This window comes from Thalia democratica, chromosome 4 (assembly GCF_965202585.1).
Source record: "Thalia democratica chromosome 4, ktThaDemo2.hap1.1, whole genome shotgun sequence".
NCBI classification, from domain to species: Eukaryota; Metazoa; Chordata; class Thaliacea; order Salpida; family Salpidae; genus Thalia; species Thalia democratica.
This window is the reverse complement of record NC_139168.1, coordinates 43,988,188-44,044,865: the sequence shown is the minus strand read 5'-3', so window position 1 is coordinate 44,044,865 and position 56,678 is coordinate 43,988,188. Positions and strand designations below refer to the sequence as shown.

General features: G+C 25.4%; 1 protein-coding gene across 1 annotated transcript; it reads right to left on the bottom strand.

Moving 5' to 3' along the window:
- Positions 1–7,386: 7,386 nt before the first annotated feature.
- On the bottom strand, positions 7,387–44,890 carry LOC145833924 (mitogen-activated protein kinase kinase kinase 4-like). The gene is made up of 31 exons (XM_082941195.1): positions 44,742–44,890; positions 41,278–41,407; positions 40,541–40,574; positions 36,016–36,070; positions 30,741–30,848; positions 30,368–30,471; positions 28,712–28,790; positions 28,507–28,627; positions 28,000–28,247; positions 27,477–27,554; positions 26,680–26,835; positions 26,152–26,302; positions 23,199–23,305; positions 22,025–22,227; positions 21,644–21,805; positions 20,891–20,971; positions 19,066–19,160; positions 17,635–17,735; positions 16,978–17,142; positions 15,915–16,022; positions 15,452–15,593; positions 14,878–14,993; positions 14,601–14,729; positions 14,129–14,195; positions 13,632–13,769; positions 10,759–10,937; positions 10,555–10,679; positions 10,279–10,430; positions 9,498–9,640; positions 8,599–8,688; positions 7,387–7,996 (listed from the first exon to the last, which is right to left on the bottom strand). Exons 5-31 carry the CDS (start codon positions 30,786–30,788, stop codon positions 7,802–7,804), a joined length of 3,483 nt encoding a protein of 1,160 aa, XP_082797321.1. The 5' UTR covers positions 30,789–30,848; positions 36,016–36,070; positions 40,541–40,574; positions 41,278–41,407; positions 44,742–44,890; the 3' UTR covers positions 7,387–7,801.
- Between the last annotated feature and the right edge of the window lie 11,788 nt (positions 44,891–56,678).

Below are 56,678 nucleotides of genomic sequence, written 5' to 3'. Positions count from 1 at the left end.
TTGTTTATGTTACTACAACTTTTTTATTTGACCTTTTCCCACACAAGATTTGTGTTAAGTGTAAGCTCTATATTTATTAAGTATCACTGCTACTTTTCGCTAGAAAGTTTTATTAGATTTCGATTTTGATGTTTATTCATATATAGGGCAAGAGTGCTGCATTATTTATTTGTGTCTTAAACGCTCATTATTTCATTATACTTTCATTATTTAACACAGTCATATTTCTTTCAGAACTTAAATTTAATCTCTAATTGTTGACAAAATTTCTGATATACTGAGGTATAACTAAATGTATATTAATTAGTCAAGGAACATAAGTTTATAAAGTCTAAAGATATAGAGAGCTGAGTTAGCATTTAAAAAATATTTTAAATTAAAAATATACAATAAACCTTATTTGTAAAATATTAAAAAAAAAAAAGATTGGATTTTTTACAGTTTTAAAATGCGTAACTAAACGAGAATGCGTAACGTCACGAGTGCATAAATATGCAAGAGGTTACTCTATTTGAAAAAAATCTAAATTTAAATACCACAAATAAAATATTTGGTTATTGAGGACGAAAGGTCTGCACGCATTTTGATATTCATTATTTTATGTATTGATATTCATTATTTTGATATTGCTTAATACCAATTTAAAAAAAAAATATTATTCACTGTAAACCTTAGTGTCTTTTTTACATAAAAAAATGATGTCATTTCAATTTCTAATGACATTTTTACTGATAACTTGATTTTTCTTTAAACTGTTAATTATCTTCAAGTTTGCAGTTAAAATATTTTTAAAAGTTGAAATGACATCATCTTCTTTTGTAATAAAGACACTAATCTTGACAGTTAGTATCAAAGTTTATTAAGCAAACAATGAAATAAGGAATATCAAAATGTGTGCAGACCTTTTGTTCTAAATAACCAAATATTTTATCTAAAGTAAAAAAAAACAAAAAACAAAATTTTGAAGTGCTAAATTACTATAAAGCTGTTTTTTTTTCTGTAGTTATCTTTTATTTTTTAAGTTAATAAATTACATGAGAAAACTGTTTTTCAACGGCTAATCACCTACAGTTTGGTTTATTACATCTCAGAATCTATTTAGAAATTTACTAAGCTTTAAATATCATAACATAGCTAAAACCAAACTTTACCAACTATGAATATAACTTAAATAAACTAAGGTAGATTCCATAACTTTATATCAAATATTAGATAAAGTACTGTTTACAACTTAACGGGTAGTGTGGTAATGTGAGGGTCATGAAAACTTTACAATTGCAAGTTCAAAAAATTATTATATAAACATAAAATATATATCTTACTTTACGTTAAAAGGTTAAGTTTTTATCTGAAGTTTTTTATTTTAAAATTCATCCAGATTTTGCAAATAAATTAACTTGTTATATAATTTAAAAAAGAGAAAAAATAACAATAAAAATACATGAGTTTTTTTTAAGTGTATTTAAGAATTTCGACTCTACTACCAACTTATTCTAACTTATCAAAAAATAAGTAACAGTAAAATAAAGCTATAACATTGAAAAAAAAATAAAAATAAATAAAATGAAGCTGCAATATTCAAAAAAAAGTAAAATAAAGCTGAATCCATAAAAAAATTTGCTTAAACTAAATAAAAAGTATAAAATAAATATATCCTTTTAATTAAAACTATCTTTTTTTTTATAAACTTTAATAAATGTATAATATATGAGTTTAACTATACCAAAATAATGATGTAAACAACCACAAAAAAAACTGAAAATAGTAAATAAGTTTTTTCTTTTTGAAAAAATAAAAATAAATAAATAATAATTATAAATAAGATAAAAAACACTAATAATTATAAAATAAGTCAACCTATTACTAGATTAAAATTTTATCAGTAATTTTATAGCTCATGATTTAAACTTTTAACTTTTTTTGTTTTCTGGCAAAAATATATTTAGAGGCTAATAATTTTATTTACACTTATAATATGTAGACTATGAAATATAATTGTTTACTAATACACTAACAAACTGCAAACATAAAAATATATATATATTAAAACTTTCTACAAACTAGACTGGACCAATGCTATTGAAACCCGTTTTATAAGACCCTACTCAAAAAAAAAAATAAATAAATAAATACCTACTCAGACGAAAAATGGATACTAATCTACTGTTTATAAAAAAAAAAAAGTTCCTGTTCAACTTATTTAAACTCTATTGAATTAATTGATCATTTAATAAGTATTCTTTTAGTTCAACCTGGAACCTTCCAAAATGGCTTTAGTCTTTTAACTTAATAGGTAGGTCTGTCCAAAGTTTACTACCCTGATAAGCTAGTAATTTATGACCATTACTGCTTTTAAATCTTGGTAAGAAAAAAATTGTTTTTGAGCACCTAGTTGAATGGCTATGTACATTATTTATATTTAAAGTAACACTTAAAATTTACTGGTAAAAAAATTATGTAAAAATTTGAACATAAAAACTCCCAACTCATATTTAAATAAATTTTCTAAATTTATTATTTTTTTTGTCACTTTCAAATTTCTTACACTCTTGTTGTACTTTTTATAGTGAATGCACCTGAGTGCTTTATTTAAGAGTACATTCATTTCATTAATTTTTCTTTTATTAGTTCTGCCCCAGCATAACATACCATACCTTATATGGCTCATAAAAAGTAAATTAAAAATTAAGTATAGAGATTTTTCATTTAAAAAGTACCTTGTTTTATAAATAACACCAATTGCCCTTAATAATTTACCTTTTACCATTTCAATATGTTCCGCCTAACTTAAATTATTATCTATTATTACTCCCAAGTACTTATAACTTTTACCATTTTTACTATTGTTTTACCTGTTTTGACACAAAAGTTTATACTTTTCCAAAAAATTGTTTTAACTGGATGAAATAGAATGCTTCTAGTTTTACCTATATTTAATTTAAGTCTATTTTCTTCAAGCCAATTTGAGACTTTTTGAAGTTCAAAATTAATGGTTGTCATTGTCACTGTCTTGTAAATATGTGTTTTTATTAAATGTTTTATACAGTAAGTAATTGTCTGCAAAATTTATTACTTTTAAGCTAGTATTGTTTTGTAAGTCATTAATGTGTATGAGAAATAAAAGAGGTCCTAGGACTGATCCTTGTGGAACTCCTACATCAATTTTTTCACGTGTTGATTCATACCCACAGAAATTAACATACTGTTCCCTTTCAGTCAAGTAAGATTTAATTAACGATTGCATCATCCCTCTTACACCATAACATTCTAATTTGTTTAGCAAAATCCTTCTAACAACACTGTCAAATGCTTTACTTAAATCAAGTAACACAGCACATACTGCTTCTCCCTTATCAAACCTGTTCAGAAAACCTTCTACAAATTCAGACAAAGCCATAGTACACATCAATCCATTGACCATAGTTTTCAGTGTTCACATTTTTCTACCTTTCATTCTTAATTTTAAAGTTTTTTTCATTTAAAATTACACAAAAAAAGGACAGATTGGCTGTTAGCTTTAAGCAAAACTGTATCAGTGTCAACCATTTCTGTTAAGTAAATATATATTTTAACCAGTTTCTGATTTTACTTATTATGTGAAAACCATCATTTAATAAAAAAGCTACAACATTTTTGTAAAAGTAAATTCAAAAAAATTTCTAATTCTGTTGACCCTTGTATACAAAAAAAATGGAAAAGTATTAAAACTTAACTTTAAAAGAAAGAATAAAGAAATATGTTGTAAAAACACATATAAATCATTATGACTTAAATACTTTTGTATGTATTGGCCATAATTTTTTGCAACATATGTCTTAGAAATTAATTATTTCCCTCATTAGGATCATTATGCCATCATGCCACATATACTGTTTTTATTAATTTAACTTCAATAATGAAAACCTGTAAACTTTAAAGTGTGAAGTATGTATTCAAAATAGTTCCAAACAGTGTAGTTAGTCTAATTTTAGGAGTAACTTTCAGTTCACAAATCAAATTAATTTTGTTTTTGTGAACAATTAGTGTTCTAGATAACTTTTTGTGTTAATTCATTAACTTAAATAATTTGTACTTTTCAGCTAAGTTAGCAACTTTTTTTTTACACATCTGGGAAATAACCAGTAAAGAATAGATTATAAAATGCTATTTTGGTAGTTTGCGAAAGATCCAAGCATTTAGCTAAGTGTAATACTCGCAGAGAATCTAATCTAAACTTTAAATTGAAATTTCTATACACATAAGCATATATTGAAGTTGTCTTATACTACAAGTTCTTTAAAGTAAGATCTTTTTTAAATAATTTAAACCTAAAGCTACAAATAAAACCTTATAAATGATCATAATAAATAAAGCTATAAATAATCATAATAATTTTAAAACAAACTGACTTGGTTGTATTAAAAAAAGGAGCTTTAAATGTATAATGAAGCTTTATTTTACTTTTTTAGAAGCTTTTTCGTAAAGTTAGACAGAGTATAAACGAAGTTTTTAAGAATAAACTTCTATTGAAAGTTTTACTAAATAGTAGAAGCTTAAAAATAAAATTAAGCTGACAAAACTATTTATAGCTTTGTAAAGAACACTAAGTAAATACATTAAGTCGTTAACAATAAAAATATAAACTATAAATAGCTTTGCTAAACAATTTTTTTTTATATATACGTAATTTACTAAATAGCCAGCATGTACTTTTAAAAGTCAATAGTACTCTGCTAAACTCTGATATTTAGTAACTTGAAGTCCTAAAACGAAACTTAATCAGATTGTAAATTCAATGAAAACTATCTTTAAGTGCACCTAGATCTTAAGTTATCAAAAAACTTGATCCGACATTGCTTTTTTTAATTCATTGAATATGAAAGACCAATCACAGAGCTTCCATCGTTTTTCAACAATCCACAACAATCATAAATAGTTTTTAGTTTATTGAGAAATGTAAAGTTTTAAAAGATCGCATACTTCTGTACCTTGGAAACTTTCTATAGGTAAATCAAGATACTATCGACATCACTTTTCTTATATTCATTTTCGCCAGAAAAAGGAAAAATAATCTCACCAAAAAAACATTCTATCAGTATAGGACTGACTAAAGTTTTAAAATTAGTATCAAACTATTTACTATAATGTTTATAGAGTTTTTAACGCAAATACCACTGAAGAAGTGTGGTGAAAAGTGCTTGTGTTATTTATTCAGTTTTACTGGACCCTTTTTGGCTTTATAACTTATATATTTTACTAGTTTATTTAATGACAAAAAATATTTATTGGTCCTAGGACCTGGTGCACGAAAAACCTTTCGGTTATCGAGTCGCACACCACGGATACCTTTTTACGTCTTGTCCAGGACCGTTTTTTGCCTTAACTAAAAAAGAATGCTCAATTTACTGGAAATGTAAAGAGCTTATTTAAATATATTTATGCAAACCGGTTTCGGTGGCAAAAAATTGCGACCTTTTCAAGCAAAAACAAAATATCAAACTGCATATAACAATATTAGTTATTTATACTATTATTTAAAAACTTATTCATGCGTGAAAAATATAAACAAAAACTAAAATGTTGCATATTCGAAAACTCAAGCATGTCAGAGTATAATTAGGTAAAACTGGTACTAGTTTTTAAAACATATTGAATTAATATTAATATAATGAGTCAAAGAAAAAAATTAATTCAGAGCTTTTAAAAAAGAAAATATTTTTGCCTTGAAATTTATCTTAGTGGAACTAAGAATTATCTAAAATTGTGATTTTAAGCCAAGAGTCAACAAAACATTAATAAAACTCAAAGTCGCTGAAGATTTCAAAATCTAATTTATGTTAAGTTAACATAACAGTTATAATTTAAACAGATTTTAGAACTATCTAAAAAAATTCTAAAAACTTATCTAAGTTGAATTAAGAACTATCTAATTTTTTTTTACTTTAAACCAAATATCAACAAAAACTCAATGAAAAAGTCAAGAAAAATAACTATTTTGTACTATAATTACAATCTGGTTTAAGTTTTGTCTGCTTTCCAGATTATTAATAAAAATTTGTATCTGTGTCTGCATGAGTTTATTAATTTCGTTCTTTTGTTAATGCAATTTGTACCAGATTTAAGTATTAATAAAGCTTCTTTTAGGCACAATCTGCATGTCATTATTCCTTCCTTGTTTAGATTTTTTTCCCTTTGTAGTATTTTCCAACTTACATTGTATATCTTGTTTTCATTTTTTAGTTTATGGGTTAATTTTGAGAGTTCAGTTGCTTGTTTATATTGGAGGTAGTTTTTGTCATTTGGATTGCTTTTTATTGTTGTATTGTGTGTAGATATACGTTTTTTTAGCTTATTGGCACTTAGTCCAATGTTTATTTTTTATGAATTGTCTGTTTCTACTGTTGCCTGGTAAATTACATTTTCTACCCTACATTCTCCTCCTTCCAGGGGGCAAGTTTCTTTCTTTCTGCAGTTGCATGATTCATCTTAGTTTACTTTATTGTTGTTTATTACTTTTTTGTTGTGGTTTTTTATTATTGATTCAATGTTTGCCATGCAGCTGTAGCTTAACTTTATATTGTTAAAATATTTTTTCAACTTACTATTTTCTCCAAAAAGTTTGTTTATTATTTTTAGAAACTTTTTACCTATGTTTTTTTTTTCCAGATTTTATAACTTAAAAGAAGTTTTATAACTTAAAAGATGTCTACTTTCCTGTAACAGGTACATATTTTTACCAAACATTAAAGTAAGCTCTAGTTTAGATATTGTTTTAATAAAATTTTTAATCATGGCTTTATGCTACTATTCAACTTGAAAAACTAAACATTGGCAACTAACTCACCGTAAAACTTGAATATTAAGCAAAGACATCCCCTAAACCTATAGAACTTATTTTCAGTCAAACTTAATTGAAATTTAAAGATGTTTCGACTGAGAAGAAAAATAAAATTTAATTATTTAAAAACCTTTTTTTTTTAAACACTAATATAAACTACTTTAAATGAGTAATTTATAATACAAAGTTCACTTGCCTGTAAACCTGACAAAAAAACATAAATCAAAAACAACTGAATGTATTCTAAAGTTGCTTTATGTTACTTAACTAAATTTTTTCTTTCTTAAAACTTAGATTATGTTATAATACTATTTTTATTAGTTTTCAGTTTTATAAAATTACTTAATTTTTACTATATCTAGAAATAAGAATTTAAAATATATTTTTTATTGATTTACTAAACCATTTACGACGTCATTAAAAAAATTACACTAAGTAAACTACAAAATAACAACATTAATCGTTTTATCTTAACTTGATATGTTTTTAACAAATGGTTTTTCAAAATTAAAAAAAAATACAGTAAAAAGCTTTACTTGAATAACGTCAAAGCACTAATTTTAGCAGTAAATGATTAAAAGCACAGCACTAAAACATTTTAACTTCAAGGTCTTAAATCTAAATGAAAAACTATATAAAATGAGAAAAATAAAGTGATTAAAAATTTTTACACTTTTTATAATTATTTTAAACGCAGTAAAGCAAATGGGTACCACGAATTCAAAACCTCAATAACCTTTTAAGTTAAAAAATTAAAACTTACAAAGAAAAAAACAAATCTCATGAATTTTACAGATAAAATTGATCAAGTAAGATAATACAAAAAGTTCATCCAAGCATGATTTTTATTGAAAATTTAAAAAAATCATAAACAACAAGTGTGCAGACTTGTATACTAATGGACAAAAAATATCTACTTTAAACTTCAAAGTATTTTTTTAACTGTAGCTTATTTTATGGTGCTTGGTAAATGAAGAGCAGATTCTAAAACGAAGTACCTATTCTAACGAAGGAATGCATTATCAGTTGTTCGACTGTAGCTCGTTGCTCTGGGTTTGTTTCGAGACATTTGTTCACAAACTCGTTGCCCTCGCTGATCAAACTTCCAGGAATAGTTGGTTTTGCTCCCATACCAACTTTGTACATAATTTGGAAAGGTTCCAAATCGTTCCAAGGTCTCTGTTTTGAAACAATGAATGAAAATGATTCAAGGCAGTAGTCGAAAAACTTAAGACAGTAAAGAAAAATCTTCTAGCCGGCGACTTATCTTTTTATTATGACTGCTTCTACAGTATAACGTACAAAAATTGTTTATAATAAAACATTTTTATAATTTTTACGCTGATTTACGGTTTTACTAAAACTTAGTTAATGTATAATTAGCTTTTCTTTTTTCATTAAAATAAAACAATCAGAAAAGTATTCAATTAAAACTCTTATAAGACTCTACAAATCAAAAGCTATGTTATTTTCTCATAAAATTTGTTTTCACGAACAACTTTTCACAAAAAAAAAAATATCAAGCCTTGTATACTAAAAGTTAATATAAATGCTTAGTAGTATGCATACTTATTCAAACGTAAAGAGTATTTGACAGTAGAAAATTTTTAAACTAACACTTTTTTAATTAAATTCAAAGATGGTCGTCATATAAAAAGCAAAAAAAAAACAATAAATTTTCTATAATTAATTATCTAAAGTTACATAATAAATTTTCTTTAAATAATTAAAATCAATTTATAGGAATTATCTTAAGTGTTGAAGTAAATAAAACAACAAACTTTTCCAGAAACCATTTCAATAACCACACATCCTATACTCCACACATCAGCAGATCTTCCGTAGCCCTTCTTGTTCACATTGTTAATAACCTTTAAATACTTTGTGTTTAATATAAGAAAAAAAAAAATATTTTATACACAAAATCATATGGCTAAAACATCTACTTTTCAATTGAATCTTGGAAAAAAATAATTACTAATATAGGTAAACACTTTGTTTTAAGTTTTTTGCAACAAGTTATTCATTTGAAGCTGAGTAAATAGTTTAAAACTACGAAAAAACTTCAAAACTTTATAAATAAGTTAAATTTTTTCTAGATACAAAAATACGTTGACGCATATGACAAGTGAACTTTTTTTATTATTAAAGTTTTTTTTTAAACCTTTATAAATGTTACAACATTCAATTAAAATTTTACCGTACAAATATATAATAAGCAATAAAGGCAGTATATTACTTATTTTTGTTACAACTATAAAAACATAGACTAGAGATTAAAAAACTACTCTTATTTTACAAATGTTTTCGAAGTATTACTTGTTAAAAATGTTTTCTAATAAAAGATCCAAACGAAACAATTTTATTGAAATATAACAACAACAATTTAAAAAGTACAAAATTTGTTACAACTGACAGTGTCAATCTATGCATTAATTCTAAGTAGTTTTTTGTAAAGAAGATGGAAGTAGTAAACAAAAAAGATTTATTTAGTACTTTCATTTTCTTTATAACATCTCCTAGAACTGCCTATAATTTAAAAAAAAAAATTCACTGACAAATTGTTGACTTAAGCTTGTTTTGCAATTGTTCAGCCAATTTTTTATAAATACGGAAATGTATACTTGTAAAAATACCAACATTATCTTATAAAAACCATTTTACTTTGATTAAAACATACTTCAGGAGCAGTGTAAGCTGCAGTGATACCAGAATGCGAGAAAACTTCGCCTGGAAGTGTGTAGCTTCGATTGGTTAACTTGATTGCAGAACCAAAATCTCCTAATTTCAATAAACCACTAGAAGTGAGAAAAATATTGCTGCCTGTTGTTAAAACAAATAATTTTAGTTAATGTTTTAGATACTTTTATTAACTTTATAACGTGTAAAGATACTATTTTTATAATCAATTTTTTGAATAATTGAGAAAAAATTACACACTTCGTGTTTTTTAAACAGAATTTTTAAACAGAATTATTCTAAGATGAAAACATTGAGTTTATAAAGTAAAATTTCTAACTAAGCTAATGACGATTAAAGAAATTCATTACAAACAAGCAGCAGAAAACATATACAATAAATTAATTAAATAAAATATTTAAAGTTAATTGACTTTTTTAGTTTGAACTATTAAACATGTTTCTATTTTGTTTCTTAGAAAAAAATAAGCTCTTCCTGCTTATTGTTTGTAATTTGGTAAATGCGAGAGTTGCTACATTGGTTTAGCATATTAGAATTTATTTTCTTTCAAAACACGTTAAAAACGTATTATCAACTTTATGAGTCATCATTAGATGTTGACGTCTTTAAAGATTGTTGAGATTCTTTTTTTGCATACTAATGGACTCTTGCACTTTTACACTGAACTGTATTTTTTTAAACAAACAAAACTAGTTTTGTTAAATCAGTCTATTTCAATCAATGAGAAATAGCTAAACATGTATTCAGCAATTCTAAATAACCCTTGATATCGCGATGTATTATTCCATGTTGATGCAGCACTTGTACTGCAGTCAACAGTTGACGAGTGTAATCTTGTATGTGACGCATGGGAAGCCCCAAATTTCCAATATCTTCCAACGTGCCCGCATCACAATGCTCCATGAAGATGCATCTGTAAAGAGATGCTTAGAGAAAATTTTAATAAACTAGTTTACTTATTTAATTTATGTTGTTTTAAATACAAAGCGATAGAAAAGATTAATTTAAAACGATTTAAATTAAAAGTAAAAGCCTACATTTGATCCCTATGAATTTCAACTCCAAAAAATCTGACTAGGTTTTGGTGAGTTATACCCTCAAGTGTTGCAACCTCACTGATAATTTCTTTAATTCGCTGCTCATTGTTTGTTTGAAATTCCACCTTAAAAAAAGAATTCATTATGCTGACTTGTTGTTATAAATTTACATGAGGTTCACAAAAAACAAAACTATCTTTAAACCTCTTTCATCGCAAGCAGCTTGCCAGTGTCAATATTAACACATGTGTATACTTGACCGAATGAGCCTTCTCCCAGTTTGGTACCACGCTGCCATTTAAAACTGACAGACTTGTAGCCAATCTGTGTTTTGAAATACTTCCATGACCAGCTGTTTTCATTGTCACAATCAATCACATGACCTGAAAATTTACACACCTCCTTTTTATTGAGATAATAAGTTATTTTTTTAATACTTTTAAATACTAAATATTTTATATTTTAATAAAACAAATTATAGCATTTAAAAGCCTTGTACTTTCAAACAATAAGTTGAAAATTATAATCAAACTAATAATCTAAATTTTATGTTAAATTAAATAAAAGTGTCATTTCTTAAATTTTAACTCATTCAAAAACATTAAACAGTTTAAATGTATACTTAAAATTTATTTCTAGCATTTAAATGAATAATGTTCAAACTTAGATCAGGGATCGGCAAACTGTTGCTCTCAAAAGAAAAATTTACGGCCCACGAGCATTTTTTTATATTTTATTAGATGTTGCGCGCAAAAAGTAAAACTGCGGCCCGCGAAAACGCAAATCTGGCCCAATAAACAATAAATTTTTGAAACTTACACTAGATTAGTGGTCTTCAACCTAAAAGCTGTGTACACTAAATTACAGAAAACTAAATTCTATTAACACTAGACTACAAATAATACAAATTTGTAATCAAAAACATTATTAATTCTATGTTTTGAGTGTCTTAATTTAAGACTACCTTGTCAAGAGCAGTAAATTCATGGTACAACTAGCCTTGTATGATAAAAAATAAAATGAAAAATCATTAAAAAAATACTTCTTTATCTTACAAAATTTTCTGTTTCCAGTGAGAAACAATCTATGCACATTGCACACTTAAGTTTTCAGGTGCACTGTTTATCGTGAAAACAACTGCACTAAATACTCTAAGATTGTTTGTTCATAAGATTAAAAAAAAAGTCTTTGGTATAATAGATAAGAGATTTGAAACTCACACTAGATATTTTGAGGTATGTAATGATTAGTAAAAAAAGGTAACGTTGTAATGAAAACTTAAATTTTGGCCAGCAAAGATCTATATTTTTTAAATTTGGCCCGTGACAACCGAATTCCTGCCAACTCCTTATTAAGATATAGAATCTTAATGTTAGGACTCTATAAAGACAAGGTAAAACATCTTCAATTGACATGCTCCTTTTTTAAATTACAATAATATATACTTTTTTAAATATACTCAAACATATGATCCACTTAGTCAAATACATAGATAAAAGTCATAAAATCAACTGTAAAATCCAGTAGCATAACTTTAACTTTAAACTAAACAAATGCAAGAGTTTTTTATGTGTTTCATTTAAGACAAAAAAACTCATGCAATATAAATATACTTATGAACATCAAAAAAAGTTATAAATAAGGTAACACAAATTTTAAAAGTACTTAGTTTATAAAAACTAATAATTAAATTAGGCAGAACGTTTTTAAACCTTGTAAAAACGTTTTTTTATGACAACCACTCATATAATAAAAACTTCAACCGCAAAACAAAAAAATATATACAGCTGTACTAGCATTTTCAGAAACAAAATAATATCATATAAAAATAAAACTTTGTGTAAAAACAATAATATAAATATAAATAAAAAATTATGTTGAAAAAAGCACGTGTATTAATTAGCTTATACCTACTATCAAACCTTATATATAGAGCTAAACTAAAAACACAACTAACTTTACATTGATTAAACATAAAAGACATTCAAAGAACCATATTAAAATAATAAATCAATGTTCATTATTTAAAATTAAATACATAATTTACATCTTGAATTTAAAAGACAAAAACTTTAACTATAACATAAAATTTGAAAAGCATGATAATATCAAAAAATTAAATTAAAATCAAAAACGGCTGCAAACTATGAACTTAACACTAGAAAAATAAAAAAATAAAAATTAGTAAAGAAAAGTTTTAAAGAAAAGGTATTTTGGGTAAGTTTTAAAATTATCATACTCAACGCGCAAACAACAACGATTTTTATTGATTTTTGTTTTTTCAATTTAAATATTCAATTTTCAATTATTTTGCAACATGTCAACATTTCACAGTCATGTGAAATCATGAGTTACCTCTTCAAGCAAATTCTTGAGTTGAACACAGTTATTGCAAATCCATTTATTTATACGGCTAAAAAAAGCTGTATAAAGTTTACAGTGTACAGAATGTTCGGAAGCACTATCGCTATAGACTTATTACGTCATGTTTCTTGTAAATTTTGTTTAAATACTAATTCGCATAAACTTGTCACTATCTCTGAAGATAGTCTAAAGTTCAAACATTAAATTTGAATCACACGTCAGACTATATACACTTATATAAGAATTGGTATTCAAACTAACCGCAAACCTCGTAACTAATTACACACTAAATCTTTATGTACATCATACTCCTTTATGCACATACATTTTTAGACTCCGTGAAACTATCTTATTAATTTAGCAAAGAGAAAAGTGGTTATTTAAGTACTAATAAAATTGTTGTTATATTCCAACGAACTTCTTCCATTTCGATGTTTTATTAAAAAACATCAACAACAACAAATATCAGAAAAAAAAATTATAAATAAGATAGTTATTTCATAATTTTTTATAAAAATAAAATAAGATAACCTATTTTAAAACTGTAAAAATAGTAAAATCTGTTAAGGAAATGATCTATTTTTGTTGTTATTGTGAACAAGATTATTTTTAACTTGTCATCAGTTTTTATGGGTAACAGTTAAGTTTTTTAAAGAAATAGTTCCAAAAATAGTTTTAAATCGGTTGAAATAAAACTTAAATATATTAAAAACCTATTAATCTTTTTTCAAATCTATTGTTATCTCGTCTATTCTCAATTAAAAAAATTGATTTTCTTATTCTCTCCATAGGACTTGAAATGTCATCATTTTTCATTGTATCACAATATTCTTTACCACTTTTTTCTGTTTCTAAAGTATTTGCAATTACTTAACTACTTCTCAATTCAAAAACATTTGTTAAAGATCATAACAAAACTATTTTCAAACAAGTTAAAGACATACATATTGCATTTTTCTTCGATTGTATAAATTTTTACTGAGTGTTTTTAAATGGTTTACAAAAATTAAATACTTCTTAGTAAACTGTTTTTATCTTGTTTAATAAAAAACAACAGTGCAATGATATCAATACACAAACTGTATTAATCTAATAAATTAAATCTCATTGGTACTTACTAACTAACAACAAAACTTTTTAGCATATAATGATTTTAAAAATTTATGAAAGCTAAGGTTTTATAAGTTTAGATAATATACAACAAAACAACCTTTATTGGCATGATATTTTTTAACATAAACATTACTAGATGTTTTTCGATGCATCGCAACATTTATCTGTAATTACACTTTTTTATTACAAGTTGAGTACATATCTAAAAACTATAAGTTTAACTACAACTAACATTAAATATATTAAAGATGCACTAGAAAAATTAATTAATGTACAATTTTGTCTTCTTATTTTATACATTGTTGAACAAGAATAGAGCTGCATAAATTGTTGGCTTTAACTTTAAACTTTCGTCACTTACAGTTAAATTACTATACAAATTTAATGAAGAACAATATGTTTAAACAAATCAAATTTTTGTTTTAGATAAAAGCTTAATAACTTGTTATCTTATAAAATTATATAATTATACTTGTATAATCTTATACTATTAAATATTAATAGTTTTTTTGTACATTTTTACATAAAAGTTAACATATCAAGAAGCATTTATGCTACTGAAAACTTACTTTACTTTTAGCTCTAGTGCCGAATAAGTGGTCAATAAACTGATTAAACTTTTCTTTGAATTCTAAATATTCATCGTTTGTCATACTTGAAATCAAGTCGCTACTGAATCCCGTAATAAAGTTCAATCCCTAGTACATTCAACGAAGTGAATATTTACAAAAAACTGTAGAGCTTGTAAATCGGTGATAACTAAAAAAACTAAAATAAAAAGTACATTTAAGAAAAATTTATTACAGTACTTGGTAATTATACAACTGTAATCATCTTATTACTTACAACAGTAGACCAACGTGGTTTTGTTCCATTTCCACGTTCCACATACTCAAGCACGTAATCCATCCAAGTATGGGACAGCTGAATTTGAAGCTTTTCTAGCTTTTTTCGTAACGGTCCTGATTATAAGTTTTTTCAAGTTGTATTTAAGTTTAATTGTTTTTAGAAATTTACACAATAAAAATTTACTATTCAGACGATTTTTAAACAATTTTCTATTGTGGGAAGGAATTTTATTGTATGTAATTACCATTTGCAACTTTATATAAAACTATATTTTATTTGAAATACGTAAAAGCATAATTGAAAATTTTTTTTTTAATATGATTTTAAGAAGTTAATTGTAACCAAATAACTATGTTGAAGGTTTGCGAAAAGAAGCTGAATTAAAATTGTGTTTAATTATATACATAGTATAACATTTGTAATTTAAACAACCAACATAGAATCATAAAAAATTAAATACAAGGTTAATTTAACCGATACACGATCAACTTTTTTTTAAATGTAGAATGATAACATTATCATTTATATTTTTGCAACTAATATTTTTTTTACTTCAATAAAAAATAATCACCACTTAATAAGCGTGTTGAGTCTTTAACGAGATCAAAGGCAAAATTGAAGTTGTTTTGTATCACGCGGGCCACCTCGTTCTTAACTGCGTCAATTTCAACATCTAACTGACCTGATAACTGCTGTTGGAGATGGTCTGCTGCCTATCATTTTATTTTTTATTGAATCAAAAGTAAAACTATTAAAAGCGTTTAAATTAGTTCTAGTGAGCTTGAACGTTTTTTAAGTACAACTTTTTTATAAAATATAAAAATGTTAAGTTTATACAAAAAAAATTAACGTATTTATATAACTCAAGAACAACAAATATTTTAAGAATAAGTACCACAAAAATTGCAATCTTTAAAACAGTTGAAAACTTAGGACTTAATTACTTTAATTACAAATAATTCTTAATTTAGTTTGTTTTTTCAAATAACTTTATATAAATATCGTTCAGTTAGCAAAAAGAATATTTAACTTACTTCTTTCACAATACTGCAAACAGCAATGCAAAATGAGTAAACTGATAATTTCATTTCCTTTAAAAACAATTCAATATTTTCTATAACTGTTGTTTGTCCAATTTCTAACTGCAATATATACATATTTTTTCAACTTCACAGCAACTATAGACATGACTATATTTTATAAAATTCAACAGTAAAAAACTTTTTATTTTATCAATGTTTGAGATGTTTACAAATTTAAACGTGTTAATATATAAATAGTTTTTGAATCTGTTAAAGGTCAATGAAATTGCGCAAAAATATCAACACTGTCGTGAAAAAATGATGTCAATTGAAATACGAATGCGGGCAGATTATTTTTTGTTAAGACAGGTATTACTTTTTGAAATCATAAACAACTACAACTATTTTAAAAATAAAAAATAACATATTTTATTAAAAACAGCTAATAAGCACAATATTACTTACTTGTAAAAGTATAAACTTAACTTTTAAAAAACGTGCAATTTAATAAAATTTATTTTAGTCGAAGGTGTGTACTTCAAAGTTTTTAGAGAAAGTCTTATAAAAGTTCCTTAAATATGAAAACAATTGAGAGCGAAAAATATATGTAATACATTGTTTTACAATCATTTAAAAAACTATACTTAAGACAGGGCTGGGAAAACTGCGGCCAGACCCGACCAGTAACGCAATTTTTAGTTAAAGTAACTGGAAAACAAATAAAATAATATTTTTTGTAATAAAACATTACAAAAATTTTTCTAATTTGTTAATAATTGGTGTTTAGCAAATAATTATTATGTTAAATTTTTGCTTTTAATCAGGTTTTTAAAGTAACATGACAATTTACTATATAACTCTTATAAAAAATTTGAACTTTGCTGTATTTACTGTATTTTTTTTTTAGAAATTACGTAAATATTTTCTAGTAGCATTATAAAATTAAATTGTTCTTACTTTTATTATAAAAATGTATGTTATGTTTAGTTTATTAGTGCAAAATTATGTTTAACCTACGATTTATAAGTAATTCAAAAAATTTATGCCAGTTATATAAAATTTAAATAAAACTAACTTCTAAAAAATCATTAAAATTCTTAAGTATGTTGCTTCGTTTCAACCCAAGATCACGGCCATTTGCGTATAAAACTAAAACTTCGGCATCAAGAAGCAAAGAAGACTCATAATCTTGAATGACATCGCTACTTAGTTCAATAGTCAGCTCTTTTCCGTCCCAGGGCTGTTACATAATTTTATTACTTTAACTATGTAATAGCATCTTAACTAAGTTTATATAAGAACTGCTTTCTGTTTTTTTATTTTAACTAGTGGTCTACCGAACCCGGGCGGATCTAGTCATTGCTTGCCGAGATACGGGTACCAAATCTTGTTTGAAAAAATAGTATCCGGTTACTGATGGATCTTCATTTAAAAAAGGTCCGATCCGGTTTAAGTCGATAGGTCTCAACTCAAAATAAAATCCAGATACGGTCGACGCCAGTTTAGATATAAGTTTGACCGGGTCCGCATTTTAAACCTAAACTGAAATCGGACCCGAACCAGGTAGGACTTACTTTTAACATCGAATCCATCCAAAACCGATTCAAATGTTTTTTTTTCAAAAAAAAATGGTAGGATTAAGATTTTGACCAGCAATAACTTGAATTTTTAATTGTGTAAGTAGATTTTTTTTTTTACAACAATTAATTGAAAAAAATTTAATAATCCAAACCTTTGTTTCAATAGAAACTCTTTTCATAAATATCAAATGATTTTGCAAAGTTTCTTTTGATAATGTTTCTTCGTCATCTAAACAACAGTTGAAAACTTTGTCTGTGTTAAAAAATAAATAATTCAAAAACACTCATAAAGTGTTTTTTTTATTTTTCAATAGTAAACATTTCACTTATTTATTAAAATTAAATAAACAAAATGATCATTGGAATTTTATAGCTGTTTATAAATAAATCACAGTTATAACAAAATTTTCAATAAAATATGCTTATAAATCTTTAAACACTTAACTAAAAATATATAAACTTATTTAGTAATGCTTTTCAAACTTTTAATTTCAACTATTTAATTTTAAACGATTAAAACTACAACTAGACTACTAAATAAAAATTAGAAAAAATACAGATAAAGTACATTTTTTGTAAACTTTTACTATTTTTATAAAATTTATATAATTGTTTTAAATAAGTATAAAATCTATATGGAGTATAGGTCATATGTGCACGAAGGAACACTGTTGCAGGAGTTAAAAAATTTTTTATTTTTTTTAGTAGTCTTTTATAATTTTTATTAGTTTTTTTTTTATGTTACTTATTTTAATTTTACTATCACTGTTACCCCTAACCCTTACCCTTGGTCAGTAACTTTTTTTTCACTTCTTTTTTATTTTTTTTTGTCTTTTTCTTTTATTTATTTATTTATTTTAACATTAGTTTTTTTTTTTACTATCACTATTGGCCCTTATCCATACCCTTGGTCGGTAACTTTTAAAAAAAAGTTTAAGATTTATATTTTTTAATTATTTGATTTTTTTTTTTTTTCGTGCAAAAATGAATATTCGTGCAAAAGTGATCTTTTCTGCAAAATTTTCCCATCGTGCAAAAGTTTCTTCGTGCATATTTGGCCCGTCCCCATGGAGTAAATTGCTCAAACTATTTTTTAATTGTAAGTATTCTTAATGGATACAAATTTATCCAATAATATGTCACAAAGCTAACACTGTTTCACCTAAACAAGGCTTAGCAGAGCTTATAAGCGACACAAAGCAAAAACATAATCCCAAAAACTGAAGATCACCACTACTAAAAAACTAAAAAATAATATACATAAACTAACTATGTTTCAAAGTAAGTTGTAATCTAAAATACTTAAGGAAAGTTAAATATTAATTTAAGTTCCTTCAAACTGGCTTAAGTAAGCTCATTTTAGTCAAAGGGATTGGTAGCTCTGTAGAGAGTTGTAAAGAACAGTTTTTTTAATGTAGCAGAATATTTTAGATATAAGTAACATCGAAAATGTTTAGTAATGATAAAGTATACAAAAAAACGGTATAATCCTTCAACAAAAGTTACGAATACTAGTTAGTTTTCTATAATTAAACTAATAAGATTTAAATTCTGGTTAGTGTTTAAATTTAATTTTTGAATACCTATCCAAGTAGCCACTTTTAGTTGCAACTCATTCCCGTTTTCTTCCAAACTTTCAAACGATGAGGAAATGTAGAAATCAAATTCGTTCCACTTGCTATAAATTTTACACTTTTTTTTATAAACTTAATCGTAACAGCAGTTAGAACTAAACGCTTTTAACAAATATTAACCTTTTTTATTATATGAATTTAAATATACTAAGTCATACACAAAATGAACTAAAACCTAATCTCGAAGTACAATACTTAAGTCATTCAATAATCAAGTAACTATGAAATAGCTAAAGTGTTTCACGGAAATATCTAATAACTTTAAATAATCTTAAGTGTATAACTACCATTAAGAAACAATTAAAAAATTTAGATATTTTTTTCATTATGCATTAATTTAGCGTTAACTTAAAGTATAATTAAATAAAAATAATAAAACTCTAAAACAATCATTAATTTTTTTTTAGCAATATCAATCTAATTAATTTTAAATATAATAAAATATAAATATACATAAATTTACAAAAGTTTTTACGAACTTAATGATTTCAGTTTTAAATTTTCTACATCAAACATTTCTAACTTTGAACATTTTGAATATAATGTTTTTTTACTATTAACTTATATAACAATTTTTGGTACCTACTTAAACGTACACATAAATATTATACTTTATTTTTAAACTTAATGTATTTACAACTATATTACATACTCAGCATATGTTATTAAAAGTATTTACTGAAGTAAATTCTGACCATAGGAGATCCAAATATTTTTTTTCTACTAAAAATTAACATTAAACTTTATTTGAATAATAATAAGTAGTGGTCTACCAAATATGTAGCTTGCCGTGATCCGGAACCAACCAAAATTTGTTTTGAAATGAAATTATATCAAATCCTGATTCTAGGTGGATTTTGATTTAAAAAAAAAGAGATTTAATCTGGTTCCGGTCGCAACTCAATTTAGTTTAATTAACTGAATCCGGCCAAACTTATTTTTAAATTGAACTTAGCTAGATTTGGATCTTATTTTGAAATTTAAATCCAGCAAAAACTGGAATTAATTTTTTCCTAAATGATTATCTGGTCGAAGACGGATTTTGGCAAACAATGGTTATATCCGATCGGATGAGATATTTGTAATTGATAAACCTTTGCTATAAGATACTTTTCATAGAATACAAATCTTTTTATTACTTTAGGAGATATACTCAGCTTTGTGAAAAGTATCCGATACAAACTTTTAGAAAATAAATTTTTAACTGAGAATGTTTAAAAAAAATATTTTATTAAAAAACTACTTTTTCCTCTGTTTTTTAATTAATGTAACTTAGTATTTAAGGAAATGTTCCTTGCAGTATTAAGAACACTTTCAAAAAAGTTTAAAAACAAAATTTTACGGTCAAAAAAAAAGTTTTCTAACAAATATATAATATATTTTAGTATAAAATTTATATTCTTTTAAACAATTTGTTCATTATATTATAAAGACACGACTGAAAAAGTTTGAAAATATGCGACAAAAAGCTGTAAAGGAAATAGATGTTTTTTGATTTTTTTTTTTTGCTTTCTTAGTTTGTGCCTCACATAAGGAACCTATTTAAATCTCTAAATTCGATTGTATATAACATATTGTAATTTTGAGTTTTAATAAATAGCAAAAAACAATAGATCGCTTAAATTTTAATATTTCAAAAAATATTTGACCCCTCTCTATGATGTTTATACAGAAACTTAATAAAATCTAGTGTTATACAAGTGAGAGCTTTTTTTACATTTACAATCACAGTTGTCACTCAAAGTAATACTCAAAGTATTTAGAAAAACCTTACCTTATTTCAGCTTTGAAATTTAATTTAATGTAGTCTAATCTTTCTAATGCTTCAATGATATTGGCGTCTTCAGGCTTATTTCTGTAAAAACACATATACAAAGTAATATGATTATTTGAAAGATATTTTTTAACAAATTAAATAGTGACACGAGTTAGTAAATAGATTTTAATAAAAATTAACTTAAAATTCAACTCAGTTAAATGAAAATAATTTTCAGCCAGAGAACATGTTTTATAAAACTAATTATCACAAGTAAGTATTTACTTATACTAAACAAATATAATAATTTTTATGAAAGACTTTTTGAACTACGTTTTTTAAAGTAATTTTAACTAAGTAAAATTGTAAATCTCAGCATATAAGTTAAAAAGATATTATGTATTTATTACAATTTTTTTTTTCAAGTATAATAGTTAGTATTAATAGATTTGCATAAAATAAAATCATTTTGTAAAATAAGTTCATGTAAATAAATCTTAGAAGAATCTATATTCAGCTTATAGAAACAGAAGACTTAAAATCATTAAGTTTCAAAATTTAAACAACTGTAAAAAAATATCTAAAACGACTAAAAACTAACAAAACTAAAACAACTGTGCTTATCTTGAAAAAATAAATAGTGTTTTCATGTACTCAACTAAAAATATAGGGATAAAACATAATTACTTAGTCTTTGACGTATTAACTAGTAAAAATAGACTGAACTACAAATAAAAATCGAGATACGTTTAAAAACTAAGAAATTCTAACTTGTGCTTTTTTCTTCCCTTTCGTTTCACAGAACAACTTTGACGAAAAAAACTTTTGCAAGACAATTTTATGCAGCCTTCTACACTTTTACGCACACTATGAACGAAATTTATCATTTTAAGCGATCTTTCACGTGTTTCGCCAAAAAGATCCCTGATTGTCCTGAAGCAATAAAACGTTACATAGCAAAAGCTTAACTTTACTTTTAACTGTTTGAAAGTTGACATAAACAAAATTAGACGTTATTATTAAGAAAATCACATCTAGAATTTTCAATTTTGCAATAAAAGGCTATTGAAAAAAGTCACGTATTCATAATTTTATAGTACAATATAGTTATATTTCTTTAGTAGTTTTAGTTAAAAAAATACAAAGATCAACCTAGTAAGCTCAAACATATATCTGCGATTACTCTCATCTTTGAATGACATGTTTAAAACTACATCACTTTGAAATTTGTAGCATGGATAGTCGCCTTCGCTCAAAGTTTTTGAAGTAATGCTGCCATTATTGTCGAAGCTTGAATGACTTCTTGCAAAAAAAGGCCGTTCCATACGTTGCCGGTGAAACCATAACACGCCTGCCTTTATTTAATTTTGCTCAACAGTTTGCGAACAAAAAAGGTTCATATATCTTAATATTATTAAAAAAACTGTATAGAAGTAAATAATAATTCAATATTTGAATGTTAACAGGCCCTCTATCGGTTTCAACAAGCTAGGCGTAAGCTAACAATAAAACTAATGTACAAAATACATAACACTAAAAACAAAAACAAGTATGCAACATATTTAAAAGTAAAACAAGGAAATAAATATAACAAATTAATAATGACTTTTTTATCTGCTTGGGTTTCTTTAAGTGTTGTTTTTCTCTCTTTTTAATTATTTGAAAAAAAAAAGAAAATAGCCGTAGCTAGCACACCTAACTCTTAAGAGCTGATACTTAAGCTCTTAAGGTTGCGTTTGCAAACGTTCTTAAAACGTAGTGATGGAAACCGCGGTTGCGTTTACCAATGACCAACTCGATGTACATTAAAGACTTTGGGACTCGCTCGTCGCCCTTTCTCAGAACATGACCAAGCCCAAGCGAAGCCTGTGCTGTCTGAGGTAGTGAGACCAGTACGTGTTAACATTTCCTCGTTTTCCCTCGTTTTTTGATGCTCTCAAATTTTAAGTAAATACGTAGGTATTGTAGCTGGAAGGCGTTGGTTTTCATCTCTAGCACACTCGAGAAGATCCTCGTTTTGCTACTGTATAGCAGAGTGCTACTTACATTGGCAACTAAACTTTAGGCTTTGTGCGAATATTTAACTTTTGTTTAACCAAAACTTAAGCAATCAAACGTGCAAAAGTACTTGACGCCTTACTGATGGGACAATTGACTTTTGGGTCCAATGATGCGTCGCATCACTTGTGCCAACGAATACAATGGTTTTATACATATTCGATGACAATGCTATCGATCTTAATTGATGGTAGAATATCTGTTTCTTTGCTTAGGACACTTAATAGTTTAATACTTACATTGTATAAATACAATAAATAAAACTAACTTCTGTCGATGTAGGAGTACTTAAAGACCGTTGCGAGCTCCAATCATTTTGAAATTTCATTGACTGGCAATTACTGCTAGAACTTTTTTCTTCTTTTTTAAAATTTACTAGCAAAAAAATTTTTGCGTTAAATTTGGCTTATAAATTCGTTAAATTTTTAGAAGTTCGACTTCTTAGTTTTAATATTTTATTAAGATTATTTTAGTATGATGTGCATTCAATTGTGACAAAACTGTTAAATAATTACAAAATTAACGCTGCATTACAATACAATATTTTAATTAATGATTTTTTTTTATATCAAAATTAATAATTAGTTCTAGTCAACAACACAGCTCTATGTCAATCATTACTTTGGTTAAAAAATAAGGAAACTAGTTTTACCTAAAAACAAGTAAACAGGATTTTGTTAAAAAAATAAAACAAAACCAATTTCAGTAAATAAGTATAATGTTTGTTTATAGATAAAAAAGCTCTCTAAAGTAGCAATGGGCCGTATGGTAAACAAGACAGACTAAACAGAATAGGATACATTAGATTTAACATTAAACGATCTGAGTGCAAAAATTATGTTGTAAAAATCACTTGTAGTATGAGTAGGGAGTAGAGCACAATTTTTGGTCATATCGTAAAATTCACATTTTAACATTCGGATGTGTTTTGGCTTTATTAAAAAGAAGTAAAAAAAAGTTCAAAATATAACGGTTTGCACCCCAAAAAATGATTTGAACCTCAACCTATATTTTTGATTTTTCGACTTAAATAGTAATAAAGTAACTTATACATGTCCTAAACTTATAATTTATATCTTAAATGAAAGCTTATAGTTATAGGCATACATTTAAAGATATTTCAACTGCTTTTGTCATATTATGACTGTATGATCACACAAAGTATTCAAATTTTGTCTGTAAAATGGTGCTTTTTGAAAATTAATAAGCATAGCTGGTTGTTTAATCTAATTTTAAAAAATAATTGTAAAGCGAAACTTGGTAGGTATACTTACTTACCTTTAGAATTTAGGTGATGTGGTATATATATTAACGGGATATTTGGTGTCATAATTTATTTGGCTATAAATCTTTTTTTTTATTAAATACTTATTCAATTTTCATAGCAACAAATAACGGAATGTTAAAAAGTTATAATTCATTCTATGCAAGTTAGTGTTGTATTGCATTAAAAATTAAGTTAATGATTGCAAAATAAAGACTAAAAAAAAGAAATAAAAAACATTTTAAAATAAAACGAACATTGAACTGTATCATTAAGCATTAAAATTTAACATTACTTTAAAATGACTGATACTTATAAATAAAATAACTACCACATGATTGATAAAATCTAATGGACTACCCGTTTGAAAAAATTAGGTAAACATAATAACCATAAAGATAAAAAAACATAATGATAAGAATGAATTTTTTTTCTTAATCAAAAACACAACTATTAAAAAAAAAACATCCTTTCTACTACTACTCAATTTGGATATGATTTCTTAATGAAAATTAATAGATCTTTCATTAAAAACATTCCATTACCCATCAATTTTACAATCAACAATATAATCTAAATGTAAGCTCAAGAAATCTTGTTTAGGCGGGTGTTTCCACTTCGAATTTCTTCAATCTTGAACTTTCATGCGAAAGTCCATCTTGTAAGTCCCATCATCATTTTTACCTTCACTAGTAGCAATATACCATATGTATGATGACCCTTCACTTTTAATGTGGCATAACAACCCTACCACAATGTCTTCATTTTTTTCTTTCTGTATATTAGGGGAAGAAGCCCTTAAAATCAATGATGCATCAGCGTTTGTTGGTAAAGAACACATTAATTATCTTTCTAGTACTAACTCCACACATTTGACACACAAAATCAAAGAAACTAAAAGTAAAAAAAAAACAGATAATTTTGCTTTTTCTACTAGAAAAAAGTTTATACATATACATTTTTTATATTTTATTGACAAAATTTGCATATTTTGTGTGATTATTACTTCATAATATATCAAAGCAGTTGAAATGTCTTTAAATGTATGCCTATAATTATTAGCTTTCATTTAAGATATATATTATAAGTCTAGGACATGTATAAGTGATATTATTACCATTTAAGTTGAAAAACCAAAAATATGTGATTTTTGGAGTGCAAACCTTTTTTTTTTGTAATTTTTTTCCTTAATAAAAAACACACTGAATCATATGTTAGAATGTGTCTAGCGAACATCACTCAAGTACTCCCTACCCCTACTTGTAGTTTTCAAAAACTGAAAAATAAATTTGCCTAAATATTGATTTTTAGAAATATTCAATTTATAAAAAATAAAAATGAGTATTGAAAAACATTCAAGTGTGTTTGAAAATATTTTAAGAGTTTACTTACTATTAGTTATATACAAGGTCCGTACGCAAAACTTTTCACTTTTAGACTGACATTCTTAGACTTAAACTGACCTTTTCCCTATCTTTGATTGTCAGCGCTCAGATTAGCTTATTAGACAAAGCTAGATTAATTGTGATTGTGTAGCCTACTAATAACAGAACTTTTTAGTATTTTTTTTTTTTAATTATTACTTTAGATATAGTCTCTGTAATATTTTAAACTTCGGAATTTGAAATGTTATTTAGTAAAATTAAGGCTACAAAAACCAAATGTTTACTTGAAAAGAAATTCACTATTTATTGATATAAACATGAAAAAGAGATCTTCAGCAATTTTGTAAAACTTTAGAAATTTTCAATCAAATTAATTGACAAAAACTAACACTTCGCCTATTTTTCCAAAAAAAAAAAAGATATAGCCTGACTTGGCCTGAAGCAATCAAACCCTGCATATAATTTTTTTTAAAAAGTTAACAAATAAAGCATATGACTTATTTAGAATTTACAAACTATTAAAATCTAGTTTAATATAATTAAACATAAGTCAAATATCAAGTTCAACAAACTATTTTTCTTGTTGTAGGAGGGACATGTAAGAATAGCGTTTACAGCAGTTTGCAAAAAAACTTCATTAGAATGGAAAATTTGAGTGCATATTTCCACATATTTGCAAACACTAACAACAGGTGCTTCGTTTTTTTGTACGCTTACTGATATCTAGTTATTATAAAACGGAACACATAAATAAATTACATGGACTAAGTAAGTTAAAAACTTTCAATATTTTCACTATAATTTATAAATGTTTTATTATTTATGTAACATCAGTAAATTCCGTATTCTCATTATTTGTTAAACTCTGTTTTTTTGTTTTTTTTACTTTTACAAACAACTTAAATTAATATTATATTGAACAGTTGTACTATTTTTGTAGCAATCTTTTACAGTAAAGTGTTTTTAATTATTTTAATATTACACATTTTTTAATTAATAATTACTTCTACGTACAAACTTCTTTTACTCTCCGACTAATACACAATGAACACTATGTTTTATTTTTAATTCAAATATTTAAAAAACAACAAAATACAAACTTCTTTTACAAACTTCCAGTCTGATTTAAGTGATTCGATAAAGTATCGTGGCAAAGAAGGCAGCCCATTCAACTGCCTTTGCACCATCATTTGGGAAAAATTCAGGTAAACTTTAAAAATTCGCAATAAATCCCGTTTATATGAATTAAATTCGCACTAAAAACATAATATAAGTTTATTGATTCAAAACATAAAATAATTAAACTTAGTTTTATTCAATTAATTCTTAAAACTGAGATAAAAGATATGTAGATGGTTAAATATTTTAATATTTAATTAATATTTTTATAGTTATAATGGTTATTATAACAATTAAATACATTACTGTGAATCGAAAGCTTTAATTTATTTGACAAATAAACTAATGATATAAAGAGCTTATTTTTAACTTAGCAATACTATACTACATAAAAATAGCTAAATCCTTAGAGATTTTAAAAATCATTAAATACTAGAGTTACATAGCAAAAAAATTTTAGTCTCTAACCAATTAATTTTGTCGCAAGATAAAGACTTATGTGGTATCTTTAATTTATTTTTATAAGATTCTACGAAGTGAAAATAAACATAGCAACTTTAATAAAAACTCGTACATATGTTTAACTTGTTATAATGTAATAACCATAATAAATAATTTCAACCAATTTTTGAATGACTAAACGACAAGCATGTGTTTAACTTGTTGTACACAACTATTTTTTAACAGTTCAACCTTGCTTAAAACGTTTATAAACTATTTCAAAGAAGTTTTTGTTAGTTTGTTTCAAACTGATAAGGAATATTTTTAAACTACTCACAACTACAGTCTCTTCAGGGTCGATTTCCATTAGTAGAAAGCTAAACACTTTAATAGCTGTAAGAGAGCACTGTATGACCTAATAAAAGTTTTTAAATAGTCAGTAGTAGCTTAAATATTCAAAAAAATTAAACACTAAATATAACATTAAAGTACATTTTAAGTTGTCTAATGGGAGAAAAATAAAACTAACATTTGTAAGCAAAAAACTTAAACACTTAAAATTTGACAGATAGTTCAAAATGTATATAATAGTTTCTTTGACTATAGTTTATTTAAACATATTTGTCTTCTTTAACGTAATTAATTTTGTTGTAAACTCTGTGGCAGCTAAGTTATTAGATATTGAAGTATTTTTCTTTATATTTAGAATAAAGAAATGTTAAATTTAAATACTGATTATAAAATAAAGTTATTTTAGTAGAACCTTTTTAATTTAAAAACAATTTGTAAAAACACTTAAAAACACTATTTGTTTCTATAAAAAATTTAAAGTTGTGTAATGTTTACAACACAACAAAGACCTCTTTACATTCGTTGGCAATTTGCTTCACAGTCATCAAGCAAAATGTATTCATGCAGTTTGGCTGACACATAATGGCTTGTTGAAGTCGGATTTTTAAACAGTTGTGCAATATTCTTAATGTTATTCTACAGATATACTCATAAACAGCATACAATCGTGGCAAATTAAACCAGTCAAGTTCTTTCATAAGTTTTATGCTATGTATATCAGGCACATACTTGTTCAGTTCTTCCGGTAAGCTTACATCTGTACAAAACGTCAAAAAACAAAAATAAACTTTAAGATACTTCTCTGTCCGTTTAAAAATTTATAACTAATAATTTTCATAATTTTTCAATATTTTATAAGTTTAGTTTGAAATATACAACACGTTAATATCATTTTCTCAAAGTTATAGTAGTATAATTAACGTCTTGAAAATTAAGTAAAAATATACTTTGTTAAATTTCACATCAAGTTTTTATTTACACTTTAGATTTACAATATTGTAATCAACAAAACTTACCTTTAGCCATACTCTGGTTTGCAAAAAGTGGCTGAGCTTTTACAAGAGATCGAAAAAAAACATTTGTTAGAAAAGCCAGTATGTACTGTATGCTATGTTTCCTTAAATAACTTTCAGTGGCCTTAAAAAGTTTTATAAGAAGTTTTTTGCTTTATTATAGTTATTTTAATGGTCATAGCACCATAGATACGTTTTATAAACTCACTTTGTGAATACGTTCTAACAGACAATCAAAATCTGGCTTTTCATTTGAATTTTCCCAAGTAAAGTTTTCATTTTTTAGTCTAATAAATATAAATAACATATTTCACTTTGAAAATTATTTAAATACATTTTTTGTAAGTTACTTACATGTTTTAGATATAAAGTAAAACTATTAAAGTTTCACATAACAAGTTTTTTGTGTCTTTATTGAACAAAGGTATTTTCTAAAGCTTCAAAAAAAAGTTTTTTATAAATATATGGGACTATTAAGGTAAGTATACTTTCAAGTTTTGCAAAAAGCTATATATATATCTAAGTAAACATAGTTTTATTAAAGTATTGTTGCTTATTTCTTTTATACAGTATAAACTTACTTGTATTTGAAGTTTAGAAGATGTACAATAAAAAGTAGCATTCTACCGGATAGTAACACCAGGTAGTGCCACAACTAGCCAAGATTTGGAGCTAACCAAAAAGTTGTTTGAAAACAAACATTTGTATGCGGTCCAGGCGTGATCTAGATTTGATAAAATGGTCACATCTAGTTCTGATTGGACGTGAATTTAGATTAAAGTTCCGGATAATAAGCTGTGCTAGACCCGGAACTTTAATCTAAACTCACGTTCAATCCGAAGTAGATAGGACCATTTTATCAAATCTAGATAAAACTCCGACCAACAAAAGTTTTTTCTTTATTTTATTAATATTCAGATCTCCCAGACAATTAAACTTATTTTTATCCTAAAATAGTCATTTTTTGAATATTTTGTTAAAACCTACCCAGCGGGACGTATTGTACTCTGTACAATGTATTATACATGTTGCAGATTGTATAAAAAGTGCTTTATTTAAGTGAGTTGGCTAGCAGTCATTGGCGTTTTTGTGATTAAAAATCAATACATAGTTGTATACTACTGGATAGTTTTAATTTCTTTTTATCTCTTTTCTTCTCCAAGTATTTTAGAAGTTAAAAGTTTAGAAGTTTATAAACGATCAATTATTGTTTTACTTTGAGTTAAAAACTAACTTAAAATATTGCATGATATTATCTCAAAACTAAGACTTAAATAAACTACAAAAACGTACTTCAACTATCTACATTTATGGTTATTTTTAATGTTTTTCTGGGTATGGTATTGAGTTTCTAAAAAAAAAGATAAGTTGTTTGAAAACTCAAAGTTTTAGATAATGTTTTTATTTGAATTTGTTTTCTTTTATTTTAAAACTCAACGACACTTTTAGGGCAATTTCTAGGTAAATTGAGGGTCAATAAACTCAAAAAGCTGGTTAGGCTTAAACTGACATAGCTTCTGAAACACATGAAACAGAAAAGAAACAAAAGCAGTTCTGATAACAAAAGGTCCAGTTCTATCCAAATTTTTTTATCACTTGGTTTGAAGTTACAAAAAAAATTAATTGCTTGATTCCACTAATCAGCCGAAAGAATAAAATGTATTAGAAGTATAGAAAACAACACAAAGCTTATTAGTAACTATAAACAGTTTTTATGAAAATTGTAATGACATACAGGTATTTGAAAGTTGCTTTATTTTTTCGTCTTTAAGTAAAATAAATGTTTTTTTCTAAACAGTTAATTTAAACAACGTGGTTAAAGATATATATTTATTTTTCTACATAAGTCAAAGAAAAAACTTACGAAAGAAAACTATTAAATAGATCAACACCCAGTAATCGCAAAGAACATTTTAATGTATTAAATAGTTCTAAACATGTATTCGTCCATATATTCAATTTAGCTATCTGAAAAAAAATTAAAATAAATAATAAATTAATTCTAATCATATATTTTTTAAATTAAGTATTATTTTTTCGAACAAAACTATGATTTTTTTTTTAATTTAAATTAAATTAAAAAATTATACTTTGAACTACTCGTTTACACTTTAAAGCACATTTAAGTAATCATAGTATTAAAAGTTTTATAAATAGCTTGCTAAACACAACAAAAAAATTATTTATTAAATAGATATTATTATATGGCTTAATTTAGTGTGTTCATACATACTTACTTTTGTAACAACTTCATTAGCTATTGTAATTGAAATTTCTTTGTACATAGATGAAATCGTAGGGTACAATTCTACTAAACTATTAAAATCTTCTGAGATCTTAGTAACCTGTACAATTTAACACGTTTCTTGTGGAAATTTTCATATGTAAAGCATACACGCTTTACTTTTTTTTTTTTAAAGCTTATTCTTAGAAATTATTTTACTTCGTTTTAATGAAAGTTAAAAGTATACAATGTTTTTAAACTACTTTTGCAAGAGTGCGAAAAATGATTATATACAACTCTAATCACTTTAAAAATACACATTTGAACAACGAATCAACACTAAACTGATAGGCATAAGGTGAGAGGTGAAGTTAACTACGAACAAACATTTTTTCTAAACTAATATTGATTTATTTAATTCAAAAATCATACTATATGACTCTATTATTTCTTTAAGTCAATGATTTTAATAGCAATATGACTATTAAGCTGACTAAATCTTGTTACTGATCATATCTTGGTATTTATAATCTTTTTTGGATAATTAACTTAAAAAGTATCACACAATGTATATTGGCACAAACACTTTTTAAACAGTCTTGTGTAATAAGTACTTTTTCTGCAACAATATACAGTGCTGAAAATTAAAATAACTTTGGTGTTACATAAAATTGTTTTAGTCTATTTAAAAATTAAATTTATATAACTATATGCATTCGATGGTAAACTATACAAATAATAAAATTTGATTTATAGTATATTGATGCACATTAGTATATTTTTGATTTCAGACTAACAAACAAACTCTTACAAAAACATATGCAATAAAAAGTAACTATTTGAAGTGATCTACTGAATCCAAGATTCGGACTCGGCCTAATCCGAAATTTTGGATTAGGTAGACCACTTTAAACTTTTTGAATTTTACTTAATTGTTTGTCAAAAGTTAAATGAAATGTAAAAATAGTTAATGATTTCACGCTTGAGTGGATAAAAAATGGTTTTTCACACTTATAAAAGCCCTATTAATTTTGATTTAGAGTTTTGCACACAGTATAAAAACTATGATAAATTATTTTTGTTTGACGCTCAAACAAAATTAAGTACGTAGATAAGGCGTTTAATCTCAGCTTTTTGGATAGCTGCTCTTATGTATTCATCATATGTTTAGTATTTTATGTTTGCTCGTTGTAATACAAAGAAAAAAATGCAACTTTAATATGCAGCATAAAAGCAGATGCTCGCATACTTTTAGCTATATACTTTTTGTTAATATTTTATTATTTATTTAATTGATAATTTTAATCTATGACATATATGTTATAACTTCAAACTTTCTAATATTTTATTTCAAAAACAATGTTCTTAAGAAAAAAATCTGTTAACAATGAAATCTTAATTAATTTGTAATGAACTGCTGCAACTACTTGCATTATTCATTGTTAAACTCTGAATATTTAGAAAATATTTAGAGCTTGCTGCAGTTATGAGAAATAAGGCTTAAAACCAATGATGCTACAACTCATCAAAAAACTTTTGCCTAGTAATTTATAAAATTTTTAAAAGCAGCTTATATTTATGTAACTGAAAATATTGATTTCATTAGTTTTATTTAACTGAAAACATAATTTAAGAAGAAAACCATTACGACCTATATTAATAGCTTTAACAAAGTATAGTTTACACGACATAGAAATTAAATTACTATTTAGAATTTAGACTTAGTGCATCTTAATTTTATAATACTATTATACTATTGTTCTATAGTTATTTTTATTTTACAGTATTAATGATGTCTTTGATAGTCTGGCAACATTATACTATAAGTTTGGAAGATAACTTTATCACAGTATGCAATATCTGCGGAGCTAAGATAAAAAGAGGAAGTAGTAAGTCTAAGTCCTATCCTACCTCTTCCATGCACGAGCATTTGAATACTCAACACAGTGAGAGTTACAAAAAGTCTCAAAGTAAATCTTTAGACAAAGATAGAAGTTGTACTGCACCCGAACCTCCGTAGAAAAGAAAGCTTGAAGCTATCAGGCAAATTAGCCTTGATGATTATAAGTCTATGAAACTCTGGGACACTAAGAATTCAAAAGCAGTTAAAGTTCATAAAAAAACTATAAATATGATTGCTATGGACAATCAGCCTTTTTCAATTGTAGAAGATCAAGGCTTCATAGAGCTCTTAACTGAATTAGAGCCAAGATACGTAACTCCAAGTACTAAGTACTTTAATGAAACCATGCTTCCACAGGCTAATGATAGTCTGAAGCAGAAAATTACTAAAGATTTGTCACATGCTTCGTCTTTTTCATTCACAAGCGATTTGTGGAAAAACTCGAGGACAAATAAATCATATATTTCTTTAACCGCGCACTGGTTGAATGAAAATTTTGAGTCAAACATTGTGTTTTGAATTGCAGGGAAATCTGAGCACACTGGCCAAAACGTTTGTAAATACATTCAGGATATGCTTAGTAATTGAAACACTACCTTGGATCGTGTTCACGTTTTTTTGCGAGACAATGCAAGAAATATTAAAAAAGCAATATCATTGTTAAAACCTTGTCAGTACCCTGTTTTATCCATACGCTTCAGCTAGCTATTCATTGTTGAGGACGATTGTATAAAATTGCTATTAGCAAAGGTACGAAAATTAGTTTGCCATTTCAGCTATTCTTCTAAAGCGAGCAAAACGCTAAAAAAATCCAGTTAGATTATGACAACGCACAAACAAAACAAAAAGCCTTGTTTCTTGTTCAAGATGTGGATACAAGGTGGAACTCAACATATCTTAAGCTATAGAGACTAAAAAACCTAAAATCAAGTGTCCGGTACTATGTGGCTAATTATGAAAACGATCAAGATTCGAATATTACACCTGAAGAATGGCAACTGGTTAATGACATTATTCTACTGCTCGAACCTTTTTTGAAACAAAGGAGTGTAGTAAAAACAATGCATTGCTCTCAAGCGTGATTCCATATGCAAGATCACTGACGAAGTTTATAATACTAAAGAAGTTTCAGAAGAAATATCAAATGTTTGTAAAACTTTAGTCAAAAATATGGGAGAGGCTTGCAAAAGAAGGTTCTATACCAACAACAACAACTTAAACCTGAATGACAACAAGTTACTGTTAGTCACAACAGCTATTGATCCACAATATTAACTTTCCGCTTTTCCTTTATACCTCAAAAATAATGTTAAAGAGCAGCTAAAATATTAAAAAGCATATTTGTTTCGAGGCTAATCAAAGTAGTCATTCTCACCAGAGAAATCAAAACCACAACACTCTGCAAATTTTGATCCGAAGAAATTTTCAACTTACTATTCGTTGTTTAAAATAAAACTAAACACAGCTACACAGAAGGACGAGCAACAGGATTCTATTGATGAAGAAATTGAAGCAAAAATAAAGGGTTTTTTTGCTAAAGAAAATTTGAATGCAGAAACTGAAGAGGATGAACTTTTAAACTGGTGGAACTTGTACAAGACAAAATAACTACATCTTGCCAGTTTTGCAAGGAAATGTTTTGCTGCACCATCATGTTCTGTGTATTCTGAAAGATTATTTTCTGAAGCTGGGAGTTTGTACGAGCAAAAGCGCAATCGATTGCTTCAAAAGACCGGCGAGAAACTTTTATTTGTCCAACATAAATTGAAAAAACAAGAATAGTCTTTTGTAGTTTAACAGAGACATCTTTTGCTTTTGTAGTTCATTTTATATTTTTAAACAGTTGCTTAAGTTAATCTATATTTGTTTTTTGTTATAGTAAAACTGTACTCTTAAGTAGAATTTAAAAACTTTTTATTACAATTGTAATTCCTATTTTTTTTAGGCCTTTACTACAGTTGTTATTATATTTAAATTTATTACGGCGCCATGTTTTTTTAATTGCACTTTGTTTTATAAATATGAACACTTGCAAAAGTTTATGTTCTAATTATATGGTCACAAAAAGAACTAACTCTTAAGTTAAACGTAAAAGCTTTAACTTTTTTTGTGATTTGTTTTCAGTTTTAAATATTTATTTAAGTCTATAGTTTATTAATTTTGCAGAACAAAAGTACAACTTAATTGTCAATTTTGCTTCTTTGGACATCAAAATATTGAAACTAAGTTTTGTGTATGTAGCTTAATTTTTTTTCCATCGAGACATTCGTTTTTATGTTCGCTTTAAAATAAATTATTCTAAAATAAAAATGTATTCATTATTAACACGTTAAAAATATTGTTCAAACTTATTTTACAAAATAAGTACTAATATAAATACATAATTATTATTTATAAAATTATATTGTATTTATATAAGAAACAGATTTAATCTTTCGGATTACAATTATTTAAGTATTCGGACTCGGATTCAGTCGGATCCAAATTACAAAATTTAGATTCGAATCCGGAATGCCGAATCATAATTTGAAAATAAGACTCGGATTTGGATCTGGCCGAATTCTTATTTGAAATTAAGACTAGGTTTTGGATTCGGCCGAATCTAAATTTTTGGATTTGGTAGATCACTATTGAAAAATAAAATTAATAAGTATCACAGAAACTCAAGTTAAAAATAAACTCTTTTGAATCGTATTAATACTACAATAGTTTATTTTAAAATGTGTAAACACCATGTTACTTTGAAAAATTAACACAAATGACAATACTCTTGTTGTAAAATTATGGAAGAAGCAAACTAAAACCTTGAAAAAAACATCATGTAAAAATAAATCTTTGACAGATTTTAAGCAAACCTTTTTAATTTTTTTCAGCCTAATCTTTTTTAGAAAATAATCAAATTGTATAATTTACTTATCTTCAGTTTTTTTTTTTTATAAAACAATTTATATTTGTTGCTTAATTTTTATTATAAAACTTTCATATTTTGATAATTTTGAAAATGGTACAATACAACTTTGTATAAAAAAGAAAGGAATATTTCTTAATACTTAAACTCATTAGCTTAAAAACTTAGTGAGTGGTATACTTTTGTTATTTTTATTTTGAAAAATTTCAATTGAAAAGTTTTCCCCTTAAAAAATTTGTATAGAAAAACTGTATAAAACTTACCTTTTTTTTTCTTTTTTAAGTTTTACAAAAGCTATCTTTGGTTTATACTTTAAGTTTTAGAGATTAGTATTATTTTTTCTAACAAAATAGTATTACTCACTTATGGCCTTGAACTTGCAATACTTAGTGTTTTCTCTTCATAAAACTTAATGCATTTTTTAGCATTTTTTACCATTTCTAAAACTTATTGTAAAATTTTTTTTTGTAAACTAACTTGCAAGTATGCTATTCTTAACTCAGTCAATTGATGTGTAAATTTTCCATGAGATCTAATAAAAGTTTTACTTTCAGTATTTTCTATATGAAAAGTTAAACACCTAACAGTAATAAATATCATTAAAAAAAAAATTCTTAAGCTATTAAAAATCCTTAAATATATTTTTAACTTTAAAAATTCAACCTTTAACAAGGACTTTTTAAGGTATAAGGTACTTTATTTTCATACAACTTTTTTTTCTATATGAAAAGTTAAACACCTAACAGTAATAAATATCATTAAAAAAAAATTCTAAAGCTATTAAAAATCCTTAAATATATTTTTAACTTTAAAAATTCAATCTTTAACAAGGACTTTTTAAAGTATAAGGTACTTTATTTTCATACAACTTTTTTTGTCATTTTTAACTTTTGTTAGCACTATTATAAAACTCGCTTAAACATAAACTGATAAATTGAGTTTAATCAATTGTGATCAAACTATACTACTGTAAAATTATAGAAATATTGTTAATATCTATAATTAATCTACAGAAAACTAATATATATTTTTGTTTAAAATTGGTTTACAGTTCTTGATAAATTACAGTCCAAGCAGAGCAACATGTATAAATAGCATATTCAAACATGGATTTTACATATGTTTCAGAAATGATTTTTATGCATCAAATATTCCTCATAAATTACATTTTTAGCATGATGTTAGTGTATATAAAATTTTTGATTATTATGACAGAGTAGTTAAAGGTTTAGTTTGATAAAACACAGTACATATTAAAATTAAAACTTATTTTTTATAAATATTAAATAAACACTTGATTAGCTGATTGAAAGCTTTCTATCTAGTAAAAGCTAATAAAATTTGATAAAAAATTTACTAAAAACCTTTACAAAAATTGTTTGTACCTAGGACTAGTGTTTTTGATTACTTCAAAGACCGAATATGAGATTTTTTTTTTTAAATACTAAAAAGAAAATGTCAATTACAACATAAAATGGATATTTCAAGCAGAACAACAGCAAAACTAAGTTTAATAAAAGGCTGTAAACTATGCACAGTGCACACTAGAGTAAAAAGCGGAACAGGTCAAATATGCACGAACGGACACTTTTGCACGAAAACACTTTTGCACAAAACACTTTTACACAGAGGGTCAATTTTGCTCAAGATAAAAAATAAAAATATAAATAAAATTATAAAAATATAAAAAGTAAAAATAGAAAATAAAAGACAAACAAAAAAAAAAGTTACCAACCGAGGGTGATGGTTAGGGGTAATAGTGATAGTAAAAAGAAAAATAACTAATAAAAACAATTAAAAAAAAAGACCAAAAAAATCAAAATAAATAAAAATTAATTGAGAAAAAAACAAAATTAATTAATTAAGAAAAAACTTACGGACCGAGGGTGAGGGTTAGGGGTAACAGTGATAGTGATAGCAAAAATAAAAAATAAATAATATAAATTAATAGTAATTGAAAAATACAAACAAATAATATAAAAATTAATTAATCAATAAAAAAAGGAAGAAAAAAGAGGTTACCAACTGAGGGTAAGGGTTAAGAGTGATAGTAAAAATAAAATTAATAAAAAAACAAAATCATTCTTTTTTTATTTCCTCCCGTGCAAAAGTGACCCTTCGTGCAAAAGTGTCTTTGAGTAAAAATGTCCTTTCGGGCAAAAGTGTCCCTTGGTGCATATTTGACTCCTACCCAATAAAAAGAGTTTTTAAAAGTTAAAAAACCAAATCATTAGAAAAAAAAAACCAAATCATTAGAAAAAGATAAAAAGAACATAACATTTTCATACATACTAAAAACTATTTTATAAAAAACTTAATCAACCATCCTTTAAGTTAAACACAAACTCAAGCTTTATAAACAAGAAATATTTTAAGTATAATTTCAAAATTTTTATTGAGTTTTTTATTAAATTCTTAATCAATTTTATTCAAAAATTATATTATTTTTTTATTAGGTTTTACTAGACAGCTAGCTTTCAAGTCAAACGTTTCTAAAGAATTTAAAAAAAAATTAAGTTTTAAAATACTTTGTGTACTAGTAAACTCACTAATAAAATGTTGAACTATATTATTCAAAAGTTTTATGTAAACTAGTGCTGAATAAAAGCTATTTCTGAGGAAGATTTTAAGCATAAGGCATCAAATCAAAATTGTAAAATCAGAGTGTTTTAAAATCTACAAATATATTATTATTTAAGTTTCTTTGATTGTAATTAAAGTTTTAAATAACAACTACTGTATAATTACTTGAGTATTGCTACTGTTTATACTTAATCAATAAATGGTAGAATAAACAGAGTAAATATGTTTTCCTGTAAATTTATCAATTTTTTTAAGGTTAATGTTAATAAATAAACACTGTCTATTACTCATATTAAAATACTTTAATCTAATAAAACTGGTTTTAAAAAATCCTAGTAAAAGCTGTTTCAACTCATTTCTTAACTCTTTTAAAAAACAAAAACAACAGATTCAGAGATCTTTAGGTCATTCTAAAAGTAGTCCCTTGTTTCTAAAACAAAAGATCTCTGCATCTGTTGTTTTTTTTTTTTTAAGAGTTAAGACAGCTGTTTTCTACGGTTTATTTTAAGCAATTTTATTATATGTAAATCACATTATTCAAAGCTGTCCAATTTCTAATATAAAAAAGACAGACTACCTTCAAACAATTAATTCTAAAAAAATTCAATTGTATAACTTCAATGCAATACCAGGTAATTGTTTGAACTTAAAATTGTCTCAAACATAACGTAAAAACATAAATTCATTTAAAAGTATACGTCAAATTGGGTTGCCACTTATGAGTCAAAAAATCTTCCCTGAGTGACCAAAAACTTCACTAAGTAACCTTAAACTTCCCTGAGTTTCCCTGAGTTTTTTTCAAATCCTTAAATTTGTTTTTTGCTTCTGGCGCTAATTACTTAAACCTCATGCTCATTTTTCAGATTCATTAACTTGTATACTAACTTCTGTGTATCATCATACATGAAAGGAATGCTTGAGCTGTTTTTCTGATATCTTGTTAAATATGGAAGCAAAATTGAGGCAACAAAGCAAAAGAAATTCAATTTTACAACTATTAAAACGTCACTGTTTATGGCAATGCTTATAGTTATAAAGTCTTTTCCTGGTGGCTGTTTGTAACCAGGCAGTTTTTTCCAGTATTGTACCATTTTTACTACATTAGGCCAAGTTAAAATAGCTCTATCAGCAACCTGTTTTGATTCTAATCATCCTGTGTCACAAAATGATAAAGGAAAGGTGGTTAAACTGGTTTTCCTTACATAATCATCTCTTCTGGTGGATGTGTGTTCAACACGTGTGGTTCAAACAAGCAATGGAGATGTTTGAAAACTTTTTTGATTTTCCACTGTGTAGCTTCAACCCCTGGAACTTAAATGTACCAAGAATGAAGTGCAAGCTGCAGGACCCAGTGTTTATGAGTTGAGGTAGACCTGTAGCCTCTCTATCAGTGTCAACTTTTTTGCAAGAGCAATGTTCACATTTGGTCCATCCATTGAAATTTGGATCAAATTTTTTGGGTTTAAGTCTTGAATCTCAGTAAACAGGGCTTTTTTCAATTTATCGGCATTACGGTGCCCTAAAAATGCTGATATAAAATATTGGCAGCGTACTTTTTTTTCTTCATGCATTGTACTACAAGATCTAATTGATTTTTTTGCAAAACTTTATTAAAACACTCATCAAATGATATTGAATAACTTTTCAATAATAGTTAACCACGACTTTCATTTCTCTAAATGTTTTTTTTTTCAAGTTTAGTCATGTTAAATATAAATTTTAAACTTAAAAAAAAACTACAATGTTAATTCTAAGAATATTGAAGAACTAGCAGCAAGGCTAAAAAACTTCTAAATAAGCACTTATAAATGAATTAAATTAATGTTTTTGAACAAAATATTGAGACTGGATTAACTAAATCTCATTCTAGATCTAGAAAAAAAATTACATAAGATTTTTTTTAAACCTTAAAACTTCCCTGAAACTTTTAGAAAAAATCAAAACTGTCCTGCGTTTAAAAAAAAAACTAAAAATTTCTGAGTCTCCCTAAGTTTCCCTGAGATTTTCTATAATTTGAAAATTCCCTGAGTTCCTTTAGTGTGTGGCAACCTTGCAAATAGTTACAATTTTTCAACTTTAGTAGTTAATGTTGATCTAAAATTGAATAAAAATAATTAATTAGTTTTGACCAATTTTAAGTTATTTTCAAAACTTTCATAATAACTTTGATATCTGTATTTTTAATACTAGGTCTTGAATTATTTTTGTATATCAAAAACATGTTTTTGTAATAATTTCTATAATTTTTAAGTAGTATTCAAAAGCAATTTTATTTAATCTAACCTTACTGTAGTATATTAAAACTGATTTAAAAACTGTTTTTTGCCATTAAGAAAAGTAAAGAATATACATCCTGCAATTAAAGTTTACTAAAAAACTAAATGAATAATTTATGATTAAACAAGTTTAAAAAATTAACCTTTTAGCAAAAGCATTACTTGTGTCTTCAAAATCTGTAAAAAATATATAAGAAAGATAAAAATTTATAACTTAAATATTTTTTTTTAATTTAAAATTACAAACTTTTATAAAATATATATGTGCTAAATTATTTTGAAATATATTATATCTAAGTAATCAAACTAGGCACTTTTTTCTTTAAAACAATAAGTTATAACCGTGAAAATTAAAGTTTTAGCTTATAGTAGATACAAAACATTATTCAATAAAACAAACTTTGATTAGTTTTCTTAATAGGGTTAGGTAACATATGACCCTTATTTATCTTAAAAGCAAGAAACTGGGATATTTTTTTAATATTTTGAAATGCATTCTAGATTTCATTTTCAGTACACAGTAATGCTTTATAAATGAATATTTTATTAAAATTGTATATTTTTAAGTTTTTTAAAACTTTTAGTAAACTTTTTAAAACTGCATGGAAAACTTTATTTTTTAAATAGACTTTGAATATTTTTCTGAAGTTTTTGCCTAGTTAATAAGAAAGTTCAAATAATTTTATTAATAATTATTTTTAACCAAGTTAACTATTATAACAGAAAAAACTAGGATTCCAATAAGCTTGCATAAGCAAAATAAGCAAAAAATGTGAGCTAAGTTTTCACAAGTCTCTTGTTTGATTTCTAAAAACTAAATACCAGCTTTTAAATTTAGATATGGTTAATTTTTTGTAATTAAAATTGACTTTTAAAAAACCTTTGTGTTGTAGTTCCGTAAATTTAAATTTAAATTTAGTTATTTTTTGAATAATTTTTGGGGTGCTTTCTTTTCGCTTAATAGTAAGTACATCTAAGTATTGATCATGAAAGCATCCATTTTGCCAGGCCTATAAAAATTTTATAGTTTTGAAAACTCGTACTGTATTTTTATACTTTTAGTTTCATAAATTCATTTAACAGTTTAGTTTATACAACAGATTTCAAAAGCAAATGTTCTAGTTATAACCAGAGATTTATTAATAAAAATAAAACGATAACAACTATCATTTGCACAGTAGTTTTCTTTATTTAACTGTCAGGTGCTTTTCTGTATTCAGATATATAAAGCAACAATCAGATGAACAAACGAAACAAAAAATTATTTAGGCTAAACGGGAGGAACTTTCAAAAAAAGATGGTACAGTCCTTATTCACTTATCTGAACACAATGGGCAAGATTTTTCTGTAACATGCTCTGATAACCAAAATTCAAAAAATTCTATTTTTTTCATATAATAATATAACAGCTGCATATAATGCAATGCATAATAGAAGTGTTATGGTAAAAACAAAAACATAGTAATTGTGACTAACATATAATAAAATCATAAATATTAAATGCTAAATTTTAGGTTTTTTTTTTCTAAGGTAGAAAAACATCATACTTACTAAGCCTCTGCAACAACATACGTTTTTTAAGGGTAAAACTAATCATTTAAAACTCATCATTTGTAATTCCACCTGCCTTAACTATTAATTAAAAAAAGATTAGTTTTTGTTTAAGAGAAAGTATAAATTAATTTATCTTTAAAAACAAAAAATTATGTAAACCTATCTCTCTAAATGAAAGAAAAAAAACTTTTTAAACAAAAAAAAATAGACATAAATAAAAATGAAAAACTTTGACTGAGTTTAAAATCAAGTTAACGGAAACATATAACTCCTAACAAACTAGTTTTTATTGGAAGTTCTACTAAAATAATAAAAGTTGACGTTTGTTTACGGTTTTATCACGTTTTCAGTGGAAAACTCCTGGAATTTAAAGTTGTGAAATTTTTTCTGGTGTGGCTTCTGGCTGAAACCGATAATAAGCTAAAAAATCAGTTTTTAATGGGTAGTACAACTTGTTTTCTTTATTTAGAACTCTTACCCATTTCTAAAACCTGGTTTAACCAAATGGGCTATATTTAATGTTACTTTATGTTTATGTCTTAACTACGTGGTCTCCAGTAACTTACTGACTGCTATACTTACAAGTAGTAAATATTATGCTAACAGTATAAATTACAAAACTATTTCCTAAGTTATGAATAAAACACACTTTGAATAAATACAATTTACTTTATTTTCAATAATAATTCTTAGTTCTGAAGAAAGAAACTATTAAATCACGACACAAATAAAATCTATAAAAAGTATTAACAATTGTAAAGTTATATAAATACTAACATCAACTCTGCGATGTAGACATTTTCTTGATTCTTGAAACAAGCGACTAACCAAGCGACTAACGCGTATTTGAAAGACAAACGCAAATATATACGCATTGAAATGAATATTAACTCCTAAAAATAAAAAAATGTTTGTTTTTAATAAAAAAACTGTTTGTTTTTTAATACTGAAAGCACGTTATGAAAACAGTGAAAAACACTTTACAAACCACTTTAAAATAAGAAAATGAAGTGTAAATATCATTACACTGGTATGCTAAGTGTGTAAACTTATATAACTTTTAAAAATATACATGTAGTCATGCACCTCATCTTTAAAAAAATGTTTTTGAATTAACAACTTTTGCAAAATTGTTTGAATTAAAAAACTAATATATAGTAAATGTTATACATTCATTTTCTAAAGAGCTCAAAATTTAAATACCTATAAAACAAACTTTGAAAATTTTAATAAAAAGTTTTGTAACATTGTTTTAAAAATTTCCAAACTGACTTACTTTACATGCAAATGTTTTTAATAAATAAAATAGTTTTGAATAAAGATAAAATGTAATTTTTAGTAGTATTATTACGTCATAATAATGAATAAAATTGTAGAATTTATGAAATCACTTAAAATTTTCTTACAGTATGAAAGCTTAAATACATATTTGTATCATACAAAAATGTTGAAGCTAAATATTGAAAATTTTTTGAATTTTTTTCTGACTGAAACTGTCCGAAAAGTGAGCGTCCAGATAAGTGAATACGCACTGTACAACCGTATCAATGATTTTTAAATTACAAAGAAAACTAATGAAATACATCTAGAATCTTAAAAATAACAATATTGGTTTTAAAACAGACTGGGAAACAATCCACCATATTAGTAAAGCCAAAAACTCGCTCAATATTTGAAGTTCTGTCATGCTTGAGAAAGTCACGATTGTTAAAGCTGACAGAAAGGATAAACTAAATAAACAAGACAAACTCTTCTGTTCCTGCCCACTTTTCAAAAAACTACACTTCCAAACTTAAGTTGTTTGTAATATTGGTTTTATGCATGCTCTTAAAAAGATTTGTATATATTTGTTTGATTCAAACACATCAAAATTTAACAATTTAATTTCATTAAGTCCTTTGTCTTTGATTTAATTTTATTTCATATATTTTTTTTTACTTTTTGTTTTATTTCATTTTGTTTTTGCGAGTTTAAACTAGAGATACTAATAAGATTTACTATTTGAAAAACTTTTCAAATTTTCAAAGCTAGGTATTTTAAAACAAAGTTTACTTTAAAACTTTAAAACTTGATTTATAAATACATCATTATATACTTTTTTTCAATTTTTATATGCAAGAAAATTTTGAATTAATTCAGTTCTATTACCTACTGAAGAAGAAATTTTGAAAGTACTTTAGGCAATATAGCAAGTACTTATAAATTTGTAGATTTTTATGTAAAATAAAAAAGATTTTTTCATTTAAAACGACTTTGATAAAGACAAAAAAATCACGAAGAACAACACACAACCAAGGGAAGATTTGAGATGCTTAAAACTATAATATTCTTAGTAAATAGAATATAAATGTTAAGTATCAAATAAGTAACATATAAATAAAGATAAAATCTACTTATCATTAAAATTACTAAAACTTTTCTACAAGTATTATTATTTTATATAAAATCAAATCCTTTTTTTTAAATATAACTTAACACAATGAAAACATATGTCACTAAAATGAAAAAAACTACTGCACAATTTAAAGTTATCATTGTATATTCTAACAAACTTGTTCCATTAGGATCTACAAACTCTTAGCTAGTAATTTTAAACACTTAAAAGTAAAACATCTGTTTTATAAACATTAGTTGTTTAACTTTACTTACTTCTTTATTTAAGATTTAAAAAACAAAACATTATACAACATAATAAATTCAAAAGATCAAGACCAAAACATAAAAACTTAAATATATTCAATCTATATTATAATTTTTTGTTTATTATTTTACCAGAAAACTATTACAAACCTTTATTTGTAACCATAATGAATGATTTAAAATCTTTTTTTGAGAACTCGAATTGTTTGAAGAGTAAGAATTTTCTTTCTTATTTAGACTGTTATAACTATACTTGTTTATTAACTTTAATCCTCGAAAATACTTAGCTTTTTCTTTATTTCTTTCAACATGATCCATATTTATTCAATTAACTGTTTTTAAAGAGTATATTACTACATGCAAAATTCATTCAACTACCATAATCTACTATATGTAAATGTTCAACTCAACATACTAATAAAATACGTTTTATAACAAAGTAATTTGTAACCTAAAAAATAACTTTGAAAAAATTATAGTTAATTCAATAGTGAATATACAAACTTTTAAAGTTGTAAGTACAGTAGTTTTGTGAAAGAAGTTTATTTTTGAAACAATTTTAATGAGATCATAAGTACACTTTGCAAAGGACTATTAATCACTACAAATGTTGTTAAGGATACCTTTAATTTATAAAAGACAGGTGTTGGTAAATGTATAGCAGAAAAAAAAAGCTCTTAAAAAATAATTTAGAACTCATCCAGTCAGGGGTGACTCTACAGTGCTTTCAGAGCCTATGACAGACCTAGCAGGTATGGGAGACAGTTATAATGTACTTAAATAGAAAATTTTAGTTGGAGATAGATTGTATTAATTAATAAGAATGTATTATTACTGCTTTTTATACTTTTGATAGAATTTAAATGTATGCTATGTTATCAGTAACTTATAGTTTTAAACATTTTTGAAAGAAAAAAAAAAGGAACACATGTTCAAAAACAACTATGTTTAACGAGCTGTAACATAAGAAAGACTTTACCTGTCTGAATAATTTACAGGCCGTTAAGAAAGAAGAATAAATAGAAGACAGCGATGAAGAAGTTGTAGTATTAGGAGATTAGTTATTTGTTTTAATTTTAGGAAAAGTTGTGATTTAGGTCAATTAATTTTTTATGTTTAGTATAATTTGTGAGATTCTTTTTGTTTTGATAGAAAATTCTTATGGTCTCTGTTTAAGCTTTTCTTAAAAAATATGGTTAAAACTAAACCTTTTTAAGTGTGATTTAAAACTTTAAATTTGAAACTAATTTGGACTTACAAGTTTTTATATCAAAAACATTTTTTTTAATATTGTGTTTAATTTTTAAATGATTTAGAAGTAAATTCAATAAAAAAAAACCTTATGCATTGGTATCATAGTAATTTGAATTTTTTGAAACTACAGTATTAATGTTAATTTTTTTATTCTTAAACTAATTTGTTTCAAAATATAGTTTTCAACAACTAAATGAAAGCTAAAATTTTTGTCAAGGTTTTTAAAACTTAAAGTTTTCAGCATTTTTATGCTTTGGCTAAAGTAAGTTTCTTGTTATTTTTTTAATTTATTTTGTTTACTAAGGAATATAGAAACTACATGGTAAAATACTGTTATAAATATTATATTCTATTTATTCTAGTATTGTCAAATATTATACAGTAAGCCTGCTAAACTATTTTTTAAAGTACTTTTATTTACTTTTTCTTCAACAAAAAGAATGTTTTTATGATACTTATTGTCTTATTTGTTTAAAACTTTGTAAAATTTAGCTATTTGTATAAGAAACCTCATGTCTTAAATAAAAAATTGTTTTAGTTTTCTTACTCTATAGTTACCAAAAGTTTACTTAATTAAACTAATTATGCTTTATATTAGGTTCAAGTGAGTATGGCAAATCTATAAGAGTGTTCATAAATTACAGTTTGATTGGTTTCATCATAGTTTAACAGTTTTACTAGTTACTAGTTTGAATTTTGTTTGAGCTAGGTTGTTTACCTAATTCAAAAAAAATAACAATACTTTCTTAGTTGCAGCAATCATCAGGTCAGCTGCAATAGTAATGTTTTTTAAGTTTCTCATTCATAATATTATGCAAAGAAGATCAATTAATTATATACCAATATATTAAAAACACCTAAACGCTTATCCCTAACCTCTTTTACCTAAATTTTAAATCTAAAACCACCACCCTAACGCACCTTACCAAAATAATTAACAAATGAATCATAAAAAAATTAAACTATGGATAGGAAGTTTATGTGATATTTAACATTAACAAATTTGATGATTACCTAGTATGATGTTGCATCAATATCAAGTTGAAATTATGCTATATTCAATGTCTTTTTTAAACATAACTTTAAGCTTAAAATCAATGTTTCAAGCCAATATGTTTAGTAATATACTTTGTTTTAACAGGCTATATAAATTCATAAACAGGATTAAATTTATTTATCGTAAACTAATACAACTTAAATATTTAATTGCTTTTGTTTTACAGATTTGTAGTCGATATAAAATACAGTATTGATTTATTCACTTTATATTGTAAAGTAAAAGCAGTAAACCATTTAGGTTTTATTAATTTATGATAAATAAGTTTAATCATATTTATGTCTCTATAAAAAATCTATTTTTATCCTAAAATTATAGTTAAAATAGACTTTGAATATAATATATTTCAGCTTGATATTGGTGCGGCTACATGCTAAGTAATTACTAATTCGAATATACACAGAAATGTTATATCACTTTACAAGAATAAAAAGTTAACTTCTAGTTCATTTGGAATCCTGAATCTTCACAGGATTTCTCTTCAAAGATTTAAAAACAGAGGTCTTTTTTTATTTTAAATTTTTTATAGAAAACTTTATACAAAAACTATAAATTAAAACAACATTATTGACCGCAATATTAGCTAGCTAGTTGTAAAAATTGTGTTTTATCACTTTACAAAAAATAAAAAGGTAACTTCTAGTTCATCATAGTTTAAGGCCATAGGGGGGGTAGAAGCCATTTTTTGACCAAAAATAACATATAGACTTATATTATAGTAAATTTCATAATCTTTCAGATGCTTTTTTTAGATTTTAAAAATATTAAGTAACTTTTTTTTTATGACCGGTTATATAAAGGGTTGTCTTTATAAAGGGTATATAAAGGGTAACTTTAAAGCCGTTTTTCTCGAGTTTTTAAAAACGGGCTTTAAAATCTATCTTCTCCTTCATTTTTCAAGCAATCTTCTTCAAATTTTCAGGAAATGTTCCTTACATTAGGAGAAAAAAACGTTATTTGTGAATTTAAATAATTTTAAAAAATAAAAATTTTATGACAAAAAAAAAAAAAAGTGATTTTTTATCAAAAAAAAAAATTTTTTTTCAAAAAAAAGCTAGTTTTACTTAAAATTTTTTAAAGTCACAATTAACGTTTTTTTGTTATTGTATAAAGAATAGACTGTAAAAGTTTTAAGAAGATTGCCTAAAAAATGAAGGAGGAGATAGATTTTGAATGCATTAGTCTTTTTTTGCTGTTTTAGTTTTTCCTTCCCCATAAGGAACCTGTTATGCGGCCCGACTTTGGCCGGTCATATCTCAAAAACTAATTCAAATTTTTAAAAACGGTAAAAAGCAACTTGAAGCTTAGTAAAAACTCTATAAAATAAAATCAACTTGTAAAAAACATGGCCTACCCCCCCCCCCTATGGCCTTAATAGTTTTACTAGTTACTAATTTGAATTTTGTTTGAGCTAGGTAGTTTACCTAATTCAAAAAAAAATAACAATACTTTCTTAGTTGCAGCAATCGTCAGGTCAGCTGCAATAGTAATGTTTTTTAAATTTCTCATTCATAATATTATGCAAATAAGGTAAACTAAATATATACCAATATATTAAAAACATCTAAACGCTTATCCCTAACCCATTTTACCTCAATTTTAAATCTAAAACTACCACCCTAACACACCTTACCCAAACAAATAACAAATAAATCAAAAAACAATACTAATAAAAACTCAAAACAGAGAGAATTAAAATATCAGCCGATCAAAAGCGCGCCAAGACAAGACATTACAGCTGACAGGCAATACTACAAATAATCATCAGATAGATGCTAGAATAGATTCCGCTCGGCACTCAGCAGCTTTAAAAAAACAGCTCGGATTTTTCAGAACTAATTTTAGAAAAGTTTCTATTCTGGACCAGAATTTCTGTTATTTGAAGCACTTGTGTTTTTTTAACTTATCAAAATTATCTTATACATTGAAATATATAACTTTGTTAGTTTTTATTAAATTGAATTTTTTTCAAAGCAATTTTTGTTTGTTTATAAATGTTGTTAAAACAATACAACTTAATAACACTTGTAATTTTTGTACAGTTTATTTTTTGTGTCAAATTTTAAGTTTATTTTTGAAAATAGTTTAAGTTTCAAAAAAATTAAACCTGCTAACAGGGTTGAGAGAATGCTAACCAGTTGCTATAAAAACTGACCATGAGTGCTTTATAAGCGTTAGTTTGTTCAAACTTAAAATGGTATGCCCAAGTAATTTTTGTTTTGTATAATGGATTGAAAAATAGCATGCCAGTCTGCAACTAACATAACCTTTTTTAAAGTTGCTAAACTTTGAACTTATTTAAAAAGATTAAAATGTATTTTATAAGCATTATCAACAAACAACTAAGGCAAATAATTTTATTTTAAACTACAGTAACCTGCCACCTAAGTACACACTTCTTAGGTACGAACTGCCAGTATGGTATGGTAAGCACTTTTTAGCCAGAAAGTTTAAAGTTCTATATTTTTGTACTTTAAAACTAAAAAAGTAAACCTAAAATTAGTAATAAAAAAGTATAATATTTTAAAATAACTTATGTTGTACTAGGTTTAAATCAATTAAAACTAAAAAAACTAGAAAGTAAACAGTGAACTTTAAATTGTATTTGATACAATATTTAAAACAAACGTATTAAAGTTTATTTGTTAAAAAAAACAAAGAACAGCACAACTTAAATTTTCACACCTCATAGCTAAAACATATGAAAAGAATATATTTTAAAATTCATACAATATTAAATACATGAATGTAATGAACAGTTCAATTAACATTTAAATACCTAATGATTGAAACATAAATGTAAAAAGTGTATAAAAATCTAAAGTAAAATTAAGATACACAAAAATATGTACATATAAACAAAATAAGTAAAAAGTACACTTATGGAATTTACAAATTTGTAAACATGTTTTCTTATATCCATTACTGCCAATAATGACTGTGGAAACCACAGTTACTATTAGCACCACACCATTTTATCCTAAACTGTTGTATTTTCTACCGAGACAACGAGTTAGAATACAAAAATTTCTTGACAATAAGTAAGCAGGAGTAAAAATTTATAACCCTAAACTTTTCATTCACCTTCCACATACACACACACATTCACTTAACATATATTAATATAATTATATATCCTAAGTAACATATAGTTTTATTCATTTATTATTTATATCTATTTCACACAAGTCACTTCCTATTCTCTGAAATTTCATATATTCACTTTACCCTCCGACTATAATTCTTCACACCTTTATATGTTAAGTTCCAAGTTTAATTGGAAGCCTGTATTCAAATCACATATAAACCGTGCTTTTTTACCTACTACGCCCAAGAGAGCTAGTAGGTTTTTTACTGCAGGTTTATACTTAGCATATGACTACCTTGTTGTTTTACATTTTAACTTTCATATATAACATAATTTACTTATTAAATATTTAAAATATCTGTATGGGATATTTAGATTAAACAGCCGACTCCTACTTTATCAATTAATTATTTTATCAATTATAAAATACAATATATATTTAATTTAGGTCATTATGATTTTATGTATGTCGCTGTAAATTAATTATCGGTCAGTACATTGTAAGCCCAATAACAATTTTGTTTTTTGTGTTTTGTTTTTTTCTTAAAGTTTAATTTTTTCATTTTTGATTTTTACATTTGAACTAAATTTGCTTCCTAATTCTATATAACTTTGATTCAATTATTACAAACATTCAATCTATAATATACATGTTACATCGAGTTTCTGTGACTTTTATTGCCTTCAGCGTCGTTAAGTTTTATTAAATTTTATTGATTCACTAACTAATGGTTAATGTTTTATTTTTTGTTCAAAATAGATTACATAAAAACTAAATTAATGTTCTTTGCAATACAAATTAAATAGTTTAAATAACTTCATTTACATTGTGAAGTAATTATTAGTTGTAACGAATGTATTTTTCATTAGTTAACAACAATAAAATTTGAATTAGTTATCTTTCCCATTAACGTGAGTTGTTTGTTTATTTTATGTTTTGTAGTGTAACTTAGCTTACTTTACTTATTTTAGACTTAATAATCACAGATAATATATAGTTTTATAACAGTCGGATTCAATATTAAGTATTTCACCTATTAATAACTATTATCTGTAGAAAATATCTTATTTTAATGAAAACATGTATACACCTACTTTATTCTATGCTTCTATTCTCTCATTACAGTAATTATTTTTTTTACAGAACCCAGTTGAAGTGAGTTGATTCGTTTACACACAGAAACATATGTTGGTAGAATAAAGGAAGATTACTGTATAATTTGTTTTTATTTAACCCTAAACTAGCTACTTTTGATAAACACATTTTAATAAAAGCATGATCAATTAATAATTGATTATATGTACTATGTGAACTTAAAAGGTACAAGATTAATTAAAAATCATCGTGGGTCGAATATGAATGTTAATACAAATAAATTATAGATACTTATACTGAATAAGTACTCAAGAATCAAGACTTCTAATATATTTTCAACAAACATGTTTTGTTTTTGTCATGAAAGTTTATGTTTTGTTTAGGGGGATTTTGCTTTAAAAGTACTTTGTAAACTTTAATGGCTCTTAAAATACCTGTATTAGGCTTAATTTAGGTATCTTAAATCCAAAATTTCATAGGTATGAACTGCCGGTTGGCTAAGCACTTTTGCGCTGTGTTCAAAGTGCGTACCTGGGTAGCAGGTTACTGTAGTCTGATTATTTAAAGTTTAAGATTGTTTTAGTTTTTAAAACAACAATTCAATTGAATTTTAAGTACTTTCTACATTTCTGTTTTTCAATGTTTGTCGATTTTATGTATCAAATTTATGGCTACTATATTTAAAGGTCAGTCTGACCTGAAAAAAAACAGAGTCATCAAAAAAATAGTTTTTAATTCAATTTGTTTTTTATTTATATTTTATTTTTTTGATTAATTTTTATTATATTTGGGTAAGGTGGGTAAAGGATAAGGATACTATAAAAATAAAAACTGTTAAAACTTTGCTGACTCAATTCTTTTTAGCTTACACTGACATTTCAGTATATTTTTACGAAGTTATTATCTATTTTAGCTGCTGTTACTGAAATATTAAGCTTTTTTATCTTTTATTTTCTATTTTTTACTTTTGGATAAATAGCAAATAAATCAAAATAACAAAAGTTTTTTTCTGTAATTTATTTTATGTTTTTTTAATATTTTGTTAAATATTTTGTCTTGTGTAGGCACAAGCCTACCAATGCTTTTTTTTTTAATTTATTAAACGAAAAAATAAACGCTGAAAGTATTTGGTCTTAGGACCTGGTGCGCGAAGAACCTTTCGGTAATCGAGTTGTACACCACGAATACGGTCTTGTCCAGGACAATAATGATACAGTTTTCATTTCTTCTAGTATAGTTAGAGCATGTATTCAACAAAATTTACTTAGTTTTGAGTTATTTGTTGTTTAAATATTTTTTTCAATTTCATAGTTTTAGTTCTAAATTTTCAATTTATGTAAAAGTTTTGATACGTGTACTACTATAATGTATTTTTCGTAGTTTTTGTTTTTTGGTTTGCTTGAAAAATCGCTTTACGTATTGCTATTGTTTTTTTTAATTTCGTTACGCCTAGCACAACATATTTGTTGATTTAGTTGTCTTTTTTCAATCGTTTTTTATTGCGGGAGCTACTTGAAACTAATGTATTTAGAGTAGTACTTGTTAGTTTGTTTAATAATATATCGCTTTAAGTACTAAAAAATTGACCAAATTATCAAAGTTTTAAACCACTACTAACAAACAAACTAATAAAATAGCTTATACTTTAGTTGAATCATGCTATATATATAAAAAAGTCAATACAAACTACTAAAAAACACAATCCTATGTACATTGAAATATATTTAATACTAAAACATGAACAAATTAGAAAATCACAGAATTTTAGATATTTATGTTAAAAAAATTAAAGATTTTTAAAGACTGAATTCCTCGTTTTTATTTAAACTAAGCAAAAACTTAAAAAATTAAAGTATATATATTTTACCTAATTTAAGTAAAATTTTTTTTTGAATATTGCAGCTTTATTTTATTCATTTATTGTTTTTTTTTGTGTGATAATTTTAATTTATTTTTGCTTATTTTTTGATAGGTTAAAATAAGTTGATAGTAGAGTCTAAATTCTTAAACATACTTAAAAATAAAGAAAACTTCTGATTTATTTATTTTTATTTTTTTTAAATCATATAAAAGGTTAAATTATTTGCTAAAATTATTGATAAAATTTTAAATTAAAAACATTTCAGATAGAAACTTCACCTTTTGACGTAGAGTTCAATATATATTTTATGTGTATATAATGTTAGATATATGTGTGTATATATTATTTTTTTTTTTATTTTTTTAGAAAAATATTTAGTGTTGCAAAGTTTAATAGTCTCATTTTAGATAGAGTTTTTCGGTTTGGAGTCTAAATTTTGATTGTAAAGTTTTTTTTTTTTCATTTGTAGCTTGTTATAAATTTGATTAAGTTGGGTATGAAACTCGATGATCGAGAAGTCTTTTTGCGTATCCAGGTCCTTGAACCAAAAAGTTTTGAGCAGTTTTTCGTTTTTGTTAAATAAACCACTATAGACTAATCAAAATATAAATTGAAAAAATTAACTGAGGAAATTGAAAGTATATTGAAACAAAATCTCAATAAAACATTATTGTAAAAGCAGATAAAATTAGTAATTATTAGAAAGCAACAAAAAAGGTTTAAACCAATGTACTCACTAAAAACATCAAAAAGAACTACAAAAATACAATAACACTTTTCAAGCAAACAAACTAACTACCAAAAATTACTTAAATTAAACAAAAATTAAACAATGCTAAATTACTCTGTAAACTTCCAAAAATATTTAAATTATAAACCAACACAAGACTATTTGATCAAAAACTCGGAAGTTAGCATAACGACCAATATTTTTGCTGAAAACTGCACAGTGCACACCGTGGATTGCAGTTTGTGCATTACTGATAAGACTTAGAATAAACAAAATAATTAGAGAAATAAAGATAAAAAACTATTAACTAGTACAAAAGATCCTACAAAATGACTTACATAAATAGAAACAAACTAATACAAATTAATAATAGTTGATGTAGATAATTTCTATCTTTCAGTTAATTATTAATTGCTGCTAAATACAATAAAGTTTTAAACGACATACAAGGCAATACATAAAAAGTTCATAGGGAATATAAATGCAACTAAATCGATTTTGTTTAATAAAGGCAAAGTATGGTGAAAATACGTTCAGGGAAAAGTATGATAAAGAGGTAAAGTATGGTCCTACAAGAAGTTAAAAGGTATCCAAGTGGTGTGCGACTCGATAACAGAAACGTTTTTTGTGTACCAGGTTTTTGGACTAAATGTTTTGAGCGTTTTTTTGTCGTTCAATAATCTATATATATATATATATATATATATATATAGATTATTCATGTGAAAAAATTAACTTATAAAGTTAAAAATCTTATTTCTGTATATGCATATAGAAATAAGTTGTTTAACTTTATAAATTAATTCTTTCACACGGAGCCCACCCTAAGGGATGAGTGCATAAGCACGAAACTCGAGTCCTTCAAGTTTTCTATCTTTAAATAAACCTTTTTATATCAGTTATATATAAATGAAGTTTTATGAATTTTTGCCAGTTTATTGTCGATTGGCAAATTAATTTTTGCACAAGCCGTTTTGCATGATTTTTAATAGTTCCAAAATTACGTCATAATCTATTTATGCTAAATTTTTAACTTTTTTTTGTGTATTTTGTTTTGTGCTTTATTTTAAACTTGTTTTGAAGCTGATGAGTGCATAGGCACAAAACTCGAGTCCTTTGAGTTTTACATCTTTAAATAAACCTTATTATTAATAAAGCCCTTAAGGTGGGCTCAGTGTGGATATATATATGTAAAATAAGGTTATTATTCAAACTTGAACCCCTTCTACTGAGCCCACTTGAATGGCTTTTAAATAGTTTATTGAAATGTACGATTCTAAAAATACTGAAACATATGTTTCATAAAGACAAAAAAGATTGTCTTTATTCTTCAGCCAGTTCAAATTTAAAATAAAAGCACTTTGGTAAACAAAGATACAAAAGTTTACAAAAATACTTCAAAAGCTCAGTTTCATTTTCGTATAACAACCTTTAAAGGATTTTTTATGGTTAGCATACCGAAATCTGAATTGAATGGAGCATAAGCCGATGTAGAACTTATGCTCCACTCAATTCAGATTTCGGTATGCTAACCATAAAAAATCCTTTAAAGGTGGTTTATACGAAAATGAAACTGAGCTTTCGAAGTATGTTTGCGGCCTTAAGCGCAAAAAAATTGATTCTAAATTAACTTTGGAGGTGATAAAAAGAGCACAGCCAATAGCAGATGGTAACAACCCTGTTTGTAGGCTGCGCTTAAAATAATCAACAGCCGTTATGTATGCGTTAAAAAGGAAGGTTGTTTAAATAAGAGGGGTGAATTCATATTGTCTTGTCGACATACTTGCTGAAGATTAAAGACAATCTTTTTTGTCTTTATGAAACATATGTTCCAGTATTTTTAAAATCGTACATTTCAATAAATTATATATATATGGATTAGATCAGGTTAAAGAAACTAAACTGTTCTTTTAATGAAATAACGATAGGTAAAGAACATGGAGCGGAAATAAGCGAACTTTTAGGTATATGCATAGTTAAAGAATTAAAGAATATTTTGAAAAGAAGACATCGGAAACTACAAAGACGACAGATTAATTTTCACTGATAAAAACATCAGCAGTACAGAAATACTATATTTAAAATCATACTATAACTAAATGCATTATCAAGCATTCATATTTTTTTAATACTTATCTAAAAGCATATAACAATATTTATTATCTGTATCGAAAACAACATACCGTGTAAGTAAGATACACAAAAACTAAATAAGACCATCCTAATTTAGTAATAAAGATTTGCCTGCAATGATAGAAATAAGGATATAAGAAACAATAGTATCAAAGAGTTATTCGATTACAACCGAAAACGACTGCAGTAATCTACTCAAAAAGCGATCTTAAAACCAGGTACACTAACTTAACAACAGAAAAATGAACAATATAAAAGATATTGTACATGGTTAACCCGTTTTTCTGAAGGTCAGAAAAACCTATCTTAGGCCTAAAAATCAATTAATTGATAAAACATTTCAATTAATACAACAATCTAAGAATAATAAACAACAACAAATTACATATTAGATGTTGATGTAGAAATAGATGCATTGCTAAGTTAAACGCAAGGTTTTTTCTTTGAAATAAATATATATACTAATAATCTAAGTTCCTACTTTATACTTAAAATAAAACTAAAACACTATTTAACAATTAATTTATTGAGAATAAATAAAGAAGTTGTAAAAACAGTTTCGAGGTTTAATTAACTTAGATATATTTAGATATTTTATTAAAGCTAACTAAGTTTTTTTTATACATAACGAAGTTTGACGAAATTTGATAAAAATATTTTAAAATTAAAAAACAGTAATATTTTTGTGAAAGTTAATAATAAGTAAAAAAATTATCTTTGGACGATAATTAACTATCCTTTTACGCTAACTGATCAACATTTTTTTAAATTTCAGCTTCGCTTTTTACTAAAAAAATAAAAATCTCCTTACTATTATTTTAAACTTACTGCAACAGGTTTACGCATGTGTAAAATAACTTTTGTAGGT

Excerpts from the sequence above, each read along its gene's own strand:
- LOC145833924 (XM_082941195.1), bottom strand. The coding sequence starts at position 30,788 with ATGTACAAAGAAATTTCAATTACAATAGCTAATGAAGTTGTTACAAAA. Across the intron at positions 22,228-23,198 it reads GTACTCCTACATCGACAGAA|GCAGGCGTGTTATGGTTTCA; the intron begins GTTAGTTTTATT and ends AATTAAATAAAG. Across the intron at positions 16,023-16,977 it reads ATTTTAATGATTTTTTAGAA|TTAGAAATTGGACAAACAAC; the intron begins GTTAGTTTTATT and ends TATATATTGCAG.